Here is a 72,089-nt window from a genome sequence, read left to right as displayed (position 1 = left end):
ACACCTTCTGAAGATTAGAAGAAAAACATCCGAATCAACAAGGGTAGTAAAAGTAACTTTTAATTACCCTAGACGAAGAACACGACGAACTGGGAAGTGTAGATTTGAAGCTCGTCGGTTCAGATCTTCCACGCCCTAACTTGGCTGAGGAAGACAGCTACGACGGCGGCGGAGTGAAGAAATCCACGTCCGGCGTGAGTACGACGGCGACGAGGTCGAGGCAGTGAAGCTCTTCCTCACTGGTGACGATGGAAGTACCGGCGATGCTAGGGTTTGAGAGCGGAGTAAAAGTGAAGTGAGGAAGGGAGAGGGGTATTTATAGCCGAAGTGAAAAACTGCTCGCCCGAGTAAATAGGACAAACATGCCCCTAACCCTTCTCATTCGCTTGATGTGTGTCACCCACGTATTGAGAGGTGATGATCGTGTCCGATCGTGGGTGAATAGGATAAGTATTATCATGGAATGTGTAACGATTTGAGTGGCAAAGGCCGAAAATTCAGATAAGATAAATTTAAAGTTCCGTTCGCAATTTCTTCAGCTGACAAGGACATAGTGAAGATTTTGAATGAGTTTCAAATAGAACGCACATGAAGAATTTGTGAATAGACTGGGTTGAGTTTAGCATAGAGGGGGAAAGGGTCCGATCACATTCACTTAGCAGAACAAGCAACTTGAAGAAATAGCAATAAGTGAATGCTGTAGAGGACATAAACTCATATATATATATAGCCAATGAAGAAAAACGACGGAAATGGTGAAGACAATGCAAGTTGAAAAACAACAGAGGAATTTCAAAGCTGAGGGAAAACTCAAATTGAAGATTTTCAACTTTTGGTGGTGGCGTGACCCACCGTATAAGAATGATGATTTCAGACACCACGTACAATTGTCGTAGGGTTCTGAGAATCAAATTCTTCATTAATTTCTTCACACTTAGAGTGTTATTCTTCATTGATTGAAGAAAAACGTTTCTTCATGTGTTGCACATCTAAGTCATCAATTTTGCATAAGTGTTAGGATGAGAGTCCTTTTCAAAGAACATTCGAAGATTCTAGGATATTTAGCTCACACCGCAGCTTGCTAAATCTCTTCTCATCGAAGGGCTTAGTGAAGATATCGGCTAGCTGTTCTTCAGTCTTCACATGCTCAATAGAGATGTCGCCCTTCAACACATAATCATGAAGAAAATGATGATGAATCTGAATGTGCTTTGTCTTCGAGGGCTGAACTCGGTTATGAGCAATCTTGATGGCACTCTCATTGTCACAGTAGAGTGGCACATTCTTCACGTTGACGCCGTAGTCCTTAAGAGTTTGCTTCATCCATAGCAGTTGAGCACAGCAAGAACCAGCAGCAATGTACTCAGCTTCAGAAGTAGACAGTGATACACAATTATGTTTCTTCAAGGACCAACAGACCAAGGATCGTCCGAGGAAATGGCATGTGCCAGATGTTGACTTGCGATCCACATGATCACCAGCATAGTCAGAGTCTGAATATCCAATGAGATCAAAAGCCGAGCCCTTGGGATACCATAATCCAAGTGTTGGTGTGTGATCTAGATATCGAAGAATATGCTTCACAGCCTTGTGGTGTGATTCCTTCGGTGTAGCTTGAAATCGGGCACACATACAAACACTAAGCATAATATCTGGCCTAGATGCACATAAGTATAATAAAGAACCAATCATGGAGCGGTATACCTTTTGATCGAAGGCAATACCATTTTCATCAGTGCATAGATGGCCATTTGTGGGCATAGGGATTTTGACTCCTTTGCAATCTTGCATGCTGAATTTCCTCAGTACATCCTTGAGGTATTTCTCCTGAGATATGAATATGCCATTGCGCTGTTGACGAATCTGAAGACCTAAGAAGAATTTCAATTCTCCCATCATAGACATTTGATATTCTTCACTCATCATATAGGAAAATTCATCACTGTAACGTTGGTCAGTACAGCCAAAAATGATATCATCAACATAAATTTGGCACACAAACAGTTCACCATCATAAGATTTAGTGAAAAGAGTTGGGTCAAGTGAACCGGGTTTGAAGCCTTTCTTCGTGAGGAATTCCTTCAAAGTATCATACCACGCCCGTGGGGCCTGCTTGAGGCCATAGAGGGCCTTATTGAGTCTGAAGACTTTGTCAGGATGCTTTGGATCTTCAAAACCTGGGGGCTGAGCAACATATACTTCTTCCTCAAGCTTACCATTGAGGAATGCACTTTTCACATCCATTTGATATAAGATGATATCATGATGGTTAGCATAAGCAAGTAATATGCGAATAGCTTCAAGTCTAGCAACAGGTGCAAAAGTTTCATCGAAATCAATTCCTTCAACCTGTGTGTAGCCTTGAGCTACAAGCTGTGCCTTATTCCTCACCACAAGGCCATCTTCATCTTGCTTGTTGTGGTAGATCCACTTTGTGCCGATGATGTTGTGCTTGCGAGGATCTGAATGTTTGACCAGTTCCCAGACGTTGTTGAGCTCGAATTGATGTAATTCCTCTTGCATAGCTTGAATCCACTCTGGCTCCAAAAATGCTTCATCTACCTTAGTGGGCTCTGTGATAGAGACGAAAGCAAAGTTCCCACAAAAGTTAGATAAATGTGAAGCTCTTGAGCGTGTGAGAGGACCTGGAATATTGATGTCACTGATGATTTTCTCAATTTGCACTTCATTTGCAACGCGAGGATGAGCGGGTTGTCGTTGAGGAATTTGATCAGTATTTTCTTCAGCACCATTTTCCTCAGGTGCATCAGCATGACGTTCTTCATGTTCTGGAATGACTTCTTCAGCAGATTCTTCAGTAGGAATGACATCCTCAGTAGCCTTGAACTTAATAGATTCCTCGGGAGGTATTTCATGTGTCACAGGAGGTAGGTGCTCTCTTTGCGAGCCATTAGTCTCATCGAACCGCACATCTACAGTTTCGACATCCTTGTGGTGATAGGTGTTGAAGACTCTGTAGGTGTGCGAGTCCTTACCATAACCGAGCATAAAGCCTTCATGTGCTTTCGGTGCAAATTTAGAATTGTGATGAGGATCTCTAATCCAACATTTTGCACCGAAGACTTTGAAATAACTCACATTGGGTTTCTTGTCGGTGATGAGTTCATTGCAGTCTTCTTGAAGAATTTGTGAAGATATACCCTGTTGATGATGTGGCATGCAGTATCAATCGCCTCAGGCCAAAAGCGAGGAGGCGTCTTGTACTCATCAAGCATAGTGGGGGCCATCTCAACAAGAGTCATGTTCTTGCGCTCCACGACGCCATTTTGTTGAGGAGTATAAGGAGCAGATAACTCATGAGTAATACCAAGTTCATCAAGATAGTCATCAAGACCAGTGTTCTTGAACTCAGTTCCATTATCACTTCTGATGTGCTTGATCTTCACACCAAAGTTGGTTGAGGCCCTCGAGGAAAATCATTTGAAGACTTCCTGCACTTCAGTTTTGTAAGTGATGATATGCACCCATGTATATCGAGAATAATCATCAACAATGAAAAAGCCATATAAAGATGCAGCATTAGTAAATGTTGCATAGTGACACTACAAGAAATCTGTTAATACATGACGGTTTCGGTCTGTCATTGACTTGCGCAAGTCCGTCATCGAGGGGCATGCGTGATAGATTTGAATTCTGTCATGTATATCGCGTCATAATTTAACCACAGCATGCTCCATGACGGACCATCGAAAACCGTCATGGACCATGACGGTTTTTCAACCGTCATCGATGGCTGTTAACTGCCATGCTCATAACGGCGTTAGCTTGTCTACCACGTCATCATCTGACATGGATCTGACGTGGCAGCCCATGTTGTAATCAGCCCATCTAAAATTTTCGCCCACTAAATTTCAACTCTCCAAGAGTGGTGGCCCATATGGTAATCAAGCCAATTTGAATTTAGGTCCATTAATTTCAAGAAAGGCCCACTAATTTCTCAGACTAATTTCTCAGTCCACGACATTAGCCCATCACAGATTTCTCTTGGTCCATGGAAATTTTAAGCCAATAATAATTTAAAAGAAAATATATGCTCAGGTCCTTAAAAACAAAAAATTACATAAACACACCCCAGATACACCTGTACAGGAGCAAAAAAAGAACCCAAAAAAGATTAATTCCACAGGCATGCCTCGGAGAACACTATGCTACTCTACAGCCAGCACCACACCCGTCAAGCAACGCACAATGCTCGTCATACAACCAAGGGACCCCACATTCCTGGCCGTGGATCCGCTCGTCATATCTTTGTTGTTGAAAATGCTCCCATAAACCAATATCTGCCACATGATGAAAAATATGTCACACTATAAAATATTATAGTCAGTAGGATAAAATAGAAGTAGAAACTAGAAGTAGCTTACTACAAGTTATCAAGTTCTATATTTTTTCTATGCCATGATGCAAAGTAGTGAAACGAAATCATTCGTAGTAAACTCCACTGTGCTTATTTGACTAGAAAACAACAGGAGCATAATTAAAGTCCACATCTGTTCAAGCAAAAATATAGTTACTTGACAAGAAATAAAAATCCAAGTAACAATAATAGCATATAGTAATATAAACAAAATATACACTTAAAGTTCTAAGATGCTGATGATAAAAGTACAGTTTTTTAGGTTTTCTCTCAAGTACGTATTACATACACGCATCTGTAAGACAAGTCCATTCTAGCAAGATACACTGTTGCAGCTGAATTTATATCTAACATGCTGGAACTTCCAAATTAACTCCCAAAAGATCAATAGGAAAGCAACATGAAGAACGGTGCATGTTAGAAAAAATAGCTATATCATATTGTGTGGATCCGCATTAGCTTGCCCTAAACCGTCAGCAACTAATCAAGCTCACATATTCATCCCAACAACTGAATCTGCCTCTAAACTGAACCGAAACATGATATGTATTCAGATTGCAAGTATCATCTAGATTTGGGGTAAAGTGGGGAGAGGCTCACCACGCTAGGAGGTAAGGACGCAACCATCAGTGAGCTCGTCCAGGCGATGTAGGATAGGATGCAGGGGCGAAGGGGGTGCTAGACTTGCTTCTGCACCTCTTCCGGCAAAGAGAACTCGTTGGGAATGGCTGCATCGAGGAGGAGGACGTCTTGTACGCCGCTGGATGCGTGGAGAAGGCAGTAGGCATTAGTGGCATAGAAATCAACCCTAATAAATAGTTCAAATTTGACAGCACAAGCAGCCTGACCAGACTATGATTCTAAGAGAGAAGAACACTATCCAAGAAAAAGAGAAATAGAAACCGCATGTGAGAAAGCAGCAGGACCATTCATTCAGGGAACATAAGAGGTAGCAAGAGCAGCAGCGGGCAATCCTTATAACTAGAGGCTAAGCATCCATCGTTGGCTCCAGTCAGCTACTTCATAGTAACTAACACCGGCGAATAAAAAGTAGCACAATTAACTTGTCATATAATCTAAATATTTATAGTTCAAGTCCAGATTTGATGTTATATAGCTAAAGAGCAGCTGCAATAACAAATGTGCAGAATACAAAATGTTAATCGTTCCAACAGGAACTATATTCCAAGGTGCTGATGTTATGTAGGCAAACTAAAATTTTAAAGTGCTAATTCTTTGAACGAGAAGCATGTCGAGAACCTTACTACAAAGCTGAAACCAGCATGATAGCAGAGGTAAATAATTGCAGGGAACCACAAACTAGTGAGCTACAGGCCCCAGTAGTACCCATACACATGGATGTATTAGTATCACAGAGAACATTTGCATGCAAGAGATCAGACTATTTTTCTAGAAAAATGCAGGACTGTAATTAATGGAAGAAGTCGTTTCTACAGAAAAATATACATGCTCGGCAGTACTGATGTTGTAGAGATACTGAATCAATAATATAAAAGTTTCACTATTGATGTTGTACAGACAAAGATTCATGGCTGACTGGTGACCCAGTAGTTAAGATACTGAATCGATACCATTAAATTATTAGTGCTGATGTTGTACAGATTAATAATAGATTCCACGCACAAATGTATAAAAGGTACAGAGAAATTCCACACTACTTCATCACACTCTAGCCAAACGAGACATCTTTCTGAACTTATCTACACCTTAGCTTCTCTGTACATAGGCTACACAATCAACTTGCCATGTAATATAAACATATAAAGTTCAAGTCAGATTTGTTATTATGTAGCTATGTAGCTAAAGAGCAGCTGCAATAATAAATGTTCAGGATATAAAATGTTAATCCTTCCAACAGGCAGTATATTCCAAGGTACTGATGTTACGTGGACACTAAAATTTTAAAATACTAATTCTTCAAACAAGAACTATATGTCAAGGACTGGACTAAAAGCCAAATTCATCATGATAGCAGAGGTAAACATTACAGGGGAAACACAAACTAGTGAGCTACAGGCCCAATGAACTACACATACATGTGGATGTATTATTAACTCACAGATTACATTTGCACACAAGAGATAAACCTTTTTCTTTTTATAAAAATGAAAGACAATAGTTAATGGAAGGCAAGTCATTTACCCAATGCCAGCAAGTGTTGTGTTACAAAGATTTGAGATTTCTACATACAAAAATGCATGCTCGGCAGTGTGCACCGCACTGTGAAAACTGTATGCTGCTGCTACATTTAACTATGCGCAGAACTCAACCCATAAATTATTACTTAAGCACTAATTGTTATTTTTATTTGAAAATATTCTAATATGTTAGCACAGTCACGCACCCACATCTAGTCATCCACACTAGCTAAGCAATATCAACAATATCAACAAATCCACACAGCAGAAGCACCAACGCAAGAGATGACTGGTACTTGAGCAGAAGCATGCAGCAGCAACCAATCCATGGAGAGGAAGAGGGAGGGAGTGAGCAGGGGAAGAACAACCTGAGGGCGAGAAGCTCGCGGTGGAGTGGCTAGGCAGCGAGGTCAGGGAAGGAAATCGCCCAACCTCCATCCGGCCACGGTATTGAGTGCCTCACCTGCGACCAACCAAAGCAGTAGGAAAATACATCAGCCATGGAGATCCATCCATCGATTTAGGGGTGGGATTGGGAACCGAGAGGCGGTCCCGTCTGGGGTTAGCGCCATGGACCACGCGGAAAAGGAAGGGGAGGCCAACCTTGGCGCAGAACAATGCAGAGAAGGAGCCGACCTCTGGCACTGCTCGGCGGATTCAGAAGCAGCCGCCGCAAATCGGGAAGCGCCTCAACCTTCTTGTTCTGGGGGCCGCCTAGTTTAAGGACAGAAGGTGAGAGCGGGGGATGGGGGAGAGGGTGGGGGCGGTGGCGGTTAGGGAGAGGGGCACCGAGGTTGCCGGTGGTGGCGGCGGACGAGGGAGAGGAAGATGGATAAGATTGAATTGGGGGATGGAGGATGGAGAAGAAGACGGGGAGCAGCGGTGGCGGAGGCGGTCAACGACGGTTGGGCCATGTGCCTACCGTGCGATCTGAGGGAGTGGACGGTTGTGATGCGCAATCCACGAGAAGGGAGGATTGACCAATCAGGATTCAGCATACGCATCACACCGGATACATGCCACATCAGCATGAGCCATCGGTGACGGTCCAGCTTAGGTTCATATGGTCTGTCCATGACAGTTTCCATGACAGTCTTTCATTATCCGTCATAATGGGGCATCATTTCAGTGGCCATTCGCATCTTATTGATTCGTGACGATTTCTGTGACGACCCACAGGGACCGCGGTTGTATCTGTGATGGTTTTCAAGAACGTCACCAGAAATCCATCATGGATTAACAGATTTCTTGTAGTGTGAGTAGGGCCAAAGAGATCCATGTGAAGCAATTCAAATGGTTGAGTAGTAGTCATGATAGTCTTTGTTGGATGCTTGGCCTTGGTCATCTTTCTAGCTTCACAGGCTCCACACAAATGGTCCTTGTGGAATTTGACACCCGTGATGCCAATGACATGCTTCTTCTTCGCGAGCGTGTGCAGATTCCTCATGCCAGCATGACCAGGTCATTGATGCCATAGCCAGCCTTCTGAAGCTTTTGCAAGTAGACATGTAGCAGGTTGTGGTCCTGTAGAGAAATCAACAATATACATATCACCTCTCCTAAAGCCTTCGAAGACATTGGAATTGTCAGCTTCCATGATCACAACACAACGATACTTGCCAAATACAACAACCATATCAAGATCACAAAGCATTGAGATAGACATGAGGTTGAACCCTAAGGACTCGACAAGCATGACTTTGTCCATGTGTCGATCCTTTGAGATTGCAACCTTACCTAGACCCAATACCTTGCCTTTGCCTTTGTCAGCGTAGGTGATATGCTTCAGACGAGATGGAGATAAAGCAGAGTCCATCAATAAGCTCATGTCACCAGTTATGTGATTTGTACATCCACTATCGAGGACCCACTCAGTGGCTTTGGGTTGATCATCCTGCAGATGAATTAGTGCAACTTACGAACTCATATACTTCAGCAGTGAAGAATATGGTATCAATTTCATCGAGCAATAAAACAGATAAAGTAGTATGAGGATGTGAGAAATGAAAATTCATTTCTTCATGATTAGCTTGCGTCCTTTCAAGCAAATTCAGGTCTCCAGCAAATTCTTCAGCCGATTAAGTTCGTCTGGAGACCTGACCCTGCATAAGAGGTTAGTTCTTTTTCTTCACCACCCACATCTGAAGGGGTGGCAAAGAGTTCATCATTCTGTGAGCTCCATAAGAGAAAGGTGGCATAGATGCCAATCCACTTCATTTCACATAAGAGGGGTTAGGGTAAGCATAGGAGTAAGCAGAGAAATTCTTCGAGGACTTATGAACATAATGATTTGAAGAATAATGCACATATCCATAATCCTTAGATCTTCCCTACGAAACAGACAGGTTAGCACGATGATGTTCATATGAGGACTTTGATCCTTTTGAGGAATTTGATCCATGTGAGGAGTTTGGTCTGTATGAGGACTTAGATCCATATGAAGAATTTGGTCCATATGAAGAATTTGATATGGGGTTCCTATTCTTCACGGGTGGTGTCATGATGACATTCACCTGAAGATTTTCAAGGCACCTTTTGGGAACCCAGATTTTCTTCATAGGATAACTATTCCTGCAGTTAGTGCCAACATATCTAGCAAATACTTCACCATTCTGATTTTTGAACAGTTTATAATTGGAGTCAAATGACTCATCAGAAGAATATGAAGATTCACATGTAAAGCCAGATAAAGTAGATGGATCCACTGAAGGTCCCTTTGTAGCAACCCATGAGGTTTTGGGATACTGCTCAGGTTTCTAGTAGGTCCCATCAGCATTAAGTTTCCTCTCAAAGGCAATACCCTCTTTCCTAGAGTTCCTGTTGAGGATCTGCTTTTTAAGCACGTCACAAAGAGCCTGATGCCCTTTGAGGCTTTTGTACATGATTGTCATATACAATTCCTTCAGCCCTGCATCATCAGTGATACTAGCAATGTCCTCAGATGAGGAATTAGTGGTAGCAGAGAAAGTCAAAGAATTTGCAACAATGGAAGCATTTGAGCATTCAGGTGAAGAATTAGCAGTTTCACGTTCAATGCACTTCAAACATGGAGGAACAAATTCATCCTGAGTACCGCTGATCTGTTGAGAAAGTAATGAATCACGCTCCTTCTGAAGATCTTCATAACTCACTCTTAACTGCTCAAGATCTTAATTTCTTTGAAGAAATTCATAAGAAAGCTTCTCATGATCAGATAGGAGAGTGTTATGATGACCTTGAAGATTGCCAAACTTGGACTCGAGTCCCTGAAGACTTTCAACCAAAGCTTTGGAACAATCCATTTCTTCACCCAACATATCGTCACTCTCATTTAGCATGTTTTGAACTTTTTCCAAAGCTCTTTGTTGTTTAGTGGCAAGGGAAGCAAGTTTAACATAACTGGGTCCAAATTCATCATCACTTGACTCAGATAAGTAGCAATCAGTTAACTTGGCACCTTTTGCCATAAGGCATGGTGTAGAGGATGATGATTCTTGATTGAAAGTCATAGCCTTGCGCGATTCCATGAATTCTTCAAACCAGGGTTCATGGTGAGATCGATGACCTTCATAGACCTCAGAGAGTCGGTCCCAGATGAGTTTCGCATGACTAAGATGCATAACGTTCCTGAACTGATTTTGTGACAAGCTGGAGCAGATGATGTCCTTCGTCGTGAGGTTGAGAAGTGTGTATTTGCGAATATCATCAGCCTCCGCCATCTTGCATAGGTCAGTAAGACCAATCTTGGTGATGGTCCAGAGTTCGCTGTTCATCGCCATGAGGCGCTTCTTCATCATGGCCTTCCACTTGGGATAATCATGACCATCAAAGATGGGGCAAGTCACAGTCTTCATTCCTATGGTCGACATAACTAAAACTCCAGGCGGTTAAACCAAAATCACACAGAACAAGGGAGTACCTTGCTCTGATACCAATTGAAAGTGCGTTATATCGACTAGAGGGGGGTGAAAAGGCGATTTTTATGAATTCTTCACTGAGGAATTTCCAGGTGAGGAAATTCCTGAGTGAAGAACTACATGCGGCGGAATAAGTACTCAGAAGTAAACATAACAGTGCATGATCATGGTCTTCATGATGAAATGAAAACAAGCACAGAGTATAGAAAGCGTAAACACATGATAACACAGGATAAAGACAAACAGACTGAAGAAATTGAACTGAGGAAATAGAGAAAGTCTTCAGTCAAAGTCTTCAAACAGATATGAACCAGCACACAACACAGAAATGGGGAAATGGGAGGGTTCAGGAAATGGAACCAGGTAGCTTGGTGAAGACAATGATTTGGTAGACCAGTTCCAACTGTTGTGGTAGTTGTACGTCTCGTTAGGGCGGCTAGGTATTTAAACCTGAGGACACACAGTCCCGGACACACAGTCCTGAACACGCAGCTCAGGACACTCAGTCCTCATAGTATTCCCCTTGAGCTAAGGTCACACAGACCTCGCCCAATCACTCATGGTAAGTCTTCAGGTGACTTCCAAACCTTCACAAACTCGGTCACTCGGCGATCCACAATTTCCTCTTGGATGCTCTAGAACATGACACCTAACCGTCTAGAAGATGCACAGTCTTCAAAGGTAACAAGCGTTGGATCCACGCAGGATCAATCTCTTCAGTGATTCTCAATCACTTTGGGTTTGTAGGTGTTTGGGTTTGGGTTTTCCTCACTTGATGATTTTCACTCAAAGTCCTCGGAGGATGGGATGCTCTCAAATGACGAGTGTCAGTTTCTCTCGGAGCAGCCAACCAGCTAGTGGTTGTAGGGGGCGGCTATTTATAGTCTAGGGAGCAGCCTGACATGATAAGACATAAATGCCCTTCAATGATATGACCGTTAGGTGGGTAGATATTTTGGGACAGCTGGCGCATAGCACAGCAACGGTCGGAATTTTGAGTATTAAATTCCTCGGGGCTATCATGTTCCTCACTGTGTAGGCAATTCGCACTGGCAAATTCCTAACTCCTCAGTCAGAATAAATTCCTCAGAGACCAGAAGAACTTCGTCTCTGTCACTGAAGAAATTGACTGAACTATATGCGATTTCCAATGGCTTCACTCGAAGGGATTGGTAGGTGTAGGATTTGAGTTGAGCATCATTTGGAAATTTTTCCTTAGTATTTCCTCGACCCCCTTTAACAGTACAGTTTCTCCTATGACTCAAGAAAGAGAAAATAAAGCAAAGAAAACAAAGGTCTTCATGCTTCATGTTCCTCGAATGAATACCAAGTCTTCAGGATCACACCAATTTCCTCACTTTCAAAGTCTTCAGGAAGTCTTTAGAAATCCAAAGTCTTCAGTCGAAGAACTTCATTTTTAGGGGTCGACTTTCTCTGTAAATATCAAACTCCTCATAGACTTATAGAGCTGTGTACACTCACAAATGCATCAGTCCCTTAACCTATAAGTCTTCAATACACCAAAATCACTAAGGGGCACTAGATGCACTTACAGGTAGGCACGGGGCCACCCATGACTTAGCCCAGTGGGGAGATAGTTGGAGTGGCCAGGAGAGTGTTATGGCAATGGAGGGGTTCTATTGGAATGTCGTTGGTCCACCCGAATGGGAGTGCGAGGCCATGGGTTCCGAGGTGTGGGTACAGTGCGCTACCTCTGCAGAGTGTCTTAAATCTATCGATAGCCGAGTCCACGGTTACGGACAAGCTCGAAAGTAGGTCACACCATGGATCAATGTTTAAATAATTTTTGCACACTAAGATAATAACCTTGCACTGTTGGAGAGAGGATGGTTGAGAAATCATCTTGATGCTGGAGGCTAAGTTTTTGGTCAGTTTGTGATCCGAGTATGATCACGGTTTGGTTACGAGGTAACCCGAATAAAGACCAAGATGTTGATCAGTTTGTGGTCCAAGAGGGACCACCGTTTGGTAAGCAAGTCTGAGGGACTTAAGTCATGAGATCATGAGCACTGCATCCCAAGTATGATTTTGCATTAAGGATTCAATTGGTTAATTATCATGATATTGTTTGTCATTATGTTTATGCTTGTTGTGAGCTTGCAAGTACATTCAATGTACTTACCTAGCGTGTCATGCCAGCTTTCAGGAAAGTCTCGTTGGAAAGGAGTGATGTCTGAGTCTAGATCGTGTCCACATCAGTGTCCCTGTGCTATGGAGTCCCGCTTCGTTGTCGTTCCGCTGCCGCGTAGTTATCTTGATCGAGGCCCCTTTATGTTCACTAAATAATGTACATATTGTTCAGTCGCGCCGTGTGTGTCGCTTGGCCTCGTAACTTGTTATAATATGAACTATGTTCCGCTAGCATCAATAAAGCGATTGCTTTCTGTACCAAGATGTTGTGTATTGCCAGAAGACAAGATCTCTGGGCTGGCAATGCAAGGTAAACTGGTTGCTCTAAGCCGGGGTGCCACAGTTTTGTCGATCCAAAAGGTGCTAACAAAGTGTGCAAGCTCCAGTGATCCATTTATGGACTAGTGCAAGCCTCTCGGAGTTGGAATATACGCTTTGATAGTGTGATCAAAGCATATGGTTTTCTACAGACTTTTGGAGAAGTATGTATTTACAAGAAAGTGAATGGGAGCTCCGTAGCATTTCTGATATTATATGTGGATGACATATTGCTGATTGGAAATGATACTGAATTTTTGAATAGCATAAAAGGATACTTGAATAAGATTTTTTTTCAATGAAAGACCTCAGTGAAGCTGGTTATATATTGGGCATCAAGATCTATAGAGATAGATCAAGATGCTTAATTGGACTTTCACAAAGCAAATACCTTGATAAAGTTTTGAAGAAGTTCAAAATGGATCAGGCAAAGAAAGGGTTCTTGCCTATATTACAAGGTGTGAGGTTGAGTCAGACTCAATGCCCGACCACTGTAGAAGATAGAGATAAAATGAAAGGTGTTCCCTACGCTTCAGCCATAGGCTCTATCATGTATGCAATGTTGTGTACCAGACCTGATGTGTGCCTTGCTATCAGTTTACCAGGGAGGTACCAAAGTAATCCAGGAGTGGATCACTGGACACTGGTCAAGAATATCCTAAAATACCTGAAAAGGACTAAGGATATGTCTCTCGTATATGGAGGTGACAAAGAGCTCGTCATAAACGGTTACGTCGATGCAAGCTTTGACACTGATCTGGATGACTCTAAGTCACAAGCCGGATACGTGTTTTTATTAAATGGTGGAGCTATTAGTTGGTGTAGTTCCAAGCAGAGCGTCATGGCGGGATCTACGTGTGAAGCGGAATACATAGCTGCTTCGGAAGCAGCAAATGAAGGAGTCTGCATAAAGGAGTTCATATCCGATCTAGGTGTCATACCTAGTGCATCGGGTCCAATGAAAATCTTTTGTGACAATACTAGTGCAATTGCCTTGGCAAAGGAATCTAGATTTCACAAGAGAACCAAGCACATCAAGAGACGCTTCAATTCCATCCGCGATCAAGTAAAGGAGGGAGACATAGAGATTTGCAAGATATATACGGATCTGAATGTTGCAGAGCCATTGACTAAGCCTCTCTCACAAGCAAAACATGATTAGCACCAAGACTCCATGGGTGTTAGAATCATTACAATGTAATCTAGATTATTGACTCTAGTGCAAGTGGGAGACTGAAGGAAATATGCCCTAGAGGCAATAATAGAGCTGTTATTTATATTTCCTTATATCATGATAAACGTTTATTATTCATGCTAGAATTGTATTAACCGGAAACTTAGTACATGTGTGAATACATAGACAAAACGTGTGTCACTAGTTTGCCTCTACTTGACTAGCTCATTGAATCAATGATGGTTATGTTTCCTAACCATATACATGAGTTGTCATTTGATTAACGGGATCACATCATTAGAGAATGATGTGATTGACTTGACCCATCTATCAGCTTAGCACGATGATTGTTTAGTTTGTTGTTATTGCTTTCTCCATAACTTATACATGTTCCTATGACTATGAGATCATGCAACTCCCGAATACCGGAGGAACACTTTGTGTGCTACCAAACGTCACAACGTAACTGGGTGATTATAAAGGTGCTCTACAGGTGTCTCCTATGGTGTTTGTTGAGTTGGCATAGATCGAGATTAGGATTTGTCACTCCGATTGTCGGAGAGGTATCTCTGGGCCCTCTCGGTAATGTACATCACTATAAGCATTGAAAGCAATGTAGCTAATGAGTTAGTTACGGGATGTAGCATTACGGAACGAGTAAAGAGACCTGCCGGTAACAAGATTGAACTAGGTATTGAGATACCGACGATCGAATCTCGGGCAAGTAACATACCGATGACAAAGGAAACAATGTATATCGTTATGCGGTTTGACCGATAAAGATCTTCGTAGAATATGTAGGAACCAATATGAGCATCCAGGTTCCACTATTGGTTATTGACCGGAGACGTGTCTTGGTCATGTCTACATAGTTCTCGAACCCGTAGGGTCCGCACGCTTAACGTTCGATGACGATCAGTATTAGGAGTTTATGTGTTTTGATGTACCGAAGGTAGTTCGAAGTCCCGGATATGATCACGAACATGGCGAGGAGTCTCGAAATGTTCGAGACATAAATATTAATATAATGGATGACTATATTTGGACGTCGGAATGGTTCCGGATGAGTTCAGGCATATAGAGCACCGGGAGGTTACCGGAAACCCTCGGGAGGTATATGGGCCTTATTTCGCCATAGTGGGAGAGAAGAGAGGGAGGCCTAAGAGGGGGCGCACCCCCCTCAAGCCCAATCTGAATTGGGTGCCCCCCCCTTCCTTCCCCCTCTCCCCCCTTCCTTCCACTCCTAGTCCAACTAGGGAAGGGGGAATCCTACTCCCGGTGGGAGTAGGACTCCCCATGGGGTGCACCATAGGAGGGTCGGCCCTCCCCCTCCTCCAGTCCTTTATATATGGGGGAGGGGGGCACCCCATAGACACACAAGTTGATCATTGATCTCTTAGCCGTGTGCGGTGCCCCCCTCCACCATAATCCACCTCGGTCATATCGTAGCGGTGCTTAGGCGAAGCCCTGTTCTGGTAGCATCATCATCACCGTCATCACGACATCATGCTAATGAAGCTATCCCTCGACACTCTGCTGGATCGTGAGTTTGTGGGACGTCACCGAGCTGAACGTGTGTAGATCGCGGAGGTGCCATACCTTCGGTGCTAGCATCGGTCGATCGTGAAGACGTAAAACTACATCAACCGTGTTGTCATAAACGCTTTCGCTTATGGTCTACGAGGGTATGTGGACAACACTCTTCCCTCTCATTGCTATGCATCACCATGATCTTGCATGTGCGTAGGAAAATTTTGAAATTACTATGTTCCCCAACACTTAATACACTAGATGCATGCTGGATAGCGGTCGATGTGTGGAGAATAGTAGTAGATGTAGGCAGGAGTCAGTCTACTAATCTTGGACGTGATGCCTATATAATGATCATTGCCTGGATATCGTCATGATTATTTGAAGTTCTATCAATTGCCCAATAGAAATTTGTTTACCCACCGTATGATATTTTCTTGAGAGAAGCCACTAGTGAAATCTACGGCCCCCAGGTCTCTTCTTTATTATATTTTCCTTCGTGATCTATTTTTATTTGCTTTTATTTTCAGATCTATTAATCCAAAAATACCTTGCTGCAATTTTTATCTATTTATTTTATCTCGCATTCCCGCGAGATCTATTTGTCCAATCTACTACAATTTTACCTATCTTTTTACCCGTGAGGGATTGACAACCCCTCTCTTACATTGGGTTGCAAGTATTTGTTCTTTGTGTCCAGGAGTTGTTTACGTGGTATTGTGTGGTTCTCCTACTGGTTCAATAACCTTAGTCTCATAACTGAGGGGAATACCTACTGTAACTGTGCTGCATCATCCCTTCCTCTTTGGGGAAATACCGACGTAGTTCAAGCCGCATCATTTGTCGAGATACGATGATTGTGGATTTATCATCAGATTATCTATGAATATTGTCGTGGAATTGTCACGGAAGATGTCCTAGTGTGAGGACTTAGTCATGGAGCCATCACACTAGGTTAGCTTAAAGGGGTTAAACGGGACAAAGGACACATGAGTTTATACTGGTTCGGCCCTTGCGGTCAAGGTAAAGGCCTACTCCAGTTGAGGTGGTATTACTTATGTTTCGATTACCAGGGAGCGAATACGCTTGACCTAGCTTTTGATCTATTGTCTCTTGCCCTAAACCGCCGCTGGGTCGTCCCTTTATATACACAGGTTGACGCCCACCGGCTTTACAGAGTCCCGGCCGGCTCATATAACGTGTCCGGCTCGGTAACCAAATACACACGCCTTACAATACAAGTCATACATATACGGCGGTTTACACTTATGGGCTTTAAGCCGCCTCTGGGCCTTGGGCCTTTTAACAAGTCTTCATAGTGAACCGCCATCTTCAGCACCTTTATGGGCTTCGTCTTGGTAGACCGTCATGGCTTAACCCGGCCCCTCCTGGGTGGGTTAACCCAATAGTTATATCCCCGACATTAGGCCCCAGGTTGATTTGAACTTGTTCATGTCAATCTTCAACACTTAGGAAAAAATCCTTCTTCATTTGTTCTTCACAAGATATTGTAACTCGCCATGACATCATCCCCTAGAATTATGGAAACCCACCATGATGTCATCTGCGATTAATTTCGCACGAGACGCAGCATATCTTAATGGATCTTTATCTTTAATTAACCACCCCAAAAATCAAGGCGTTAACACGGCTGGATAATCATCTTTTGGCCTCCTCGTTTCTCGTGCCTGCCTACTGACCCTTTCCTTATAAATAGGCCCCGACAGCCCATCCATTCTCCTCCTTCTTCCTTCTCGTCTTCCTTATAAATAGGCCCCGATAGCCCATCCATTCTCCTCCTTCTTCCTTTTCGTCTTCCTCCTCTCTTCGCAACGTTCCAGCGTGCCCGAGCTCCACTGCCGTCGACCTTCGTCCACTGCTTCAACTCCGGCCGCCGCATCACCCTGAACGAACCAGAACCTCGCGGCGCCTCTCCGTTGTTCATCGGCATCAGTAAGCCTTCACTTTTCCTCTTAATGGTTCTGCCTTAGGGTTTCTATGTTCATCGGCGTTCATCACCGTTCATCCTTCTATTTCTTAGATTGCATAGTTTTGATCTGAAAATGACACAAATCTTGTGCGGTAGCAGGTTTAGCACTTGTTTTTAATATCAGAACATATCCTCATCACAACATATCTCATCTGGGCATCCCCACTTTTCTGTTGCCGCCACCTTAGGTTTAGATTTTATTTCATTTCTCTAAAATGTTGCAGATCCAATCTTATATCTCCAATTTGTAAACCTGTATGTCCCAACACTTAGTAAAATTCGCTCTTGTCAGACCTTGAATATCAGTGCTTGTCATGGCGGCTTACATCACCGGCTTATAATTACCCATATATCATTAGGCCCCATTTAAGCCGCCATTCAGAGTACATGTTGTAGTATTTTATTTCCGGCTTTAATGAATCAACTTAACATGACAAAAAAATTCTTTTCTTTAGGCTTTTCTCTTCACAATGCCACCAAAGACAGTCACTTCATGCAACTGGGTTAAGTCCATTGTAACCGAAGATACTCTCAAAGATTTTGTCAAATCGGGTACTTGCCAGCAAAGAATGTTATGCCTTATCGTGCCCCCAATCCAGGCGAAGAAAGACCTCAACCAAAAGATGGTGAGGTCATTGTTTTCACTGACCACATGAACCAGGGCTTCTCACCCCCGGCTCTAAATTTTTCCGAGATGTTTTGCACTTCTTTCAACTCCATCCGCAAGACATTGGACCCAATTCTATGTCAAACATTTGCAACTTTCAAGTCTTCTGCGAAGTATACCTTCAAGAGGAGCCCAGTGTTGAACTTTTCAGAGAATATTTTTACTTGAACCGCCAAAACGAATTCACAAACGGACCCAGTTTGGAGCTCGGCGCAATCTCAATTCAACGAAGAAGAGATGCTATCTTCCCCTATGCTTGCTTACCGAGTCATCCCAAGGACTAGAACCAGACATGGTTTTATTGCAAAGATACCTCTCCGGCTGACGAGAATCCATTGCCAGGTTATCGTGTCGAGCGCCTGGACCCAAAACATTTTCTTCCTGAGAAGCTTACCGTTGTCAAACGTGCAAAGCTTGCCCCTATGACTGCAAAGCTCAGAGCTCTGCTGGGAAACGGTTTAACTGGCATTGACTTGGTTCGGTGCTGGGTCTCTTGGCGAATTATACCCTTGAGCCACCGGCCCGGCTTAATGTGTACCTACACTGGTGGTATAAAGGATCCGTTGCGCCACAGCTCTATGCGCTTAACTGATGAGGCGATCAACGAAATGACCAAGTCTCTTCTGGATGAAGATCTGGAAGATTGTAGCAAAGTGGGTCTGAACCCTTTCTGCAAATTTAACCCGCCACCAGATGTGAGTCTCCAATTTTATTACCTTTACCTCATCATTTAAACGTTTTATTAACTCAACTTTGATGACTCTTCACAGGCTGATCCTGATTTTTGGAAGAAGAAGTACGATCATGAAGCTGCCAAGAAGGCCAGGGATGCCAAGAAAGCCGCCAAGAAAAACACTAAGAAAAATAAGAAGAAACCAAGCACCTCCAGCATGTTTGAACTGGATGACAGCTCTGAGTCGGAGGTAGCCCTTGACTGCCTTGGTTCCTTTTTCCATCACCTTATTGACACTGATTATGCTCAGGATGACACGGGGGCCAGCCAAGCAGTTGAAGAAGAGGTAACTATTATTTCGTCCGACTCAGAGCCTTTGCCAAGACAGAAAATTCGACGGGTAATCCGAAAAGTAAGCTTTTTGCACCCCTTAGCTCATTTGGACCCTCACTTTCTTTTGAAGCAACAGCAGCACGAGAGCCGGCGACAAACTCGGACCAGCGGCGGTGAAGAGTTATCGTCCGGTTTACCGAATACTCCAGCTCTGTGAAAACGGCAAAACGAGGTATTTTCCAAACTTAACTTTTTTATCCCCTGGCGGGTCTCATTCGTCAGTCACTTACTTCTTTCAATTCAACCTTATCAGGAGGTTTCTCGCTCTTCCTTCGATGATTCATCTCAAACCCAGCTACCGGATTTCAAGACTGCCCCTGGGTAACATCTCTTTTGTTTTCTATCTCCTTATGCTCTTATACTTATATTGATCTCTCATGAATCATGCAGTGGAAAAGCCAAGCCTAACAAAAGGGCAAAGGTGATCAAGCCGGCCGAAGACTCTAACATTCCTGAGCTAGAACAACAAATTCCAGCATCCGATACCTCCATGGTACCACCCGACGAGCCTGTCCTTAACAATCACCAGAAATTCCTACCTCTCTAGCGACCAGACAAGACTCAATCCTTTGAACACTAAATCGGCAAGCCCACTTAAACCATCAGAAACTCATATTGACGATGTTACAATCACTGGCACTGGATTTACAGAGCCGGGAAATCCAACTGTCTTGGCTCAACACTCCGCTAAGCAGGAATTCATTGAAAAGCGGAAAGTGAGATTTGACTTTTCTCACTATTCTCACTTGAGCAGCAGTGAAGTACTCTCTGGCTACCTCAACCAAGTACATACCAACCGAGATCTTGAAATTGATATGGTGAAGCAAATGCATCAAAAATATGAGGTATGAATTCCGGCTTAAGTTCAATATGCCTATCATGTCAGCCCCCAAGTCTACTGTATATAATAGAATTGAATATGCTGTAGACTTTAGAATAGTCAATGAGCATAAAGCATCTTTGAGAAAAAATCCTTCAAAACCCCATCTTTCACTTAGACCAGATTTGAATGATCAACATTGCATCTGTAGCCCCCAAGGGCCGGTTTAATCAGCATGAATAAACCGGTACTTATCGGTGTTTATAGATCAGAACTTTACTCACGTAGCCCCCATGAGCTGGCTGTGGTTGTCCATGGCACTGGTGGGTCATCATAAAGTAGTAATGAAATATGAACAAATATGCATTAGCCCCCAAGTGCTAAGTATCGTTGCTTGCAAAGTGCTTGGGACTTAATCATATAAACCATTGTAGGAAGAATTCTTCGGTAGGCATTAGCCCACAAGTGCCAAGTGTTGTTGCTTGCAAAAAGGCTTGGGACTTATATTCCTGTAACCCGGATAAATGTGTTTGAAATTCTATGTTTGTACAGGAAGCCACCGCTGAACTTCAATCACAATTGGCGGATGCAATGACCCGGCTGCATCTGATACCCGGAAAGCCAATTTAAATTCAAGTTTAGTCTGGAGGAAATGGAAAAGCTGAAGACCAGTTTTCATGCTGAAAGAAATTCCTGGGCCGAAGAGAAAACCGCTCTAATGCAGCGTGTCGAAAAGCCTGAAGCCGGTCTAGAAAAGGTGACCTCTGAACTTACCGGTTTAAAACGCCGGGTGTCTCAGATGGTTTCTGCTATCTTTGGTAAGTCGTCGTATGAACATTGAAATTGAAACTCTTCTGTGATTGTATAAACCGCCACTGATTACTTCCATGATTGTTATATAGGTCCAAGGAGCAGTAATCTGAAGCAAGATGTGCTGGTGAAGCTTAAAGTCGTATATACGCTGGTTGAACAGCTATATACCGGAACTCAGTGCACACTAGCCACAATTTCTCCAACAAACCAAGGACCCAACCTGCTAAGTGACGTGTTTAAAAAATTGTCAATCCTGCCTGCAATGATTCAAGAAATAAAATGGTCCTGTGCAAGAGCCGGCGTCGTGACGGCTTTGAGCCATGCCAAGGCATGGGTACCTGCGCTAGACCCGGCCAAGGTAGCTACCGGGTATCCAAGCCTGAAAGAAGATGGCACTCCTTTTGATCAGCAAGACTTCGCCGCCTGTGTTAAAGAAATTCGTCCTCACGTGACAGTAATTGCTGATGAAACCAATCTCTCAAAATATCAGCCGGCTTACGATGCGGAGAACCAGAAGATGTTCACACTAGCTTATAAAGTGATGGATCTGATTCCTCCAATTCGTAAGCATACTTTCGCCTCTGAAGTTGACCCGTCAAATCTTATTGATGATGAAGCTGAATTCCATGCCTTACGTGGCATTGATTGGTCAACACCAAACTTCCAGACGGCGGAGGAGGACGAAGAACCGGAGAAGGATGATCCAGAAGGCTCAAGTCGGCAAGGCCGGGATGAATGATCCGTCGGGCGGTTTATATATTTGATCCTTTGAAAACACTTGATCTTGTTTCGCTCACGGAGTCATGTAATAGGCCAGTAAACTTTGATGTGTCGTGCCATCATGCACGTTCTCTGTCTTCTGCTACATCGTTTGATCCGCCATTTAAAGAGCGTATCACTTTATGCTTATGATAACATCAATTTATGCAGAAGAAGCTTTATCATTATCCTGCACACAAGTAAATCACAAGTGCCCCGGCAGTTTACCGCAGGCCGGGTCATGATACCATATATAAACCACTGGCAACTAAATTAGGCCATAACCAGGGCCGGTTTAACCATGACTAAATGTGAAATATCATACCTGTGATATGTGATTGAGCACTGCCGGCTTATCATACATGTGATATGTGATTGAACACTGTCGGCTTATCATACCAAAACAGTCAGGATGATAACCCAAACTGAGAAGACAATACTCACAAATACATAATGTCATCATATGCTGCCGGTTCACCAGAGACCTATGTTTGAGTTGTGTTATGCAACAAACTCTTTGGTCTTTGTAACCCGGTAATTAACCCACCAAATATGTCAGAGCTATGCTCATATGAAGTGATAATACTGGCTTGATAGCAGAAATCCGAAGGTAATCAGAGCTGTGCTCTTATGAAATTTTCATTTTGGCTTGATAGCCGAATTATCAAGGTAATCAGAGCTGTGCTCTCATGAAATTTTCATCTTGGCTTGATAGCCGATTTATCAAGGTAATCAGAGCTGTGCTCTCATGAAGTTTTCATTTTGGCTTGATAGACGAATTATCAAGGTAATCAGAGTTGTGCTCTTATGAATAATCATATTAGCTTGATAGCCAAATTACCAAGATAACCAGAGCTGTGCTCTTATGAAATTATCATATTGGCTTTTATAGCCGAATTACCAAGATAACCAGAGCTGTGCTATTATGAAATTATCATATAGGCTTGATAGCCGAATTACCAAGATAACCAGAGCTGTGCTCTTATGAAATTATCATATTGGCTTGATAGCCGAATTACCATATTGGTTTGATAGCCGGAATCAGGAGGGTAGTAACGCTATGTTCTCTTTGGTGAATACACCTATGTTTGAACAGGAAGCCCCCAAGTGATTTGTAACAATGGTGTTGCGCCAGATCAAGAGGGTAGTAACGCCATGTTCTCTTTGGTGTATACACCTATGTTTGAACAGGAAGCCCCCAAGTGACCATTGGAAGTGATAAAGACTCATTATTCTTTAAAAATGAAAAGACATAGGCCCTGATTTATCAGGGATGCCGGCTTTATTATATTCTTTATAATATATAAATTGTCAAAATATGTACATCAGGAGAGCCGGTGGCTCAGGTATAATAAGGCCGAAGATGAGCAATGTTCCACGACCGGCGGGTCTCCTCCTCCGACTTACGCGAGTCCTTGTGTTCTCGAATGTCAATAAGGTAATATGATCCATTGTTCAGATTTTTGCTGATCATAAAGGGTCCTTCCCAAGGTGGGGATAATTTGGGCATATCAATTTGGTCTTGGATAAGCCGGAGCACCAGGTCTCCTTCAAATCATCAATCAAGGTTTCCTTCTTTCAGGATTTCACCACAATGTCATCCACCTAGGCATGCACATTACGATCGATTTGATCGTGAAGGCAATTTTGCACACCGTTGGTAAGTCGCATGGGCGCTCTTGAGCCCAAAAGGCATAGACACATAGCAGAAGGCTCCAAACGGAGTGATGAAAGCCGTCTTCTCCTAGTCCTTAACTGCCATCTTGATCTGATGATAACCAGAATAAGCATCCAAAAAGCTCAAACGCTCACAACCCGTCGTAGCATCAATAATATCAACAATGCGAGGGAGAGCAAAGGGATCTGCCGGACAAGCCTTGTTTAAATCAGTGTAATCCACACACATACGCCACATGCCGTTCTTCTTAAGAACCAACACCGGGTTAGCCAACCACTCAGGGTGAAAAGCTTCAACAATGAAACCCACCGCCAAGAGCCGGGCCACTTCTTCACCAATGGCTTTACGTCTTTCTTCATTGAAACAACGGAGAAATTGCTTGACCGGCTTGAACTTCGGATCAATATTAAGAGTGTGCTCAACAAGTTCCCTCGGTACACCAAGCATGTCAGAAGGTTTCCATGCAAAGATGTCCCGGTTCTCACAGATGAACTTGATGAACACGCTTTCCTATTTCTGATCCACATTAGCACTGATGCTGAACTGCTTGGATGAATCGCCAGGAACGAAGTCAACTAGCTTAGTGCCCATGTGGGTTGTGCCCACCTCGGTGGCCTCCCGCACCCCTTATTTGCACTATAAATTCCCAAATATTTTGAAACCCCTCGGGGTTAACCTAGATCAGAAGTTCCGCTGCCGCAGGGCTCCGTAGCTACCGAAAACCAATCTAGACCCATTCCGGCACCCTGCCGGAGGGGGGGAATCATCTCCGGTGGCCATCTTCATCATCCTGGCAGCCACCACGGTGAGGAGGGAGTAGTCCACCCTCGGGGATGAGGGTTTGTACCAGTAGCTATGTGTTTAATCTCTCTCTTTCTCTCTCTCTCATGACCTATATCATGGGCTTTGTTAATATAGATGGATCATATGATGTTTCTCCCCTCTATACTCTTGTTGTGATGAATTGAATCTTTACCCTTTGAAGTTTTTTCATGTCGGATTGAATGTTCAGATTTGAGAACACATGATGTATGGCTTGTGGTATGAATACTTGAGGTGACAATAGGGTATCTTATTGATTCACTTGATATACGTTATGGCACTCAACTTGCGGATTCCCACGGTGATATTGGGGTAATCTATGCATACGGGTTGATGCACGTTTTTATTATCTTTTCTCCGATAGAAACTTTGGGGTCTCTTTGTAGTTCTTTGTGTGGATTGAGTATTGTGAATATGAATATGCTTTGGTGTTATTCTAGTACGAACTCTAGGATAGATCAAACGGAAAAAATAGCTTTGCGTTATTTTAGTATGAACTCTTGAATAGATCAAGCGGAAAGAATAGCTTTGAGGTGGTTTCGTACCCTACAAACAATTCCTATCTTTTGTTCTCCGCTAATAGGAACTCGGGAGTGATTCTTCATTGCACTTTGAGGGATAATCATATGATCCAACTATGTTAGCACTGTTGAGAGGTTGCACTAGTGAAAGTACGAACCCTAGGCCTTGTTTTTAAGCATTGCAATACCATTTTTGTGCCTGTTTACTGTTTGCTACCTTGATGGTTTTATTTATTCAGATTATAAAAATATATTTCTACCATCCATATTACACTTTTATCACCATCTCTTCACCGAAGTAGTGCACCTATACAATTTTCCATTGTATTGGATGTGTTGGGGACACAAGAGATTTCTTGTATTTGGTTGCAGGGTCATTTGAGAGAGACCATCTTCATCCTACACCTCTCATGGATTGATAAACCTTAGGTCATCCACTTGAGGGAAAATTGCTACTGTCCTACAAGACTCTGCACTCGGAGGCCCAACACGTGTCTACAAGAATAATGTTGCGTAGTAGACATCAAGCTCTTTTGTGGCCCCGTTGCCGGGGAGGTGAGTGCATGAAGGTATATCTTTAGATCTTGCAATCGAATCTTGTAGTTTCTTGTTTTATCACTAGTTTGGTTCATAAAAGAAAACTACATAATAATGGAATTTAGGTTGCATCATATTATTGATCATCTTTATAATATCTTTCTTGAAAATGATGGTTCGGAAAATTGTGCTCAATTATTAGAAGAAGAATTCAATAAAATGCTTGGCACAAAATATTTGAATTATGAGCATGATTGCAATGCTGTTAGTATGAATTCTTTGATTATCCAAAATGCTAATGATGATTGCACAAGTCATGACAAAAATGTTTCTTATAAGCATGTCACTTTTTGCGGAGTGAATTGGGAGTGCCTTTGCACAACAAAAAGGGAAGATAGATTTTGTAAGAAGCATAAATATTTAGAAATGAAAAGGTTGCAAGAGAGGCTAGATGATTGTGCTGAAAGATGTAATTTTTTTCGCCACCCTTGTGAACTTTGCAATGAACGTGGTCATTTAAATATCCAATGCAAATTGTTTCATGATCAAATCGATTGTGATCACTTGATTTCCCTTGAGCATCATAAAGAGCTTAGTCTTCTTTTGGGGTATGAAGAAATGAAATGTATAACTAAGGGTTTTCCAAATCCTGGGAGATTTCTTGGTTTTTGATCTAGAAGAAATTTATATGTTTTGTGCGGTAAATTGTATTGAAAATCCTTATATTGCCAACTATCTAAAGACAAGAGAACAAATGGAATATGAAGAGAGTACTAATGAAAGGGAAAACATTTCCCAATACCCTCCTAGTGTTTATTATGATGAATCAGGAAATGAGGAGGAGTTTCCTATCCAATCAATCTCTTCAACAAGAAGCTTGAAAAAATTAATTAAACCCACACATGGTGCGGTGAAGAAGAAGAAAAGAAGAAAGAATAGAGGTAAAAAGGTATCTCTCCCAAATAATGTTGCTCCCATCACCATCGTGCCTCATGAAAGTGAATCAAATATTTTGATGGAGGATTATGATATTGATGATGATTTTGTTATGCCTATTGCTTGTTGTGATGATTATGATTGGGAAGACAACGATATCCCTTATGATCTTGAAAATCTTTTTAGCACTTGCTTGGAAGAATATGATCATAATGTTTGCTATACTATTGGTGCCATTCATGCTATTTTTAAGAATGAATGTGATGATATGCAAAACCACAAGCTTGGGGATACTATGTTTGAAGATTTACTTGCTAGAAATAATGCTTGTCCTAAGCTTGGGGATGCTTTTCTTAATGAATGTGATCCTTTGATTCCTTCTACTTTCGATAAGAAAATTTATTATGATGATAGCATGCCTCCTATTTATGATGATTACATTGATGAAAGTGGGTTTGGAAGAGAGTCAACTTTAGGTAGTAGCGATCCCACTATTTTGGAGGGTGTTGAATCTTGTTATAATATTGATGAAAGTGGACTTGGAGAGGTCATGACTTTATTTAGTGATACATCCACTATTTTGGAAGAGGTTTCAATTGACTATGACAATGAAGTTGCTATCTATGATGATTATTATGATGAGATGTATGCCATAAAGAGTAATAAATATTCTATGCTTGTGCATCATGAAAAGAGTGATGTATGTGATAGTTATATTGTTGAATATATTCATGATGTTTCTGAAAATTATTATGAGGAAGGAACTTATGCTCTTACATGTCTCAATAATATCAAGTTTCTTCTCTATGTGTTGATTGCTTTGAAATTGCACTTGTTTTGACTTCCTATGCTAGTTGATTCTTGTTCCCATAAGTTGTTTGATCACAAAATACCTATGCATAGGAAGTGGGTTATACCTAAATGTGCTAGTCATATGCTTCATGATGCTCTCTTCATGTTTCAATTCTTATTTTTTATGCGAGCATCATTGAAATCATCATGCCTAGCTAAAAGGCATAAAAGAAAAGCGCTTGTTGGGAGACAACCCAACACTTTACCTATTGTTTTTGTGTGTTCACATGATTATGATATTGTAGTAATCATGTTTTATTGCTTTTGTTTCAATAAAGTGCCAAGTAAAGCCTTTAGTATCTTGTTGGGTGATAGTTGATTTGATCTTGCTGAAAAACAGAAACTTTTGCGCTCAGGAAAACAATTATAATTTTTAACAGATGTGTAATAAAATGCTAGTTATTTTTGCAGAATATTAATAGACAAATTTCTCAGGTTGTCCTGATTTTTCAGAATTTTTGGAGTAGCAGAAGTATGGTTTGAGTACAGATTACTACAGATTGTTCTGTTTTTGATAGATTTTGTTTTCAATGCATAATTTGCTTGTTTTATAGTTTCTATGGCTTATATTGCTCAATATAAATTGTATAAATGATATTATACAATAGGAATTGTGTGGAAATAATTATGAATCTTGTCTTTGACAGTACCAAAGTGAAATGTTTTGCTCTTTATCATACTAACCTATCTCACAAAGTTTCGTTAAGTTTTGTGTGATTGAAGTTTTCAAGTTTTGGGTGAGATATCGATATGAGAAGAATGAGGAGTGATAAGAACCTAAGCTTGGGGATGCCCAAGGTTCCCCCAAGGAAATATTCAAGGAAGATCCAAGCAACTAAGCTTGGGGATGCCCAGAAGGCATCCCCTCTTTCGTCTCCAACATTATCGGTAACCTCACTTGGAGCTATGTTTTCATTCGTCACATGATAAGTGTTTTGCTTGGAGCATCAATTTAATCTGTTAGGATTTTCTTGCTCTTATCTAGAATAATGTTTTGCATCTTTTATTTCAATAAAAGTGGCATTGATAGCCTTTACTATGCTTATTTTGCAAGTCTACATGTTGCTGTTTGAAAACAGAAAGTTTACCGCTGTTGCAAAAATTCCCTAGAAAAGTCAGAATGTGATAAAATGTTGATTTTTTTGAAAAATAAGCTCTGATAAATTTTATACAGTGTGGTAAATTTTCATAATCTTTGGAGTTTAAGAAGTATTGATACTCTTGCATTCTTTACAGACTGTACTATTTTGGCAGATTGTTGTTATGTTTGCTTGTTTAATGATTCTATTTGAGGATAGGAGTATTAAATATGCAGAGGCATTTAGTATGCAATGTTAAATAATAATTTTAGTGATTTTATACAGTAGAGAATGATAAGGTTTTTGCATTGGTTTATACTAACTTATCTCACGAGTCATTGTTGAGTTTTGTGTGGATGAAGCTTTTGAGATTTAGGAAAACCGTGATGTGAGAAGAATTAAGAAGACAAAAAAGCTCAACCTTGGGGATTACCAAGGCAACCCAAGATAATATTTCAATAAGTCTCAATCATCTAAGCTTGGGGATGACCAGGTAGGCATCCCACCTTTCCTCTTCAACAATTATCGGTTAGTATCGGTTGGGCCTAAGTTTTTGCTTCTTCACATGATGTGTGCTATTCTTGGAATGTCATTTTATTTTATTTTTCTTGCTTTTTTAATAAAGTACTTAGATATGAAAGTCTTTAAATAAAATAGAGTCCTCAAATAATTGCCAAGGAGGCTAAGTAAGCGACATTCACATCCCGTCAACGAAGCTATTTTCTATGTCATTTACTCTTGTGCTTCACTTATATCCTATGAGTAAATTGTTGAATAAATTTAATGTCATGAAGTTGAAATCATATCATGCCTAGTGGTAGCTTCACATTGGGTTTAGAAAGTGAAATATTTTGAGGCTTGATAATCACAATATTGGTCATACAAGCAATTCACGAATAATTAGTATAAGGAAGAGAACTTTCACATGCAAATACACTATCATGGAAATCTTTTGTGATTGTGAGCCCCCATCAAAATATTATATGCCAAAATTGTTGAAGTGGGATAGGGAAGACAACGTAATGATTTATGTTTGTTCATATTCACATAGAAGTTATATTGCCATAGATCCTTCAACATGTGGTGCTTGCCCCCATCTTTGCTAGCCAAAAATTCCGCACCAAGTAGAGATACTACTTGTGCATCCAAAAATCCTTAAACCCAAATCTTATTTTTAATAGTCCACCATACCTACCTAAGGATTGAGCAAGATCCTTCAAGTAAGTTGTCATCAGTGCAATAAGGCAATAAAAATTGCTTCTAAAAGTGTAAGATCATTTAGTGTAAGAGAAAATTGAGCGTTGTACGAACTTGTGATGGTAAAGCAATAAAAGCAACAGACTGCATAATAAATGTTGATATCACAAGGGGCAATATAATGTGACGTTCTTTTGCACTAAGGGATTGAGCATACAAACAAATAAGCGCATGGCAACCTCTGCTTCCCTCTGTGAAGGGCCTATCTTTTACCTTTATGTATTTACTTTTATGCAAGAGTCAAAGTTTTTCTCTCTATTCCTTTTTATTTTTCTCTTTTGGCAAGCATCATGTGGTGAGGAAAGATCTAGGCACATATATCCAGTTGGATATGGGTAGCCTAAGTTATTATTGTTGACATCACCCTTGAGGTGAATGTGTTGGGAGGCGAAATTATAAGCCCCTATCTTTCTATGTGTCCAGTTGAAACGTTTTGCTCATGTGTACAAGGTGAGTGTTAGCAATCATAGAATACCATATGATGGTTGAGTATATGGAGCTCTTACTTAAACTCTGTTGAATAAGTTGAATTGCAATTGCTTGGTGACTGAGAACGTAGGTTGTTGGGTTTCAAGAGAATTCATAGTTTGAACCTTAAACATGTGAATTGGTTGCCACTATAACATGAGAAGTTTCATAAGAAAGAATTGTTGTTATGATGTAGGAAAAGTGGTTGAAATTATCATTGATCAAACTTTGTGCACTTTGCTAGCATTCACACTTCATAAATTATTTCTTTTATCATTTACCTACTCGAGAACAAGTAGGAATTAAGCTTGGGGATGCTGATGCGTCTCCAACGTATCTATAATTTATGAAGTATTCATGCCAATATATTATCATTCTTGGATGTTTTACAATCATTTTTTGGGACTAACCTATTGACCCAATGCCAGTTGATGTTTTTTTGCTTGTTTTTTACATCGCAGAAAATCAATATCAAACGGAGTCCAAACGCAACGAAACTTTACGGAGATTTTTTTTTTGGACCAAAAGGAACCCATTAGGCCAGAGCTGCACCTGGGGAATGCCCCGAGGGGGGCACAACCCACCAGGACGTGCCGGGGCACCTCGGTGGCCTCCCGCACCCCTTCTTTGCACTATAAATTCCCAAATATTCCAAAACCCCTCGGGGTTAACCTAGATCAGAAGTTCCGCCACCGTAGGGCTTCGTAGCCACCGAAAACCAATCTAGAGTTCTAGACCCATTTTGGCACCCTGCCGGAGGGGGGGAATCATCTCTGGTGGCCATCTTCATCATCCCGGCGGCCACCACGATGAGGAGGGCCTAGTCCACCCTCGGGGCTGAGGGTTTGTACCAGTAGCTATGTGTTTAATCTCTCTCTTTCTCTCTCTCTCGTGATCTATGTCATGGGATTTGTTAATATAGATGGATCATACGATGTTTCTCCCCTCTATACTATTGTTGTGATGAATTGAATCTTTACCCTTTGAAGTTTTGTCATGTCGGATTGAATGTTCAGATTTGAGAACACATGATGTATGGCTTGCGGTATGAATACTTGAGGTGACAATGGGGTATCTTATTGATTCACTTGATATACGTTATGGCACTCAACTTGCGGATTCCCGCGGTGATATTGGGGTAATCTATGCATAGGGGTTGATGCACGTTTTTATTATCTTTTCTCCGATAGAAACTTTGGGGTCTCTTTGTAGTTCTTTGTGTGGATTGAGTATTATGAATATGAATATGCTTTGGTGTTATTCTAGTACGAACTCTAGGATAGATCGAACGGAAAAAATAGCTTTGCGTTATTTTAGTACAAACTCTTGAATAAATCGAGCGGAAAGAATAGCTTTGAGGTGGTTTTGTACCCTACGAACAATTCCTATCTTTTGTTCTCCGCTAATAGGAACTCGGGAGTGATTCTTCGTTGCACTTTGAGGGATAATCATATGATCCAACTATGTTAGCATTGTTGAGAGGTTGCACTAGTGAAAGTACAGACCCTAGGCCTTGTTTTTAAGCATTGCAATGCCGTTTTTGTGCCCGTTTACTATTTTCTACCTCGTTGTTTTATTTATTCAGATTATAAAAATATATTTCTACCATCCATAATACACTTTTATCACCATCTCTTCGCCGAACTTGTGCACCAATACAATTTGACATTGTATTGGGTGTGTTGGGGACACAAGAGATTTCTTGTATTTGGTTGCAGGGTCGTTTGAGAGAGACTATATTCATCCTACACCTCTCATGGATTGATAAACCTTAGTTCATCCACCTGAGGGAAAATTGCTACTGTCCTACAAAACTCTGTGCTTGGAGGCCCAACATGTGTCTACAAGAATAAAGTTGCGTAGTAGACATAAGCGGTACTACCGCATATAGGCGGTACTACCGGTTCGCACTACCACGCAAACCCGACATGAAAGCCGAGTTCCCAGAAGCAGCGGTAGTAGCCACGGTACTGGACAACGGTACTACCGCTTGTGGCCTCCAGCTCGCAAGCACAACAACGGATGGCTACAAGAAAACCAGAACTGCCATAACTTCTGCAAATGAGCTTCGAATCGAGCAAACTCAAGCTTGTTGGATAGAGGACTACAAATATTATCCAACAACGGGGAGTATGCCTATGATATAGAGATGTGAAACCTCTATGAATGAACCACCGGCAAAAACTCCAACATCAACAACATCATAGAAGATGCACATGAACTCCATTTTTAATGAACTCGAGCATGTCATGAAGATGACCATAAGCTCTAAAACTCACATAGAGAGAAAAAACCAAACAAGAACCAAGAAAGATGATGCAAGGATGCAATGGTTTGAGCTCTTTACGAACGATACGATGAAGCTACTAAGTTGAGAGCCCCCCTTGATAGTACGACAATCAATCCTACAACCCAGTCTCCCAACTACCATTGATGTCTACTACACAACCTTCTTCTTGTAGACTCGTGTTGGGCCTCCAAGTGCAGAGTTTTGTAGGACAGTAGCAAATTTCCCTCAGGTGTATGATACGTCTCCGTCGTATCTATAATTTTTTATTGTTCCATGCCAATATTCTACAACTTCCATATACTTTTTGGCAACTTTTTATACTATTTTTGGGACTAACATATTGATCCAGTGCTCAGTGCCAGTTCCTGTTTGTTGCATGTTTTTGGTTTCGCAGAATATGCATATCAAACGGAGTCCAAACGGGATAAAAACGGACGGAGATACCTTTTGGAATATTTGGAAAATTCTGGAAGAAAAATCCACGCAAGACGGTGCCCGAGGTGGACACGAGGCAGGGGGCGCGCCCCCTACCCTCGTGAGCCACCCGTAAGGCGATTGACGCTCTTCTTTTGCCGCAAGAAAGCTAATTTTCAGAGAAAAAAAATCACGGTGAAGGTTTCAGGCCAATCGGAGTTACGGATCTCCATATATACACGAAACGGTGAAACAGAGCCAGGGGAGAACGCAGAAACAGAGAGAGACGGAGAGACAGATCCAATCTCGGAGGGGCTCTCGCCCCTCCCACGCCATGGAGGCCAAGGACCAGAGGGGAAACCCTTCTCCCACCTAGGGAGGAGGTCAAGGAAGAAGAAGAAGAAGAAGAAGTGGGCCCTCTCCCCCTTGCTTCCGGTGGCGCCGGAGTGCCACCGGGGGCCATCATCATCACCGTCATCTTCACCAACAACTTCACCGCCTTCACCACCAACTCTTCCCCCCTCTATGCAGCGGTGTAACCTCTCTCTTACCCGCTGTAATCTCTACTTAAACATGGTGCTCAACGCTATATATTATTTCCCTATGATGTATGGCTATCCTATGATGTTTGAGTAGATCTGTTTTGTCCTAATGGCTATTTGATGATCAAGATTGGTTTGAGTTGCATGTTTTATTATTGGTGCTGTCCTAAGTGCTCTCCGTGTCGCGCAAGCGTGAGGGATCCCCGCTGTAGGGTGTTGCAATACGTTCATGATTCGCTTATAGTGGGTTGCGTGAGTGACTGAAACACAAACCCGAGTAAGGGGGTTGTTGCGTATGGGATAAAGAAGACTTGATGCTTTAATGCTATGGTTGGGTTTTACCTTAGTGATCTTTAGTAGTTGCGGATGCTTGCTAGAGTTCCAATCATAAGTGCATATGATCCAAGTAGAGAAAGTATGTTAGCTTATGCCTCTCCCTCAAATAAAATTGTAATAATGATTACCGGTCTAGTTATCGATTGCCTAAGGGACAAATAACTTTCTCGTGACAACAAACTGTCTACTAAACCTAACTTAGTTGTGTCTTTATCTAAACAGCCCCTACTTTTTATTTACTTGCTCTTTATTATCTTGAAAACCTATCCAACAACACCTACAAAGTACTTCTAGTTTCATACTTGTTCTAGGTAAAGCAAACATCAAGCGTGCATAGAGTTGTATCAGTGGTCGATAGAACTTGAGGGAATATTTGTTCTACCTTTAGCTCCTCGTTGGGTTCGACACTTTTACTTATCGAAAGAGGCTACAATTGATCCCCTATACTTGTGGGTTATCAAGACCTTTTTCTGGCGCCGTTGCCGGGGAGCAATAGCGTGGGGTGAATATTCTCGTGTGTGCTTTTTTGGTTTATCATTAAGTAATTTTTATTTGCTGTTCTTAGTTGTTCTTTATCTTTAGTTATAGTTATGGAACACGAAATACCAAAAAAATTAGGTGTACTTTCTGCTCATGGAGATGGGGAACCTCCTAAAACCCTCGATGCTGGTTATGTGAAAGATATTATGTACTACTTTAATAATCTTGAGAAAACCCCATTTAATTATGTAATGGGAGTAATGTTGGATCAACGTGAATACTTTAGGGATTATCGCTTGACACAAAAAGGGAAACTATTATGGGATCAAATTCATATATTGAAGTGGTATGCTTGGCAATTATGCGTGAGTTATGATTATACTTGTTGCTCTAGGATGAAGGCTCCACACCTTCCCTTTTCATGCAAATTCAATGACAATAAAACCTTAGCTTCTTATGCTAATGGTATATATGATTACTATGATGTGGAACAAATAGAGGAATTTGTTGCTTTTATGCGTGCTTATGAAATTGAATCTATGTGTAAAGAGTTTGAAGATTTTGATGATGTTGTTTATAGATCTAAAAATTTAGCTATCCTTAAATATTGCTATGAGAATTATGAATACAATTCCTATATTAATGCACTTATTGAGAAAGTCTCCGCTGTCCAAGAAGAGACTAATATTTTGCAGGGATCTATGGAAGAAGAAGTTGATGAAACTGTGAGCTCATTGGATGAAAAAGATGAGGAGGAGAGCGAAGAACAAAAGGAGGAAGAGCGGATTGATCACCCGTGCCCACCTTCTAATGAGAGTAACTCTTCAACTCATACATTGTTTAATTCCCCTTTGTGCTTACCGAAGGATGATTGCTATGATGACTGTTATGATCCCTTGGATTCTTTTGAAATATCCCTTTTTGATTATGCTTGTGGCCAAGATGCCAATATCAATTATGCTTATGGAGATGAACTTGCTATAGGTCCTTATGTTAAACATGAAATTGTTGCTATTGCACCCACGCATGATAGTCCTATTATCTTTTTGAATTCTCCCGACTACACTATATCGGAGAAGTTTGCACTTATTAAGGATTATATTGATGGGTTTTCTTTTACCGTTGCACATGATGATTTTGATGAATATAATATGCATGTGATTGCTGCTCCTACTTGCAATTATTATGAGAGAGGAACTATATCTCCACCTCTCTATGTTTCCAATATGACAAAATTGCAAGAAACTGTTTATACTATGCATTGGCCTTTACTTTGTGTGCATGAATTGTTCTTTTATGACATGCCGATGCATAGGAAGAGAGTTAGACTTCGTCATTACATGATATATGTTACCTTGTGCTCACCACTAAATTACAAATCATTGTTAATTAAAATTGGCTTTGATATACCTTGGGATCTGGGTGGATCCATTACTTGAGCACTATATGCCTAGCTTAATGGCTTTAAAGAAAGCGCTGCTAGGGAGACAACCCGGAAGTTTTAGAGAGTCATTTATTTCTGTTGAGTGCTTTCATATAGTTTAAAAACAACAAAAATAAAGAGGGGAACCCAAAACTTTTTCTAAAAGAAAAGTGAAAGTGAGAGAGACGAGCATTGTGAAAGTGGGGGACGTCCTTGAACTTTGTTCATGCCCATGGGAACTTTGTGAATCTTAATTATAGAAACCTTTCAACAAAAATAATTATCCCCTTGTACAATTCCATTGTATTATAAAAATAATGTGCTAAGGTTTGCCTTTAGGATGTTTACATTTGTTTGATGGTTTGTATGGTGCAGGACAGAAACTTTGGCTGTAGTGCGCGATTTTACATTTTTTCTAAAACATCAAATGGTTCTGATTATTTTTGCACTGTCTTCCTATAAAAATTGTTTATTTTTCCTAATTTTGGCAGAATTTTTCAAGTATCAGAAGTATGGTGAATGTTCAGATTATTACAGACTGTTCTGTTTTAGACAGATTCTGTTTTTGATGCATAGTTTGCTTATTTTGATGAAACTATCAATTTATATTAGTGGATTAAGCCACGAAAAAGTTATATTACAGTAGACACAATGCAAAAACAAAATATGAATTGGTTTGCAACAGTACTTAGAGTAGTGATTTGCTTTATTATACTAACGGATCTTACCGAGTTTTCTGTTGAAGTTTTGTGTGGATGAAGTGTTCGATGATTGAGAAGGTTTCAATGTGAGAAGAAGGAAGAGAGGCAAGAGCTCAAGCTTGGGGATTCCCAAGGAACCCCCAGTAAATATTCAAATAAACTCAAGCGCCTAAGCTTGGGGATGCTGGGAAGGCATCCCCTCTTTCTTTAACAATTATCGGTATGTTTTCGGATTCGTTTCGTTCATGCGATATGTGCAATCTTGGAGCGTCTTTTGCATTTAGTTTTCATTTTTGTTTTATGCACCATGCTGGTATGAGATAGTCCTTGGTTGATTTATAGAATGCTCATTGCACTTCACTTATATCTTTTGAGTATGGCTTTATAGAATGCTTCATGTGCTTCACTTATATCATTTGAAGCTTGGATTGCATGTTTCTCTTTACATATACAACCGCCATTTGTAGAATGCTCTTTTGCTTCACTTATACTTGTTAGAGCGTGGGCGTATATTTTGTAGAAAGAACTGAACTCTCTTGCTTCCCTTATATCTATTTAGAGAGATGACAGGAACTGGTCATTCACATGGTTAGTCATAAAACCCTACATAAACTTGTAGATCACTGAATATGATATGTTTGATTCCTTGCAATAGTTTTGCGATATAAAGATGGTGATATTAGAGTCATGCTAGTGGGTAGTTGTGGATTGTAGAAATACTTGTGTTGAAGTTTGTGATTCCCGTAGCATGCACGTATGGTGAACCGTTATGTGATGAAGTCGGAGCATGATTTATTTATTGATTGTCTTCCTTATGAGTGGCGGTCGGGGATGAGCGATGGTCTTTTCCTACCAATCTATCCCCCTAGGAGCATGCACGTAGTACTTTGTTTCGATAACTAATAGATTTTTGCAATAAGTATGTGAGTTCTTTATGACTAATGTTGAGTCCATGGATTATACGCACTCTCACCCTTCCACCATTGCTAGCCTCTCTAGTACCGCGCAACTTTCGCCGGTACCATAAACCCACCATATACCTTCCTCAAAACAGCCACCATACCTATCTATTATGGCATTTCCATAGCCATTCCGAGATATATTGCCATGCAACTTCCATCATCATCATATACATGACTTGAGCATTCATTGTCATATTGCTTTGCATGATCATAAGATAGCTAGCATGATGTTTTCATGGCTTGTCCGTTTTTTGATGTCATTGCTACACTAGATCATTGCACATCCCGGTACACTGCCGGAGGCATTCATATAGAGTCATATCTTTGTTCTAGATATCGAGTTGTAGTATCGAGTTGTAAGTAACTAAAAGTGTGATGATAATCATTATTAGAGCATTGCCCCAGTGAGGAAAGGATGATGGAGACTATGATTCCCCCATAAGTCGGGATGAGACTCCGAACTTTACAAAAAAAGAGGCCAAAGAAGCCCAAATAAAAAAAGAGGCCAAAGAAGCCCGCCAAAAAATAAATAAAAAATGAGAGAAAAAGAGAGAAGGGGCAGTGCTACTATCCTTTTTCCACACTTGTGCTTCAAAGTAGCACCATGTTCTTCATATATAGAGTCTCTTGAGTTATCACTTTCATATACTAGTGAGAATTTTCATTATAGGACCTAGCTTGTATATTCTGATGATGGGCTTCCTCAAATGCCCGAGGTCTTCATGAGCAAGCAAGTTGGATGCACACCCACTTAGTTTCAGTTGGAGCTTTCATACACTTATAGCTCTAGTGCATCTGTTGCATGGCAATCCCTACTCACTCACATTGATATCTATTTATGGGCATCTCCATAGCCCGTTGATACACCTAGTTGATGTGAGACTATCTTCTCCTTTTTGTCTTCTCCACCATCATATTCTATTCCACCTATAGTGATATGTCCATGGCTCATGCTCATGTATTGCGTGAAAGTTGAAAAGGTTTGAGAACGTCAAAAGTATGAAACAATTGCTTGGCTTGTCATCGGGGTTGTGCATGATGTGAATATTTTGTGTGGTGAAGATGGAGCATAGCCAGACTATATGATTTTGTAGGGATAACTTTCTTTGGCCATGTTATTTTGAAAAGACATGATTGCTTTATTACTAGGCTTGAAGTATTAGTGTTTTTATGTCAAATGATAGACTATTGCTTTGAATCACTCGTGTCTTAATATTCATGCCATGATTAGATATGTGATCAAGATTATGCTAGGTAGCATTCCACATCAAAAATTATCTTTTTTATCATTTACCTACTCGAGGACGAGCAGGAATTAAGCTTGGGGATGATGATACGTCTCTGTCGTATCTATAATTTTTGATTGTTCCATGCCAATATTCTACAACTTCCATTACTTTTTGGCAACTTCTTATACTATTTTTGGGACTAACATATTGATCCAGTGCCTAGTGTCAGTTCCTGTCTGTTGCATGTTTTTGATTTCGCAGAATATGCATATCAAACGGAGTCCAAACGGGATAAAAACGGACGGAGATACTTTTTGAAATATTTGGAAAATTCCGGAAGAAAAATCCACGCGAAATGGTGCCCGAGGTGGCCACGAGGCAGGGGGGCGCGCCCCCTACCCTCGTGAGCCACCCGTAAGGCGGTTGACGCTCTTCTTTTGCCGCAAGAAAGCTAATTTTCGGGGGGGAAAATCATGGCGAAGGTTTCAGGACAATCGGAGTTACGGATCTCCATATATACACGAAACGGTGAAACAGAGCCAGGGGAGAACGCAGAAACAGAGAGAGACGGAGAGACAGATCCAATCTCGGAGGGGCGACCAGAGGGGAAACCCTTCTCCCACCTAGGGAGGAGGTCAAGGAAGAAGAAGAAGGGGGGGCCTCTCCCCCTTGCTTCCGGTGGCACCGGAGTGCCACCGAGGGCCATCATCATCACCGTCATCTTCACCAACAACTTCACCGCCTTCACCACCAACTCTTCCCCCCTCTATGCAGCGGTGTAACCTCTCTCTTACCCGCTGTAATCTCTACTTAAACATGGTGCTCAATGCTATATATTATTTCCCTATGATGTATGGATATCCTATGATGTTTGAGTAGATCCGTTTTGTCCTAATGGCTATTCGATGATCAAGATTGGTTTGAGTTGCATGTTTTATTATTGGTGTTGTCCTATGGTGCTCTCTGTGTCGCGCAAGCATGAGGGATCCCCGCTGTAGGGTGTTGCAATGCGTTCATGATTCGCTTATAGTGGGTTGCGTGAGTGACTGAAACACAAACCCTAGTAAGGGGGTTGTTGCGTATGGGATAAAGAGGACTTGATGCTTTAATGCTATGGTTGGGTTTTACCTTAATGATCTTTAGTAGTTGCGGATGCTTGCTAGAGTTCCAATCATAAGTGCATATGATCCAAGTAGAGAAAGTATGTTAGCTTATGCCTCTCCCTCAAATAAAATTGTAATAATGATTACCGGTCTAGTTATCGATTGCCTAAGGGACAAATAACTTTCTCTTAAAAACAAACTCTCTACTAAACCTAACTTAGTTGTGTCTTTATCTAAACAGCCCCTACTTTTTATTTACTTGCTCTTTATTATCTTGCAAACCTATCCAACAACACCTACAAAGTACTTCTAGTTTCATACTTGTTCTAGGTAAAGCAAACATCAAGCGTGCGTAGAGTTGTATTGGTGGTCGATAGAACTTGAGGGAATATTTGTTCTACCTTTAGCTCCTCGTTGGGTTCGACACATTTACTTATCGAAAGAGGCTACAATTGATCCCCTATACTTGTGGGTTATCAGTGTATGACCTAAGGTTTATCAATCCGTGGGAGGCATAGGATGAAGATGGTCTCTCTCAAACAACCCTGCAACCAAATAACAAAGAGTCTCTTGTGTCCCCAACACACCCAATACAATGGTAACTTGTATAGGTGCACTAGTTCGGCGAAGAGATGGTGATACAAGTGTAATATAAAAACAGCAAGGTAACTAGTAACAAAAGTGAGCGAAAACGGCATTGCAATGCTTGGAAACAAGGCCTAAGGTTCATACTTCCACTAGTGCAAGTTCTCTCAACAATGATAACATAACTAGATCATATAACAATCCCTCAACGTGCAACAAAGAGTCACTAATAGCGGAGAATAAACAAAGAGATTATTGTAGGGTACGAAACCACCTCAAAGTTATTCTTTCTGATCGATCTATTGGGCCATTACTATAAGTGTCACAAGCAACCCTAGAGTTCGTACTAAAATAACACCTTAAGACACACATCCACCAAAATCCTAATGTCACCTAGATACTCCAATGTCAACACAAGTATCCGCAGGTTTGATTATATGATATGCATCACACAATCTCAGATTCGTCTATTCAAACCAACACAAAGAACTTCAAAGAGTGCCCCAAAGTTTCTACCGGAGAGTCAAGACAAAAATGTGTGCCAACCCCTATGCATAAGTTCACAAGGTCACAAAACCCGCAAGTTGATCACCAAAACATATATCAAGTAGATCACGTGAATATCCCATTGTCACCACAGGTAAGCACATGCAAGACATACATCAAGTGTTCTCAAATCCTTAAAGACTCAATCTGATAAGATAACTTCAAAGGGAAAACGCAATCCATTACAAGAAGGTAGAGGGGGAGAAGCATCATAAGATCCAACTACAATAGCAAAGCTCGCGGTACATCAAGATTGTGCCAAATCAAGAACACGAGAGAGAAGAGAGGGGGAGAGAGAGAGATCAAACACATAGCTACTGGTACATACCCTCAGCCCCGAGGGTGAACTACTCCCTCCTCGTCATGGAGACCGCCGGGCAGGGGCGGAGCTACAGGGTGGCCAGGGCGGGCCGCGGCCCACCCTGGGATTTTGAACCGACCTATATACCATATCCAATTATAGATGGGCTAGAGAAGAAAAAAGGCCCAACAACATCTCTAACCCAGCAAACAACGCGCGCACCACGTAGCCCTGCAGCCACACACGAGACATAGCCAGAAGCAACGTCATCCTCCAATCCCCGATGCCCGGCCGTCGGCCGCCCCGTCTCCGCCTGCCTCGCCAGACGAGGGACACCCAACTGCTCAGGAGGTTCCTTCACTCCTTCTCTCCGTCGCGCCCGTGGCCTGCCAGGTGCTCGGCGCTAGCCGCACCCCTATGAGCCTATGACCCGACCCTGTCCTACCCTTGGCCGCCTGGCACCCCTGCAAACCAGCAGCAGCCGCACAATCTGCATTCCCGCACTCGGCCTTGCATGATTTGAGGTACCATCTCTGGCAGGTCGCCAATTGACCATCCCCCCTTTTTAATTTAGGGTTTGCTATTTTTGCTTGTTGTGTACTATTGAGTACATGAGCGACGAACAAACACTATGTCATTATGATTGATAAAAACTTAAATTCTTATTGTAGAATTATTGAAACATAGTCATCTTTAACTTCTCAGGGTATTTACTATAGTCTAGAGTACTATGTATTCTTCTTTTATGGCAAACTGAGACTTAATTGAGTATTTTAGTATGATTGTAAGAACATATATATTGATCTGTTTCTATGTGGTACTAGTAATTACTTACAAACATTAACATATCATGTTTGTTGTAAAAAGAAAATTTGAGGACCACCCTGGTTTAAAATCCTAGCTCCGCCACTGCCGCCGGGATGATGAAGATGGCAATCGGTGATGATTCCCCCTTCGGCAGGGTGCCGGAATAGGGTCCCGATTGGTTTTTGGTGGCTACAGAAGCTTGCAGCGGCGGAACTCCCGATCTAGGTCCTGTTCTGAAGGTTTTGGGATTTATAGGAGATGTTGGCGTCGGGGACAAGTCAAGGGGCCCACGAGGCGACGACAAGGACGGGGGTGTGCCCTATGGGGGGGGCTCCACCCTTGTGGTGGCCTCAGAACTCTTCTTCGATATCTTTTCGTTCTAGTATTTTTTGTATTTTTGAAAAATATTCTCCGTAAATTTTCAGGTCAGTTGGACTCCGTTTGATATTCCTTTTCTGCGAAACTCAAAAACAAGGAAAAAACAGAAACTGGCACTGGGCTCTAGGTTAATAGGTTAGTCCCAAAAATCATATAAAATAGCATATAAATGCATATAAAACGTCCAAGATATATAATATAATAGCATGAAACAATAAAAAATTATAGATACGTTGGAGACGTATCAACCACCATGAGACTGGTAAAATAGAAAACCTATCAAGGGCAAACCTTTGCCTTTCACATAGTCCACTTGAGCTATATGATGACGATCTTGACTTCCTCAAGTTGTACCACCTTTCTTGATTGCGTTGGCTCGATGAAGACTAGTAGATTGCCCCCCATAATCCACTATGGGTGAGCCAGTCTTCGGCACATCTTCACAAATCTATTATCACCACAATGGACGGCAAGCTTCAAGGACGTGATCTCTTTGTGATGCTCCACTTGAACTTCCACACCACAATCTTGATGAAGATCATCACTTGATGTCATATTCCATGGGTTGTATGTGATCTTCATCTTGATGCAAACCCATGGAAACATACTTAACCCCACATGGAACTCTTACGTAGACCATGGGTTAGTATATAAAGCGTAATGGACAATGCTTACCATACCATGGAATCACTTGATCCCTCCCGGTACATCTTGTACGCTTTATGTGTTGATCAATTTGATACACTCTTTGACTTAGTCTTGATCAACCTCTCACATGACCAATCTTTCGATAATTCCTTGAATAACACCTTGGTCATCATATACTATCCTTGAAACCAACAAATGGACTTCAAGAAAAACCTATGGACAAACCCTACAAATATAACTCAAGGCAACCATTAGTCCATACTCCATAGAGATTGTCATCAATTACCAAAACCAAACATGGGGGAACCACATGTTCTTTTAGCAACGAAGGAATCACTCGGGTTCAGTTAGCAGCGAAGTGATCGATCGGTCGGCTTTAGTACGTAATGGGATTGATCGCTCATGTTCAGTATGTAACTAGCTAGTGCAAGGGTTCAGTTAGCGAGCGCCACGCACACACGCGTGCATACGAAAGAAACTCACAAACCACATTGCATCGCTCGGCACCGACCACCCACTGTGACCGGGAACTCCCCGATATTTTTCTCGCCCTCACTTCTACCATGATTTTTTACGTCATGGACGGCCCAAAGAATGTCATGCAGGTGCGTCTCCGGCCGACGCAAGACGAAAAGCTCATTTTCTATCATGATTTTCTGTCATAGAAGTAGGAGCCCACCACATCAATGATGATACGTGTTTTTGTCACAACTATCATCATAGAAGTATCATAACCATGACAATGTTTTTTTCCATTCGAGCCATAATGTCACGGATGTGTCTTTTTTGTAGTGGTTCAATGTCTTCCAAATAATGTAATCTTTCTTCAGCACATTCCACTTATTTTTGAATTTCTTTCTGGTATATTCTCTCTTTGTGTGCTTAAAGAACTTGTCAATTTGTCATACCCAAGGTTGGTCAAACATCCTTAATTTGGGAAGACCTATCAAATCCTCATGGCAACAAACAACTTGGCAACAATGCAAGAAGCAGTTAGGAAGGGTGTGGAGGGGGCATTCAGAGTGTTCCAAACTTGTTGGGGACTTGTTCGTGGAGCTGCACTAATGTGGGAATCACAGACTTTATGACACGTTGTTTCATTTTGCACAAAATGATTGTCGAGGATGAGGGTGAAGGGGTAGCCTGAACCCATGGTTTTTGAGAAGCCTGGAGAGCAAGTCCACATCCTGGAATAAGATGCAGATCAGATTATTAATTTTCTAAAGATGCATTAGATTTAAGATGAACAGGTGCACGTGCAAGTACTTAATGATCTTGTGGAGCATATGTGGACTCATAAAGAAAATCAAGGAGTTTAATGTTTGAACTATATATTTTATGTTTGAATTGTGGAACTACTCAATGATTTTGTGATATTCATGTATGCATGGATCTGAGGGTTTCAATAAAGAGTGTGGATGTCTGACATGAGATATTAGGGTCCTTCGGATGCTGTCCAGGGTCGCGCCCAAGTGCTTTGGGGACGTTTAGGGGGTGAATTTGTCAAGTTCGATTATAGATGATCTTACACTTGGAGAGAGCTCATAAAAGATCTTACCCTCATGGGCCACGGGCAGAAAAAGCATATTGGAATTCTAAATTCTTGGATTCAACTTCATCTTTGAACTCATCGACTTAACCTCTACTCTCCTCATGTACATAATTTAACTTTTTTTGCAGGGATGTACACAATGTGACTGATGTAAATATCTACCTTTTGTTCTTTTTCGAAAAAAGTCCATTTTACTCCCTTAAAGAAAATGTAGCGACCAGACCTCAAACAGTCTGATCTCTGTGCTCCGGTGTCATCCCTGGATCAGTAATGCTGACACCACACAGTACTCGGAGGATTTATAGCAGAGTACAATCACACACTTATTACATCGAGTGTCTCAATAGAGAACTTATTACAAATAAATATGGCTTAAGGCCATCTAATAACGATAACAGCGGAAGGCTTGGAAGATAAGTGAGTCCATCAACTCCAACGGCATCACTGAGTATAGAACCACGACCTAAAAACTCCTTAATCGTTCGTCTGAAAAGTCTGCAACATTAACGTTGCAGCCCGAAACGGGGTCAGCACATGGAATATGCTGGCAAGGTAACACATAGAGTAATGGAATGAAACAGCTATACTATATGCATATTTGGCTGGTGGAAAGCTCTATGGTTACAGTTTTTGCGTAAAGCCAATTTTTCCCTACTCAAAGGAATAAAATTTAATTACTATCATGGTGGTTGTTAAACATTGGGAATGGTTGACAGCATTCTCAATCCCAATTAAGCATCATCATTAAACATAACCCAACAAAATTTATTTAGAGTAACATGTTGAGATTCACATGAAAATCCAAGTACTAGATACTCAAGATGTCCATAACCGGGGACACGGCTAACCATGATTAGTTTATTACACTCTGCAGAGGTTTGCGCACTTTTCCCCACAAGACTCGATTGCCTCCGTTTGATTTCTCGCACTACATGGTGTTTGAGAAGACGGATGACCGAAACATAGTCTTTCAGAAGCGCTAGCACCTTACGATGGGTAGACCGTACCACCTACATCCCCTACATCTGCTAGTCTACCACTGTAAGAGTTCGCACGACTTAGTCAACTATGCTAGAGCCCATAATAGCTTGTGGCTGCACACGGAAGTTTCTAGTATGAATAGTCTCATGATCCCTTTGAGCCTGGGTGGCGGTCCAAAAGAAAACAGGCAAGTCCTGGAATACCCAGGTGCCTCAATCCACCCAGATATGTGTTTAAGTTGCCACCTTAGATAAACCATTAATTAACAATCTCACATCTGTCATGGATTTCACTCACCCAATCCACGTCTACTAGCATAGCATGGCATAATAAGCAAATGTAGAAGTAACTCCCAAAGGTTTGATAATAAACAGGTAATAGGTACTACCTCATCTACTTCCCATCCCACAGTTTAATTAGATCCTAATCATGCAATGTGTGAGGATTGATCTAATGCAATAAAACTGGGTAGTAGAAAAGGTATGATCAAAGTGTTACTTGCCTTGCTGATGATCCGCGAAACCCAACGATTCGAAGTAACAGGCGGCGCACTCCAGGTATTCTATCGCAGACAAACAAACAAGCATACAATAAGTACTCATCTAATGCACAGATAAAACTCAAATAAGAGATCTAACCAGAAGGTTCAACTTAAGAACTCCGCTTGGCAAAAACAATCAAATCGAACGAAGCAACGAAAGACAAACGGCGAAAGAAAACAACTTCGTTCTAGTAATCTGGATCTAGGGCAAATTTTACAGTAGCAAAAACTTGTTTAAGTTGGTTAAACGGATAGAGGGTTTCGAGACGAAACTCTAGGCGCTTGAATCGCCTGATTCCGATAAACGAGCAAAAAGTTAAACTAAAACGAAAATCGGATCAGGAATCGCGATCAGAAAAATCGCGGATTTAATCCGAGAAAAAGAAAAACGACGAACGCCGAATTTTTTTCGGCATGGAAAACGAGGCGTGACGAACCTCGGGTGGCGAGATCATCGGCGGCGGCGGCGACGGCTCCGGCGGCGCGCGCGGATCGAGGCAGGGCTGATGGGCTGGGGCGGCTCGGGGCGGCGCTATTTAAAGGCTGCCCCTGGGCGGTGTCCCGCTCAGGTACGGCCCGAAGTCGGTTCGTTTTTTTTAATTATTCCGCTCGGAAGAAAAATAAAAAGAAATACTAAACAGACTCCAAAAATTCCGAAATAAATTTTCACGGGCTTCTAAAATCAAGCCGCACAAGGTGAACATTTATTTGGGACCTAAATGCAATTTTGAAAAACGCACTTTTTTCCGAAATTCAAATAAAACACCGAAAAACTCCGAAATAAAATCTTGTTTGATTTTATTATTAAATCCTCAATATTTCTTTATTTTGGGAAAGTCATTTTATTCCCTCTCTCATATTTTTGTAATAGAAATCACTGATGATAAAATAAATAAAATCAAATGATCCTATTCTCAAAATTTGAGAAAACTCAAATATGAAAATAACGAAATCCCCAACTCTCTCCGTGGGTCATTGAGTTGCGTAGAATTTTTAGGATCAACCAAAATACAAAATAAAATATGATATGCATGATGATCTAATGTATAACATTCCAAATTGAAAATTTGGGATGTTACAAACCTACCCCCCTTAAGATGAATCTCGCCCTCGAGATTCGGGTTGGCTAGAAAATAGGTGAGGGTGGTCCTTGAGCAAATCTTCCTCTCGCTCCCAGGTGGCTTCATCCTCCGTGTGGTGGCTCCACTGAACTTTGCAAAACTTAATAACCTTGCTGCGAGTAACTCGGTTGGCAAACTCGAGAATCTTGACTGGTTTCTCCTCGTAGGTCAAATCGTTATCCAACTGAATAGTTTCCAAAGGCACTGTGTCTCTCAACGGTATGTCAGCCATCTCCGCGTGACATTTCTTTAACTGAGAAACGTGGAACACATCATGTACTCCTGACAATCCTTCGGGCAATTCCAACTTGTAGGCTACTTCTCCCATACGCTCCAAAACTCGGTATGGTCCTACAAATCGTGGCGCTAACTTCCCTTTTACTCCAAAACGCTTTGTTCCTCGAAGTGGAGATACTCGAAGATAAGCTCTGTCTCCGACTTCATAAACTGTCTCCTTGCGTTTAGAATCTGCATAACTCTTCTGTCTGGACTGGGCTACCTTGAGCCTATCGCGAATCAACTTCACCTTCTGTTCAGACTCTTTAATCAAGTCAGGACCAAACAACTAGCGGTCTCCAACTTCGTCCCATGACAGCGGTGTCCTGCACCTCCTTCCGTACAAAGCTTCTAAAGGGGCCATCTTTAAACTGGTTTGGTAACTGTTGTTGTAAGAGAACTCTGCATATGGCAAATTATCATCCCAACTAGATCCATAATCTAGCGCACAAGCTCTCAGCATATACTCCAAAATCTGATTGACTCTCTCGGCCTGTCCATCTGTCTGTGGATGAAAAGCTGTACTGAATTCTAGCCTGGTACCCAAAGTTTCGTGCAACTGCTTCCAGAACTTTGAGGTAAACTGGGTTCCTCTATCTGATACGATACTCCTTGGAACTCCATGCAAACATACGATCCTGGTCATGTATATCTTTGCCAACTTAGCACTGGTGTAAGTGGTCTTTACCGGGATGAAATGAGGTACTTTCGTCAATCGATCAACTACAACCCAAATCGAGTCATAGCCTGAACGAGTCCTGGGCAATCCCGTGATAAAATCCATGCCTAGCTTATCCCACTTCCATTTGGGTATCGGCAATGGTTGTAACAATCCTGCTGGCTTCTGATGCTCTGCCTTTACTCTCTGACATACATCACAAACCGCTACATATTCCGCTATATCCTTCTTCATTCCGGTCCACCAGAAAATATCCTTCAAATCCAGATACATCTTGGTATTTCCTGGGTGAATTGAATACGGTGAGTCGTGTGCCTCTTGCAAAATCAACTTCCTGATCTCCGGGTCATTGGGCACATAAGCGCGGTCTTCAAACCATAAGGTGTCGTGCTCATCTTCACGAAATCCTTTAGCTTTTCCTTTGCTCAGTTTCTCCTTTATAGCGGCAATCTCTTTGTCAGCTTTCTGAGCTTCCCTGATTTTATCCATCAAGGTTGACTGAATCTCCAATGCTGCTACATAGCCTCTCGGAACTATTTCTAAACATAGTTCACAAAGATTTTCGGCTAACTCCCTTGGTATTCCTCCCGTCATTAATGTATTGACATGGCTCTTGCGGCTTAATGCGTCTGCTACTACATTAGCCTTTCCGGGGTGATAATGCAATTTCATATCATAATCCTTGATAAGCTCCAACCATCTCCTTTGTCTGAGATTTAACTCCTTCTGTGTGAAAATGTACTTCAAACTCTTATGATCCGTGTACACCTCACAATGATTTCCAATGAGAAAATGTCTCCATGTCTTCAATGCATGCACTATGATTGCTAACTCCAAATCATGCGTGGCATAATTCAACTCATGAGGTTTCAGTTGTCTTGAGGCATATGAACAACTCTCCCTTCCTGCATAAGCACTGCTCCAAGTCCTCAACGTGAAGCGTCACAATACACCTCATAATGTTTGGTCTGGTCTGGCAAAATCAATACTGGTGAGGTAACTAAGCATTTCTTCAACTCCTGGAAACTAGCCTCACATTCCTCTGTCCATATGAACTTGGTATCCTTCTTCTACAACTCAGTCATAGGCTTCGCAATCTTTGAGAAATTTTCAATAAATCTCCGGTAGTATCCTGCGAGTCCAAGAAAACTCCGGATCTCTCCAACTGTTGTTGGGGCTTCCCACTTGGTCACGGTTTCAACTTTAGCGAGATCTACTGCTATACCTTCTCCAGATATAACATGTCCGAGGAATCCTACTTCCTTCAACCAAAACTCACATTTGCTGAACTTGGCATATAATTGATGTTCTTTGAGCTTTCCAAGTACCAAACGCAAATGCTCCTTATGTTCCTCTTCATTCTTCGAATAAACCAGGATATCATCAATGAACACTACGACGAACTTATCCAAAAACTCCATAAACACTTTGTTCATCATGTTCATAAAATAGGCAGGTGCGTTAGTCAGACCAAATGACATAACGGTATACTCATACAGCCCATACCTGGTGGTAAAAGCTGTCTTCGGAATATCCTGTTCTCGAATCTTCAACTGGTGGTATCTTGATCGCAGATCGATCTTGGAAAAAACCTTAGCTCCTTGCAATCGATCAAACAGATCATTGATCATTGGTAGTGGGTACTTGTTTTTGATCGTTACTTCATTCAATCCTCGATAATCAACAACCATCCTTAACGATCCATCTTTCTTCTCCACTAGAAGTACTGGCGATCCCCAAGGCGAAGAACTTGGGCGAATATATCCCTTATCCAGTAACTCCTTAATCTGCTTCTTAATTTCCACCAAATCCTTTGCTGGCATCCTATATGGTCTCTTTTATATTGGACCTGTGCCTGGCAATAGCTCAATCAAAAACTCAATATCTCTATCCGGTGGCATGCCTGGCAACTCCTCTGGAAATACATCAGGAAAATCCCTTACCACTGGTACTTCCTCCTGTACAACTCCTGTTAGGCAATTTACTTGAGTCCTCTTTGGCACATGTCGGGATACATACTTGATCCTTCTCCCTTCTGGGGTGGTAAGCAAAATTGACTTACTAGCACATTCAATATTCCCTTCATACTTTAATAACCAATCCATGCCTAATATCACATCCAATCCTTGAGATTCCAATACTATTAGGTCTGAGGGAAAAACATAGTTACCAATCCTTAATGGTAACCGATCACACCATAGACTAGCCACATACTCTGCTCCGGGCGAGGTTACTAACATGGGTGACCTAAGGGCTTGGGTTGATAGGTTATACTTATCCACAAATCCCCTTGAGATGTATGAATGCGATGCGCCAGTATCAAAAAGAACGAGTGCAGTAAATGACTTAACCAAAAACTTACCTATTACTGCATCGGGCTGAGCTTCAACCTCCTCCACGCTAACGTGGTTCACCTGTCCCCTGTTAAAAGGGTTCGGCTTCTTCCCAGAACTTCCATTGCTATTTCCATTTTGCAATTCAGGACATTCATTTGCATAATGTCCTGTCTTCGAACACTTAAAACAAGTGACTTGGCTCAAGTCCTTCTTGGCTGGGGTTGAGGGGTTGGTGCGGTTCTGGCCGTTGCTTCCTCCATTGCCATTTCCATTCTTGGTGCCATTGTGATTGTGCGAGCTACCTCCTCCATGGGTATGCTGAAAATGTACTCCCGGTCTAGGGGTAAAACATGGCTTCTGATGAGCTCCTGAATTGTACTTTCCTTGTCCATACTTCCTCTTGCGATTCTCAATTTGCTGCTGCTTCCCTTCAATCATAAGAGCATGATCTACCAACTCCTGGTAGTTGTTGAAGGTTGCTACCATCAACTGCATGCTCAACTCATCATTCAGTCCTTCCAGAAACTTCTCCTGCTTAGCTGCATCCGTAGCTACGTCATCTAGGGCATAACGTGCTAGCTTACTAAATTCCTCCACATACTGGCCAACTGTCCTTCCTCCTTGGCGCAAGTTGCGAAACTCACGCTTCTTCATGGCCATAGCTCCTGCTGAAACATGGGCAGTACGAAAAGCCTGCTGAAACTGATCCCATGTGACAGTGTCAACTGGGAAAGTGGTTGTGAAATTCTCCTACCATGATGCTGCGGGTCCTTCTAGCTGATGTGCGGCAAACTTCACCTTCTCCGCATCTGTGCATCCTGCTGTGGTCAACTCCGTAGCTGTCTTGCGGAGCCAATTATCCGCTACTATCGGCTCAGTGCTACTGGAAAACACCGGCGGATTCAGCCTAAGAAAACGGGCTAAGTGGTCAACAGGTGGTGGTGGTGGTGGTGGTGGGTTGTTGTTGTTCCCCTGATTCTGATTCTGGACTAGCAACTGCATCAGTGTGTTCTGCTGCTGGATCAACTAAGTGAGCTCCGGTGGAAAGGCAAATCCGGGGTCACGTCTCAGAGGCATCTGAGGGTTTAGAAAAGATGAGATGTAAGAATAGAGGGGGTCTAAAGAGAAAACACTACCCATATGCACATGAGGAAAAAACAAACAATTCACTTCATTCAATCAAACAAGGGTATACAATCGATCTAACTATCGCAAAAGTGCTCGGACTACTATATTTACATGGTGGACTACTACTACTAATGAGGGGGTCTACTAGAAATATTCTACGGTCGTTGACTCCATGATATCTGCTCCAGCTTCATCAACATAGTCATCATCGCTACTATCTGCTTCCGAGTCAGTTTCGTCGATGATGATGTAGTCTTCCGGGCTAATCTCCTGAGGTTCTTCGTCTTCATCTATTGGCGTAGGGTCTCCCATAAATATTCCAATCTTCTTGATCAGGTCGTCATTCTTCTCCACCAATACTTCAATTTCTTCTTCATAATCTTCCTGTGTAGCCTTGAGTTCTTCCTCCAGTTCCTTGATTCTAGTCTTAGCCTTCTTCAGATCTATCATGTCGGCGCACATCTGGTTCTACTGTCGTCGAATGTGTTGGTTTAATTCCTGGATAAAAGCTGCAATTGATCTATCCTTCCTGGTGCTTATCATCTCCCAGTGTTCATCTCGGCGCCCACAAATCTGGTAGATAGTATCCTTGAGGTCCTTGCGGTAGACTTCTCCAATGCGTCCCATGGCGATGTGAGCTGCCATGCTCTTTCCTAGACTCCAAGTTGGTGCATCAAAAGAAAATTCTATGGGCTCAGTGACGGGCATGAACGTCCTTCCTGGAACTTGAACTTGAATCATCCAGCGCTCTTCTTCAGGTAAAGTGGCGTTGTAGGTTCCGGTGAAGCTTGGTACTCCTATATTCAGGTATCTACTGACTTCCTTCAAGTGACGTCCAAAGGGTGTATCTTCATCTGGTTGTGTGAACTTGTTCCTTGCATCCGCCATCCTAAAGAGTAGAGAAGATGAGAGGTCAGAAGAGAAGAGAGTGAAAAGTGATCTAGGTCTCTAACTTAGTGGTCGTGTCCTACAGTCAGCGTGTGCTCTGATACCATCTCTGTAGCGACCAGACCTCAAATAGTCTGATCTCTGTGCTCCGGTGTCATCCCTGGATCAGTAATGCTGACACCACACAGTACTCGGAGGATTTATAGCAGAGTAGCAATCACACACTTATTACATCGAGTGTCTCAATCGAGAACTTATTACAATAAATATGGCTTAAGGCCATCTAATAACGATAACAGCGGAAGGCTTGGAAGATAAGTGAGTCCATCAACTCCAACGGCATCACTGAGTATAGAACCACGACCTAAAAACTCCTTAATCGTCGTCTGAAAAGTCTGCAACATTAACGTTGCAGCCCGAAAACGGGTCAGCACATGGAATATGCTGGCAAGGTAACACATAGAGAGTAATGGAATGAAACAGCTATACTATATGCATATTTGGCTGGTGGAAAGCTCTACGGTTACAGTTTTGCGTAAAACCAATTTTTCCCTACTTCAAAGGAATAAAATTTAATTACTATCATGGTGGTTGTTAAACATTGAGAATGGTTGACAGCATTCTCAATCCCAATTAAGCATCATCATTAAACATAACCCAACAAAATTTATTTAGAGTAACATGTTGAGATTCACATGAAAATCCAAGTACTAGATACTCAAAATGTCCATAACCGGGGACACGGCTAACCATGATTAGTTTATTACACTCTGCAGAGGTTTGCGCACTTTTCCCCACAAGACTCGATCGCCTCCGTTTGGTTTCTCGCACTACATGGTGTTTGAGAAGACGGATGACCAAGACATAGTCTTTCAGAAGCGCTAGCACCTTACGATGGGTAGACCGTACCACCTACATCCCCTACATCTGCTAGTCTACCACTGTAAGAGTTCGCACGACTTAGTCAACTATGCTAGAGCTCATAATAGCTTGTGGCTGCACACGGAAGTTTCTAGTATGAATAGTCTCATGATCCCTTTGAGCCTGGATGGCGGTCCAAAAGAAAACAGGCAAGTCCTGGAATACCCAGGTGCCTCAATCCACCCAGATGTGTGTTTAAGCTGCCACCTTAGATAAACCATTAATTAACAATCTCATATCTGTCATGGATTTCACTCACCCAATCCACGTCTACTAGCATAGCATGACATAATAAGCAAACGTAGAAGTAACTCCCAAAGGTTTGATAATAAATAGGTAATAGGTACTACCTCATCTACTTCCCATCCACAGTTTAATTAGATCCTAATCATGAAATGTGTGAGGACTGATTTAATGCAATAAAACTGGGTAGTAGAAAAGGTATGATCAAAGTGTTACTTGCCTTGCTGATGATCCGCGAAACCTAACGATTCGAAGTAACAGGCGGCGCACTCCGGGTATTCTATCGCAGACAAACAAACAAGCATACAATAAGTACTCATCTAATGCACAGGTAAAACTCAAATAAGAGATCTAACCAGAAGGTTCAACTTAGAACTCCGGTTGGCAAAAAGAATCAAATCGAACGAAGCAACGAAAGACAAACGGCGAAAGAAAACAACTTCGTTCTAGTAATCTGGATCTAGGGCAAATTTTACAGTAGCAAAAACTTGTTTAAGTTGGTTAAACGGATAAAGGGTTTCGAGACGAAACTCTAGGCGCTTGAATCGCCTGATTCCGATAAACGAGCGAAAAATTAAACTAAAACGAAAATCGGATCAGGAATCGCGATCAGAAAAATCGCGGATTTAATCCGAGAAAAAGAAAAACGACGAACGCCGATTTTTTTTCGGCACGGAAAACGAGGCACGACGAACCTCGGGCGGCGGGATCGTCGTCGTCGTCGGTGGCTCCAGCGGCGCGCGCGGATCGAGGCGGGGCTGATGGGCTGGGGCGGCTCGGGGCGGCGCTATTTAAAGGCTACCCCCGGGCGGTGTCCCGCTCGGGTATGGCCCGAAGTCGGTTCGTTTTTTTTATTCCGCTCGGAAGAAAAATAAAAAGAAATACTAAACGGACTCCAAAAATTCTGAAATAAATTTTCACGGGCTTCTAAAATCAAGCCGCACAAGGTAAATATTTATTTGGGACCTAAATGCAATTTTGAAAAACGCACTTTTTTCCTAAATTCAAATAAAACACCGGAAAACTCCGAAATAAAATCTTATTTGATTTTATTATTAAATCTTCAATATTTCTTTATTTTGGGAAAGTCATTTTATTCCCTCTCTCATATTTTTGTAATAGAAATCATTGATGATAAAATAAATAAAATCAAATGATCCTATTCTCAAAATTTGAGAAAACTCAAATATGAAAATAACGAAATCCCCAACTCTCTCCGTGGGTCATTGAGTTGCGTAGAATTTCTAGGATCAACCAAAATGCAAAATAAAATATGATATGCATGATGATCTAATGTATAACATTCCAAATTGAAAATTCGGGATGTTACAGGAAATGGGTGGTTCGCATAACCCCCTGAACTTTTTTTCAGTTCAGTTAACCCCCTAATCTATCCCAAACCGTTCAAAAATCATCTCTAGCTGGTTTTTTGAGCTCATTTGCTGACATGGACACAGTCAAGGCGGTATTTGACCAGTGGGGTGTGGGGCCCATTCGTCAATCAAATCCCCACTCTCCTCCTCGACGCCTAGAGAGCATAATCAATGCTTGGTTTATGCCGTCGGCGCTGTAGTTCTTAGCCCGCGTGGACAACACCTCCCCCTCCCCTTCAATCCATGTCCTAGAGCTTCCCCTCGCTCTGCTATACGTCCTGCCAAAGGACTTTATCCTAGTCACCCTAAATCATCGGCGACTATGTCTTCTTCCCCGCCTCCGGCATCGACTGTCGCCGCCTCGATCTCTTCCTCTGGTGAGCCCCGCTTCTCCTTCTCTGCTTCCTAAGCACCGTGGTGCTCCTCTGAAGCTGACCGGCCCATCAATTTGGAGCTGCGCGTCCCTGAGGAGCTCTCCCCGCATGGCCAAGCTCCAGCCCCCGCTGCTGCTATGGGTGGCGCACTGCGCGAGTAGGCTACATAGATGAGGGAGGGAACGGAGAGGCTCCGGAGGAGCAGGGGCTCACCTAGGGGGTGCTGGCACAGGAAGGGGGACCAGAAGTGCTCTGCAGCGACGCAATGGACGCCGAAGGCGGCGACCGGGGCGCAGGCTTGCGGGGAAGGGGTCGCGGGCCTCACCGGGAACCTGTCCAGAAGGTGCGCGAGGTCGTCTCGCGTCAACGAAGGGGTCGTGGAGGTCGGGGGCGCGCTGGTGATGGCGGATTTTAGCGTGGTGGCTGGCGGCAGTGGCGAGGAAGACGACGATGCCAGGCTCGATTGGGGTTGGCTTGGCACAATGGATTTGGCAGAGTTGAAGAGGGTAACGAGGCAGATGATCCCGACATTTTGGTGTGGCTCTATGCTTCCTCCGGCCACGTGCACGGCGATGGTGGCCGTCGACCGAAGCTCGGGCACTCTCGGGGTGGCTGCAGATGTGGGAGAGAAGGCAGAGGAGGGCCCCACTGGTCAACAACGCTTTGACCTCGTCCATGTCAGCAAAACCACCGGTGCAAACCCACCAATGACGATTTTTGAACGGTTTGGGATAGATTAGGGGGTTAAGTGAACCAAAATAAAGTTCAGGGGGTTATGTGAACCACTCATTTTCTTCAAGGGAGTAAAATGGAATTTTTTCTTCTTTTTCAAACATAAGCAGGAATGTGTTGCTATTGTCCTTGGTCCAAAAAAGACTTAGATTTTTCTCAATTTTGGCAGAAATATTTTTGTACTGGTATTCTTGTTTTTTTATATTTGTATACAGATAGACCCAAACAAATTCGTATTACAGGTAAACAAAAAAATGTAATTTTTCCCTAAAAATCAATTTTTTATTGGACGAAAAAAGATGTAATTAGCACAGGTGATACTAACGAAGTAGATAGTTCAACTGAAAAAAAAAACGAAGTGGATAGTTTTTTTTTTCAGGGGAACGAAGTACTACTAGATAATTAGCATCCAGCCCAGGGTCTAATTACTGAATTAGAAAAAGCTCCCCGCACGGCCGCACCCATCCTACGAGTCACTGTGAAAATTACCAGATATCCCGATTCGTCGCCTGTCCGGCCCACCCAATTGCTTCGATTTCTCTTCCCCTCGCCTCGCCTCGCCGCAGCGGCGGCTGTACGACATTCACCGAATCCTCCCCGACGGACACGTCCCCATGCCACACCACGCTGGAGGAGTTCATCTCTCGTAGCGGGAGGAGTTGGACTGGCGCGGAGTGGAGATCCATTCGGGCTTTGGATTGATCCCTTTCGTTGGTGACGAACCCTAACTTTACTCGGTCGTTCTGAGATTTATTCCGTGATGTTTTATTTTTGATGCCTATAGCCTAATCTTGGCCGCCCTTTCTGCAATGGAGGGATACTGGGCGCTCCAACCCATCTACAGTAGTTTGCCGCGGTCTTGCCTCTGCTGCGTGGTGTGGTACTGATAGCAATTCGTTTTCCGAATTCCGGGCCTCAACTGATTCCGCACGCCCCAAATCATGCCCGCCCTTAACATGAACTGATATACTTTAGTGTTATAGCCATATACCAGATTAAGCTTGTAATTACTGTTTGTCTGTTGCATATGTCGCATGTCTTGATGTTAGTATTTGTAGAATGCCGGCTGTTTGTTTGGGTGCTTGTTTTTGCATCAACAATGTGTTGCCATGCCCAGATTAAATTATACATGCCTTCGTGCAAGCTATCTGGTGATTCGACACCGCCTTTGCAGCTACTGCTCACACTGCCATCCGCACATTTCTGGATCTGCCACTGGAGATAAATAGTATGATTTGTTTCATCTAGTTTCCAACAAATGAGAACTTCACTTAAGATGGGGGAATGCAAACTTGTAATCCAAGAGTGTCTAAGACTGTCCAGTTTGCAAGGAACAAACATTCTTGGCCTTTGAGCCACCTCAACATCTTATATGTGATTTATTTGTACCATTCCTAAACCTACCTGTGAAAGCTATTTGTATGATCATCAAACATATCAAATTGTCTGTACATGATCAGATTGCATCATCACCGAACCTACCTGTGAATGCTGCTATTTGCATGATCATCAAACATATCCAATGGTCTGTACATGATCAGATTGCATTTTCCTGGTTACAGGGAGTTCCTACCTGATATTCCCTTTGATGTTACTATAAAAAATAATTAATGAGTCAGAAAACCACAACTCTTAGTAAAAATCCCCTGCAATACACTTGTTCATTAGAAACATGTATGCAACTCCATGGAAAAGAAGGATGGCATAGGGACATTTTACCCTAATTGTCAAATAGAAACTCCATCTTTCATGTCTTGTATTGACCTGCCTAGGGCACTTGTGGTGTTGTTGCATTTTGAGATCCATGCTTGTAGTTTCTAGCAATTAAAATGAAATGTGCATAGTGTGAATAACACTGATATTAGGTTCCACGCCTAACATTTATGTATATTAAGAAGTTGTTAGCTGGTACTGGCTATTCTTGCAGAGCTTTACTAGACAATATCGAACTTGTCCTTGCTGTATGACATTGTTTGATGTGCTTTAATTATAAATAAACTGTCCTTTCATCTCTGCTTACTCTCTAGGACATGCTTTTGCTACTTTCTTTTTACTAGATATACCATGTACCGAGTTTCTGAGATTGCCTGGTTCCATATTTATTTATGTTCTCAGTTTGGATGATTAGTTCAAACTTTAGGCTTTATTGCTTTTGCCCTAATTGTTGACATCTTCTTTGTAATTTAATATTTATGCAACATTGCATATTGCAGCTGTTAGATAAGTTCAAACATGTCCATGCTTCCTCACTAATAAAAGTAATGGAAATAAATAAACCATCCATGACCTAAATGCTCAAACCACTTGAAATTTGTTTTTCATTTTTTCACACTATATATCCTAAAATTAGCTTCTACGTGAGATATGGTAGTATCACTTGATTTTGAAGGTGATGAGCAATGTGAGCAGAAGGATTTAAAATAAACCCAGAAGATTGTAAAGTAGCCATCTTTCTGTATACAGTATAGCTCATGGTTTAAAAAAGTGCAAATTCATTTGTTGCTGTGAGTCGTGATTGTTATAGCAAACTAGTACTGATCAGTATTACGTAACTCGATAGAAATACATTGATAAATATAATTGTTCTTGTTATTAGTAACTGAATATATATGTACTTTTGTGCCACTATTCTAGATCCCTTTTCCTGTTTTGGGAAGCTATGGCAAGAACTCCAAGACACCGCGACTTATCAAGCCGGCGACTTAGGTCATCTCCTCCTGATGCACCTTCCCACTACCAGAAAGCAACAAGGGCAGCCAAGGAAAATAAATTGAAGTTAACCTCGGAGAAAAAGGATTGGAAACATGCCACTTGCCCAATATGCTTGGAGCGTCCACATGATGCTGTCCTCCTGCTGTGTTCTTCACATACCAAAGGTTGTCGACCATACATGTGTGGAACCAACTATCACCAGTCTAATTGTCTCGAACAGTTTAAAAATGCTTATGTGAAGGAGAAACCGGCAAATGAAGTATCAATTGCAGTGGCAGCAGCTAGCAAGAAGCCAAAGGATGTGGAGCTTGCTTGCCCTATCTGCCGTGGGGAAGTGAAAGGCTGGACAGTGGTTGAACCAGCCCGGCAATTTCTCAATCGCAAGAAGAGAACTTGCATTCATGAAGACTGCTCATTCATTGGATCATATAAGAAACTCTGCAAGCATGTGAAGGCCAGACATCCTTCATCAAAACCTCGTGAAGTTGACCCGGCACGTTTGGCTGAATGGAAGGAGCTTGAAAGTGCAAAGGAGAGGCAGGATGCAATCAGCATAGTCACAGGCTTGAATCCAGGATCCATGATTATTGGGGACTATCTTATTGACCCCAATAGTGGCAGCAGCGATTCTTTCATGGATAACTCTGATTGGAGTGATGACTCTGACTCTTACACGTTTCCTGATGGTGGTGATATTATGTTTTCTGGAGCTCCTGATATCCGATCATTACGAAGAGTGGTTCGCAGAGCTTACAGGACAAGTGGGGCAAGACCAAGGCAAAATGTCCAGCGTCGCGCTCTAACCATCTCCAGAAGCAGTGGTAGGCGTCGATGGCCGCAGGTTGGTTCTGCTCTGTCAGCTCGGATGCCGATGGGGAGACAAGCAAGATCCACGAATGACAGCTGAGAAATGGGAGCATTTCATCTGCCAGGAAGCAGACATCAGCACCTTACCATGAGAGCTGGTCTGGCGGAACCACTATTCATGAATCATTTAGCATGCTTCTTTCTGGTCTGGTCACAGAGTGTGCGGTTTAAAAGATTTTTTTTTCTTGTTGGGCCACTTCTTTTTCTCTGATGAATGCGCTGCTAGACCTGTGAATGACGTTTCTTTTATTTCCTTTTATCAAAGTAGAATAGAAGCAGCGTATGTTAGGCAAAAGATTGCTTTAGCCATTGGTGTTATTGTCCTAGAAAAGCACAACCCAACTCTTGGTCATTTCTGTTCAAAGTTAGTCAGACCATTTTGTTATATGTTTCTGAATTTCTTTTGACATATTGCTCGACTTGTATTTCGTGGTTCCCGTCTGGTGTTGTCCAATCTCAATGTGCTGAATTGTGGTTCCGTCGATCCAACTTGTTAGGAGTTGGTTGCAACTTGCAAGTAAACATGTTACAGTTTGTCATCAGGTAAGCAGATTGCAAGGAGGCAATGAACACGATTTATATCTGGAACATGAGTTTACTTAGCTATCTGCGCTCAGTTTACACCCCTGAGAGGGTGGCGATCTACATGATTCGATAGGAGCTGGATGGTTCATCATATACACACACAGTTGACAGGGATCGAGATGATCGCCCTTCTCTAAGATATACCGATGGTCTTCCCCAGCAGCCACATGACTAGCGAGAACTCGAGCATGAAGAGCGCGTGGAGCCACGTCCGGTCGACCACGAAGCCGAACACCGTGATGCCTGCGCGGTTGTTCTCCAGGTAGGTCACTGAAAACGCCATGATCAGCTACAGTGCTTTGCAATGGCGAAATCAAACCGCAAACGGCACGATGCATGCTTACCTAGCGCCTGCCTCTTCTGGTATGAAATGTGAGTGGCGTGGAAGGACGTGAACTTGGAGGAGGTGTCGAGGCTGTCCTCGCTCGGGGACATCTCGTCGTCGTCCGACTGGTCCGAGTCCGGGGATGGGGGCACCTGCTGCTGCTGCAGGCACGACCTGCTCGGCGTCCTGGGGTTCTCCTGGTCACGCTCCACGGTGTCGATGGTGGCGTCGGCGTGCCACGCCGCGGCGATGCTGGTGATGGCCTGCGTCTTGTGCGTGATCTTTGCGGCGCTGTGCAGGCAGATGAGCAGGCCTGCCACGAGGCTCAGGGAGCAGAGCTGAAGAAAATTCCAGACGCGCAAGAACAAGTCATTTACATACTGTATGTCGAATGAACGGACGATCGAGCATGCACACCAGCGCCGGCCGGGGGAACGTTACCGCGAGCTCGCCGGCTGTGGCGATGTTGACCTGCGCGTGGGGCCTCGTGGCGCCGAGGAGCGCGGTGAACTGGCTGGCCGTGACGAGCAAGAGGCAGTACATTATGAACTTGCGGTACCGGTGGCTGATCCGCCGGAGCTGGTCACGGATTCGGCGGTGCTGCCCCAGCACGGCGGCCACGTCGGCGCACTGGCCGAAGTCCCGCGCGAAGCCCGTCATGCGCAGGATCTGCAGGTAGCATATGATCCGGAACAGCACGCAGGCCATGAAGAACATGGCCGTGCGGTACATCCACGACGCCATCTCCATGGCGCACGCGGCGGCGGACCACCACGCCGGGAAGGGCCGGTGCGCGCAGTACCAGAACACCTTGTAGGCGGCGTCGGCGAGGAAGCAGGGCAGGACGAAGCAGGCGAGGAGGTGGAAGGACCCCGCGAGCTGCACGGTGTAGCCGGCGCGCACGTCCTGGGAGTCGTGGCGGAGGCGGTCCAGGTAGAGCAGCCGGCGCAGGCCGCGGCGGCGGATGAGCGAGGTGAGCGTGAGGTAGGCGAGCGCCGCGGAGAGCGTGAGGGAGAGCTGCACCTGCGTGTCGTAGGCGCGGCGCGGCATGGCGACGCGCGCGGCCACGGGGACGGCCACGGCGAGGACGAAGAAGACGAGCCACGAGGCCGCGGCGCTGGAGCCGTCCGAGTGGTCGACGCACATCCAGCGGAGGCAGGAGCGGAAGCTGCGGAGCTCGTCGCGCGCGTGCGACATGCAGCGCTGGTACGAGCCCCTCCGCCGCAGCAGCAGCGGCGCCGACGCGGGCGAGGGCTCCTCGCCCGCCGTCGGCGACGGCGGCGCGTCCCCGGCCATGCCCTGCGCCTTTCCCGGCCGCCGTGCCCCAACGTTCTCGGCCCCTTGTCTTGCCGATCGTATCCTTCGCGCGCGGCTTCCGTTTTACCGGCCGTCCTGGTGTTTAGGAGGGGTAATAATAATGCTGTATCGAGGCATTGAGCTAGCAAGAACTTTTCTTGCTCTCGGGGGAGAGATGGAAATGCTACAGAGAAACGGAGAGACATATATATCCTGTAGCTAGCTGTGGCCTCTATATGTCAAACTGGGAAATGCTTGTGGGTGTGGATCTGCATTCTGTAATGAATGATACGCCTTTTGCCAAAAATAAAATAAAATCCATTTTCTTAGTTGATAAAATTCATATTCTCCTATATATAATCTCCGGCGTAATTCCTTATAAAAAGGAGGGAAAAACAAAAACAGCACATGGTAGCTAGTAGAGTAGAGTACGAGACTAGAGGTTTCACGGCCCTTATCAACTTTTTTTATGCTAGCACATCTTTTACTCATGGGATTATCATTATATGACGGTAATGTGTGATACGGAAAGCGCGGTGTATCTCGTGCGAGGCACAGAAACACTTCTTTCTTTTGCGTGGAGGTGGACAGCGAACGGTATCACAGATTCACAGCGACGACGGCGTGGAAAAGCAAAAAGAGAAGCCAAGTGCAGATTTTGTTTTGTTCTGCGAGTCAAATGAATCCCTACAGCTTAAGATCTTGACCACAGAAACCAGAAAGCCGATCGATCCATCCATCATCCATCACTGGGCTAGCAGCTAGCACGGGCGCATGCACTGAAGGTCTGAAGCTCCTGTGCCCCGACTCCTCTTTCGGGTTGAGGTACAGTCGCCAAAGGCTTCCGTTTGATGCATTGCTGCGAGTCACGGAGCAAAGTGTTTAGCTTGGCTGGCGGGAGTGAGAGTAACTGCACAGTGTGAATGAACGGAATTCCGTGCCTTAACCACCGACCACAAGTAGAAGTTGCCCCGTGCCGGTGCCTTGGTTTTCTTTCTGAATTGCTATCGCACGCCGATGCCGTCTTCGCCACCGGAGACGGAGAGGGAGACTAGTGCTCATTCCGGCCAGCCAAGCTGTTTCCGCCAATGTGCTGCCGGATGGCAGAGAGAAATGGAAGTTCTTTTTTTTGGGGGGAGAAGAAGATAGGAAAGCTTTTAGGCAGCTACGCTGGTTCAGGCCCAGACCCACCGTAAGGAAGTCGGCCCTCATTTCCTTTCCGAACGCGGGCTGTGTGCAAACGCAGCGGTTGGGGCCCTAGCAAGCCCAGAGCTCAGACATGTCATGGGTCATGGCCACCACCCGCCCAAGTCCTATTTGGCGCTTAAGCCCGAAAACACTAATTAAGAAGTACTCGTTGCAAAGAACGCTCCACTTTCCCAAGTCGCGACAAATGACGTACATGCAGCGCGCCACTTGTCGCAACCTGGGAGTTTTCTCTTTTTTCGTAGATTCGTTTATTCAAAACGTTTTATCTCTTAAACCGTGCGTCCAAATCTCGAACCGTTTTCACCATTAGATTCCTCGCGTCGAGATCTTCAAAACTAGATTCCATGTTGATAGTTTTTGACAAATTTTTTTTTCATAAAAAAAACCGGACAAAAAAACCGAACCGGGAAAACGATTTTTTTCCCTTTCCAAAAGAGGCATGCCCGTGCCTCTCGCAAAATCACAACCGTGCCTCTCGTGGAAGCAAAACCGTGACTCTCGTGTAAGGAAAAAAATAGAAAACGCGTTTTTTTTTCCGTTTCCGAGAGGTACGGTCGTGACTCTCGCGAAAGCACAACCGTGCCTCTCGCGAAAGCAAAACCGTGACTCTCGCGAAAAAAATAAACAGAAAACGCGTATTTTTTTTCCTTTCTGAGAGGCACGGCTGTGACTTCCGCGTAAGCACAACCGTGCCTCTCGCGAAAGCAAAACCGTGACTCTCACGAACGAAAAAAAACAGAATACGCATTTTGTTTTTCCCTTTCCGAGAGGCACGACCGTGACTCTCGCGAAAGCACAACCGTGCCTCTCGCGAAAGCAAAACCGTGACTCTTGCGAAAGAAAAAATAAACAGAAAACGCGTATTTTTTTCCCTTTCCGAGAGGCACAGCTGTGACTTTCGCGTAAGCACAACCGTGCCTCTCGCGAAAGCAAAACCGTAATTCGAACGAACGAAAAAAAACAGAAAACGCATTTTGTTTTTCCCTTTCCGAGAGGCACGACCGTGACTCTCGCGAAAGCACAACCGTGCCTCTCGCGAAAGCAAAACCGTGACTCTTGCGAAAGAAAAAATAAACAGAAAACGCGTATTTTTTTCCCTTTCCGAGAGGCACAGCTGTGACTTTCGCGTAAGCACAACCGTGCCTCTCGCGAAAGCAAAACCGTAATTCGAACGAACGAAAAAAAACAGAAAACGCATTTTGTTTTTCCCTTTCCGAGAGGCACGACCGTGACTCTCGCGAAAGCACAACCGTGCCTCTCGCGAAAGCAAAACCGTGACTCTTGCGAAAGAAAAAATAAACAGAAAACGCGTATTTTTTTCCCTTTCCGAGAGGCACAGCTGTGACTTTCGCGTAAGCACAACCGTGCCTCTCGCGAAAGCAAAACCGTAATTCGAACGAACGAAAAAAAACAGAAAACGCATTTTGTTTTTCCCTTTCCGAGAGGCACGACCGTGACTCTCGCGAAAGCACAACCGTGCCTCTCGCGAAAGCAAAACCGTGACTCTTGCGAAAGAAAAAATAAACAGAAAACGCGTATTTTTTTCCCTTTCCGAGAGGCACAGCTGTGACTTTCGCGTAAGCACAACCGTGCCTCTCGCGAAAGCAAAACCGTAATTCGAACGAACGAAAAAAAACAGAAAACGCATTTTGTTTTTCCCTTTCCGAGAGGCACGACCGTGACTCTCGCGAAAGCACAACCGTGCCTCTCGCGAAAGCAAAACCGTGACTCTCGCGAAAGAAAAAATAAACAGAAAACGCGTATTTTTTTCCCTTTCCGAGAGGCACGGCTGTGACTTTCGCGTAAGCACAACCGTGCCTCTCGCGAAAGCAAAACCGTAACTCTCACGAACGAAAAAAACAGAAAACGCATTTTGTTTTTCCCTTTCCGAGAGGCACGACCGTGACTCTCGCGAAAGCACAACCATGCCTCTCGCGAAAGCAAAACCGTGACTCTCGCGAAAGAAAAAAAACAGAAAACGCGTTTTTTTTGTTTCCGAGAGGCACGGCCGTGACTCTCGCTAAAGCACAACCGTGCCTCTCGCGAAAGAAAAACTGTGACTTTCACGGAAAAAAAACGCGTTTTTTCGTGAATTTTTTTCTTGAATTTTTTTTATCGAAAAGCTAAGAAAGACCTGGGGAAAATCAAAACGTCAAAAAAACCCGAAAAAAGCTGAAAACGCGCCAAATGGCGCTGATCGTTGCGAGGCTCCTGAAGGAGCGCTCGTTAACTACTTGCTCCCGCTTAAGCTGCCACTTATAGGCTTATTTACTAACTGGCGCATACCCGGAGCGTTTCAGAGAGAACCGGGTAAAACCAGAGAGGTGCAAAACCGGTTTCGGTAAAAAATATATTCAAATTCACGAATCTCAATTTTTTTTAATTTATATGAACTTTTCTCGTATTCCCGAACCTTTCAGTTTTTGTACTTTTTTCAAATTCATGAACTTTTCAATTTTTGTGAACTTCCTCTCGAGTTCATGAACTTTTTCAAATTTATGAGTATTTTTAAATGTTGAATATTTTCCACAATTCGATATTTTCTATTTTTGTGAAAAAAAAAATTCAAATTTATGTATCCTTTTCAAATTCATGAACTTTTTTAAAACCTACGATCATTTAATAAATCCATGAGCTTTTTTAAAATTTCAACATACCCCTCGGTACACTTTGGGCTGACCCAGTGTGGGGGCGGGGCGCCCTTTTTTTTTCATTTTTCTGTCGTTTCTTTTTTCTATTTTTGTTTTGCACAGCGTTTTCGTTTGGCTACGCCAGGGCCATGGTGGAAACGTCATGATCCAAGTATTTGCTTGTGGAACGCAAACGCCTAGGTGGGCGGCGTTACTGAAAAGGGTCAATATCGTGAAAGAAGTTTGAAATGTGATCATTTCATGCTAAACCTTCTAAAAGTGTTCAAACTTGTCATTTTAGCCTGAATGCAGCGGTTGGACCCTAGCAAGCCCAGACTCTGGAGATGACGTGGGTCATGGCCATCCTCCCATCGCGACGCAATTGCGGCATTGAGCGAGTCTAAAAAAAAATGCAGCATTGGGCAACACGGCGAAGAAGACCGGTAGCGACTAGCGACCAGCGGCGTGCCATACGCAAATCGTGGAAAATTCTCATGCAATTTGCGCGGGCACGTTCAATGCAACGGTGAAAGAAGCACGCCTTTACGAGGAGTAAGCATTACACATGCACAAATGGAGCACCGAGATTGAACGTCCCGCTACTTGTAACAGCACGTTACTTACTACTGGACAAAAATGAAAGTAGAAATCTGTTGTCTGGACGAAGGAGTGACAGTGAGACGATGCTGCCACTTAATTCCTTTGTGGTGACTAACAATGATGAATCGACGGACATGAAGCTCCATCCAGTGATCTCTCCATAGACACCAAGCAACCAAGCTGGCTGCCCACTCCATCGGTGGTTGGCGAGGCGACAGAGCACCACACGCCAACACTCTACCAGCTTGCTCCTCTAGCCGCTTGCCGAAAAAGGAAACAGGAAAAGAGAATGGCAAGAAACCGACGGAAAACCAGACGGGGGAGCTTGCTAAAGCTGTTGACCGCTGCTTGATTGAATGATTGGCCGGCCACATGACGGCCACTACACCAGCCCGTTCTAGCTTTGCTAGCTTCTTTAGCTTCCTCTGTCTCCCCATCTTTAACTAATCTGGACTCGGATTAGCCTAGGGGGTGCTAATCTAGATTTTGGGGATTTCAAACACGTGTCACTATATATATATGCTCCCAAGCTCAACCTCTGAGTAGAGGCAAACAATGCTCTCGAAACAGGCTTTTACCCCGTTTTATACATGAGGCAGGCAGTGCTCTGGAAGTTGGAAGTGAAAGATCAACACATTCCCAAGGGAGGTGATGAATATGATCTAGACTTCTAGATTCATCCGAGGACGGCGTGTGCTGGCTGCTGTAATTATGGCATAAGTAGGTTTCACGTAATGGCGACCAGGGACGATCATTGACGCTTGCAATTTTATAAGCGGCTAATCACGTTTACGATTTGACAAGTGAGCTGATCCTGATTAAGAATGCCGTGGCTAAAGAGAAAGCGGTGTGTTGGAGATGCCAAGTTGCTGCTGGTTAGGGGACAGCATGATCCTGCTACATCCTAAAGCTTAAGCTATGGAGCTTAATCAGCTGCTCTACTTACCCTCCTCCTTTTCCGAGGCTTAAAAATGGCTTAATCACGACACTAAAAGGCGGCGCCTTTGATCGCTTTACAACCGCGCACGGTCCTCTTGTAGTTGCAGTGCCCATGCATCTTACTACTACTACTACTACCCTTGCCCGTTGGCTCAATTGCGCATTGTCTGTCCTCTTGCGGTTGCACGACAGGACAACGTAGCAGAGCAGAGCGCGGCGGGAACGGAGGAAGGGCGGGGAGCGGCGATGCACTTCTTCTCGGGCCGGAGCAAGCCGCGGCAGAAGAACGCCGGCGGCAAGAACCAGGCCGATGCCTCCACGGCGGCGAAGGCCAAGCACAAGGACGGCAGGTGCCGCGCGCTGTGCTGCGGCGCGTCGCGGCTCAGCGTGTCCTCCTCGGCGTCCTGCTCGTCCCTGGACGCGCCGGACACGACGCGCGGCCGCATGTCGGACATCGCCCACGGCATGGTCCAGGCGAGGCTGCACTCCATGGCCGACGCCGCCTCCGCCGACGGCCGGTCGTCGGCGACGACGCGCCGCGGGACGGAGCCCGCCGACCAGCGCCGTCGCTGGCCGTGCGTCTGCGGCGGCGGCGGCTGCCACGAGAGGAGCGCGCCCAGGCCCCGCGAGAGGAAGCCGTGCGTCGTGCTGGTGGCCGTGGACAGGAGGACGTACGAGCCCCGGGAGGAGTTCCGCCGGTCCATCGCGGAGGTGATCGCGGCGAAGCGGATGGCCGAGCCGGCGGAGCTGCGGGCGCTGCTCAACTGCTACGTGTCCGTGAACGCGCGCGAGCACCGCGCCGCCATCCTCGACGCCTTCCACGAGGTGTGCACCGGCCTGTTCGCTTGCAAGGGTTGAAGAGGCGTACTGTCGTCCATGTCCGCGTGTGCATCTCTCGTACTCTCGCAGCCTCGCAACGGGGAAGTGTGATGGTATTGGCGTGATAAGTTAATTTTGTTTCAAACAGTGTTGCTCAGCACTGCTGTAATAATGTGCTCAAGCCTCAGGCATAGTGCGCCTATCTTGGGCAAGTTACGTCTTGTATATATTTCGCTGCTTGTTATGTTGATATCCGAACCTATCCTCAGTTCAGATGTGGATTTCAGAATAAGTTAGTGCAAGGTCAACATTGAGTTTGTTTGTCTGATTGAACCTTTTAGTTACGCCGGCATACACATCCATGAATACTAGTATTACAGAGCCAATAGTGTGTTGTTACTCCCTCAGTTCGAAAATAACTGACATGATTTTAGTTTGAAACCATCAATTAATAATACTTTTTGAGCAAACCATCACTTAATTGATGCGTGAAAACCTACTATTGATAAGCTAGTTTTGTACTCTTGAATTCTGAATGCCAACCTTACAAGAGTTGTTTTCACATTTTTTTTCTAGAGAATTGTACAACAATGTTTGTTTGGTGCAATGCTATTACATGTGTATGCTTGTGTTCTTGCATTGTGGATCAACAACTGGTTACCTTTTTGAATAAAAAACAAACCCAACAATCATCAAGATTCATGTAACAAAAAACAATCAATTAAATCCTACAATCCAAACAAAATCTATTACTAATCATATAAACAGGAAAGAAACTTGATGAGAGTTTGACACGTATCACTTCCATGATATATTCGTGTTAAGACGCACATTTTGAACAGGAAAGGGGGGAATAATTAAGATAAGGAGGAGGATTGCTAAAAAGCCTTGATCATCAGGACACGACATGATTTATTCCTTGCTTTTGTACTACTAGTTCCGGTTGCTAAGTGCTTAAAGGTGTCGGCCTCGTGAAGTTAATCTACTCTGCGGCCTTAAACACTAGTAGTTAAACGCAAGTTGCTGCAGTAACCCCCACTTGTGGGATCAAGCTATCTCTCACTTGGATTTTATGTCTTTGAAATATAGAGACAAAAGAGTCACTCATTCATTAACTAAGGAGAACGAACCTCCCTTTTCGAAAAAATTAACTAAGGAGAAGAAAACAAAGGTTCACAACAAAATTACACCAGGACTACTCTCCCGACATAAGAGCATCTCCAACGCTGATCCGCAAATATCTTCGATATATGTCCGGAGGAGAAAATATCCTGTTGGGAGGAGAAAAAGTAGGTGGGGATCATGCACATGGTGGACTATTTGTGTTGGTTGGGAGGAGAGAGAGGAGAGGGGGACCATGCATGTGCGGTTGGGAGGAGAGAGAGAAAAGAGGGACCATGCATGTGACTGGTCAAGTGCATGTCTGGACTCACTCCGGCAAAACTCCCCCACGTTTGTCTCTTGGATAGCGGAATCCGTACATCTGGACATATATAGGTCCCGGTTGAATGGCAAAAGTGGTCCGAACACTGCGCTCCAGACGTATAGGGGAGGTTTGCGGCTCCGTCTTGAAGATGCCCTAATGCTATGTAACGCCCTCGATGCGGCTATATCTCCCACGTGCCGAAGCACGTCTTAGAGGCATAACCGCATTGAAAGCAATATCGCAAGTGAGGTAATCTTCACACAACCCAAGTAATACATAAGGGAAAGAGATACATAGTTGGCTTACAATCGCCACTTCACACAATTACATGAATAAAGCATTACAACAACCAAATACAATCAAGGTCCGACTACGGAACCAAAATAAAAGAAGACTACCCCAAATGCTATGCAGATCCCCGATCGTCCCGACTGGGCTCCACTACTGATCAACTGGAAACAGAACAACACAAAGGACAAGATCTTCAACGAGCTCCTCCTTGAGCTCGGTTGCGTCATCTGCACGGTATCCTCGGCACCTGCAAACTGGTTTTGAAAGTATCTGTGAGTCACGGGGACTCAGCAATCTCACACCCTCGCGATCAAGACTATTTAAGTTTATGGGTAAGGTAAAGGTATGAGGTGGAGCTGCAGCAAGCGACTAGCATATATGGTGGCTAAACATACGCAAATGAGAGCGAGAAGAGAAGGCAAAGCACGATCGAGAAACTATGATCAAGAAGTGATCCTAGAACAACCTACGTCAAACATAACTCCAACACCGTGTTCACTTCCCGGACTCCGCCGGAAAGAGACCATCACGGTTACACACGCGGTTGATGTATTTTAATTTAAGGTCAACTTCAGGTTTTCTACAACCGGACATTAACAAATTCCCATCTGCCCATAACCGCGGGCACGACTTTCGAAAGTTCAAATCCCTGCAGGGGTGTCCCAACTTAGCCCATCACAAGCTCTCACGGTCAACGAAGGATATTCCTTCTAGCGGAAAGACCCGATCAGGCTCGGAATCCCGGTTACAAGACATTTCGACAATGGTAAAACAAGTCCAGCAACACCGCCCGAATGTGCCGACAAATGCCGATAAGAGCTACACATATCTCGTTCTCCCAGAGTTGCCCCTGGTGGCCACCGGCAGCTGACAGGTTGGACCAACACTCAGAGAAGCACTGGCCCGGGGGGGGGGGGGGAAAAAAAATAATGACCCTCAGGAGCGCGACTCCCAAGGGAAAAGAAAAGGGGTAGGTGGCGAATGGTAAAACCAAAGTTGGGCATTGCTGGAAAAAATTTATTCAAGGCGAACTGTCAAGGGGTTCCCATTATTACCCAACCGCGTAAGGAACGCAAAATCCGGGAACATAACACCGATATGACGGAAACTAGGGCGGCAAGGGTGGAACAAAACACCAGGCATAAGGCCAAGCCTTCCATCCTTTACCAAGTATATATACGCATTAATTAAATAAGATATATTGTGATATCCCAACAAGTAAACATGTTCCAACAAGGAACAACATCTCCATGTTCCAACAAGAAATAAACTTCAACCTTCACCTGCAACTAACAACGCTATAAGAGGGGCTGAGCAAAGCGGTAACATAGCCAAACAACGGTTTGCTAGGACAAGGTGGGTTAGAGGCTTGGTTCACAATATGGGAGGCATGATAAGCAAGTGGTAGGTATCGCAACATAGGCATAGCAAAAGAGAGAGCATCTAGCAAGCAAAGATGGAAGTGATTTTGAGGGTATGATCATCTTGCCTGAAATCTCGTAAGGAAGAAGAACGAGTCCATGAAGAAGACAAACGGACGTAGACGAACGGGTCCTCACAAACGCGACGTTACCGGAACCAACCCGAAGAAGCAACACCGGAAAGAAGCACACAACATAGTAAACAACCAACACATGAACATGGTATGATATGTGGGATGCGGTATGCGATGCATATGCATGATTTGTAAATGAATGATTGAACCTGGCCTCAACTTGGAAACCCAAGTGTGCCACTGGAAATGTGAGGTGATTTCGGTTGAAATCGATATAAAGAACACCGGAATCGGAGACACGGTTTGGAAATGGCAAGCAAAAACAAATATGGCACCGGTCTGCGATAACAGCAAGTAGCCATCTAAATGCAATAAGATAAATATGCTACATAACTCAAACATGTCAACAAAATACATGGCAGGGATCCACTCATGATGCTTGACAAAAGATGAACACTGAGCTACAGCAAATTCATCCATTAAAAAGTTCAAACAAGCATGACAAAAGTGCAAATGATAAACAGATTTCAGACTTAGTGAAATTAACACAAGCCTGAAATTTCAAATCAGGTAGCACACTTTGGAGCGAGAAAACTATATGCTATAGGAACTTAACATGAAAAAGCAAGGCATGACATGAAGCTACTCAAAGAGCTTAACAAAAGTCCCTTAATGACCTTGAGCCAAAAAGGATCAGAAAATACAATTGCAAGCATGTGAACATGGCAAAAATATAATCAGGTTACAGACTTAGAGAAAAACTGGAACATGCAAATATCTCAACGAGTAGGCATGTTTACGAGCTCGATGCACTGACTACAGAGTAAGGCATGACAATCTAAGCATACACCCATCAAGAATACATGTTATATAAGCTAGACATGGCAAGAACGACAACATAGCATACACGGATCAACCACAACATCCTCGGCAAAATCGCTAACAGGTAGACAATCTGCCCGGATTCACGAAATAGTAAAAGTAGAGCTCGATTGACTCAAGCTAGGGTGCTCCATAAATGCAAACAAAGACATGGATGGCTAGATCATCACAAGATTAACAAATCATCCTTACTGATCATCCTCAAAAGAGGCACGGATCACTAGGAAAACAACATGAACATATGATATATTG

The 72,089-nt window shown here is 43.2% G+C and overlaps 3 protein-coding genes across 3 annotated transcripts; 2 read left to right on the top strand and 1 right to left on the bottom strand.

Moving 5' to 3' along the window:
* The first annotated feature begins 56,213 nt into the window (after nucleotides 1-56,213).
* LOC125538430 lies at nucleotides 56,214-59,725 on the top strand. Its single transcript, XM_048701686.1, has 2 exons — nucleotides 56,214-56,475; nucleotides 58,396-59,725. Exon 2 carries the CDS (start codon nucleotides 58,421-58,423, stop codon nucleotides 59,378-59,380), a length of 960 nt encoding a protein of 319 aa, XP_048557643.1. The 5' UTR covers nucleotides 56,214-56,475; nucleotides 58,396-58,420; the 3' UTR covers nucleotides 59,381-59,725.
* Nucleotides 59,726-59,840: 115 nt separating this feature from the next.
* On the bottom strand, nucleotides 59,841-61,726 carry LOC125538429. Its single transcript, XM_048701684.1, has 3 exons — nucleotides 60,692-61,726; nucleotides 60,270-60,588; nucleotides 59,841-60,195 (listed from the first exon to the last, which is right to left on the bottom strand). The coding sequence occupies exons 1-3, from the start codon at nucleotides 61,544-61,546 to the stop codon at nucleotides 60,059-60,061; spliced, it is 1,311 nt and encodes a 436-aa protein (XP_048557641.1). The 5' UTR covers nucleotides 61,547-61,726; the 3' UTR covers nucleotides 59,841-60,058.
* A 5,304-nt stretch (nucleotides 61,727-67,030) lies between these two features.
* On the top strand, nucleotides 67,031-68,071 carry LOC125541754 (probable transcription repressor OFP9). The gene has a single exon (XM_048705091.1). It carries the CDS (start codon nucleotides 67,171-67,173, stop codon nucleotides 67,780-67,782), a length of 612 nt encoding a protein of 203 aa, XP_048561048.1. The 5' UTR covers nucleotides 67,031-67,170; the 3' UTR covers nucleotides 67,783-68,071.
* The last annotated feature ends 4,018 nt before the right edge of the window (nucleotides 68,072-72,089 follow it).

This window comes from Triticum urartu, chromosome 2, assembly GCF_003073215.2.
Source record: "Triticum urartu cultivar G1812 chromosome 2, Tu2.1, whole genome shotgun sequence".
Classification (NCBI taxonomy): domain Eukaryota; kingdom Viridiplantae; phylum Streptophyta; class Magnoliopsida; order Poales; family Poaceae; genus Triticum; species Triticum urartu.
This window is presented reverse-complemented; position numbering and strand designations above follow the sequence as displayed.

Bases quoted from the DNA above. Each gene is read 5' to 3' on its own strand.
- LOC125538430 (XM_048701686.1), top strand. From the start codon at position 58,421: ATGGCAAGAACTCCAAGACACCGCGACTTATCAAGCCGGCGACTTAGG.
- LOC125538429 (XM_048701684.1), bottom strand. From the start codon at position 61,546: ATGGCCGGGGACGCGCCGCCGTCGCCGACGGCGGGCGAGGAGCCCTCG. The intron at 60,589-60,691 runs GTAACGTTCCCC...AATTTTCTTCAG, and splicing joins CCACAGCCGGCGAGCTCGCG to CTCTGCTCCCTGAGCCTCGT. The intron at 60,196-60,269 runs GTAAGCATGCAT...TGGCGTTTTCAG, and splicing joins CCAGAAGAGGCAGGCGCTAG to TGACCTACCTGGAGAACAAC.
- LOC125541754 (XM_048705091.1), top strand. From the start codon at position 67,171: ATGCACTTCTTCTCGGGCCGGAGCAAGCCGCGGCAGAAGAACGCCGGC.